Here is a 60,864-nt window from a genome sequence, read left to right as displayed (position 1 = left end):
ACACACACACACACACACACACACAAACACATCTCTTGATTTAGTTATGTAACACAGAGGAAAACAGTTTATTATGGGAAAAAAATATACCTTTGAGAGCCAAGGTCCTTGAAGGTTTTGCGAAATCAATCCTGTCTCCTTGTTTGTGCACACACAAACACTGAGCAACCCAGTCTTTATGATAAAAATATATTCCTGTTGTGTGTAAGTGGAGAAACAAACAGCTGGCTGCGTTTTCACCAACACACTTAGCTCTTTATGATGCACCTTTGTGAAAGTCCCCAAAGAAAATCATCCATCTGTTTCAGTTTATCTGCACAACATAATAAGGAGTTCAGTAAGGGTCATGATGTCTTTTTTTTTTTTCTTTTCTTGTGTTGTTATTGCCCTCCACGGAGTGATAAGGACAGGGATTTTTAATTTGGGGGATAAAATGTACTTTTTGTTCTCTTTTCCACTGTATCTTTTACTGGGCCTAAATGAAATCCAGGCATTCTTGATTACATATCTGAGGGAATTCATGCCATTGGTATTGCATAAGTGCTCATTCCTGTAAGGCTATGTGTATATTAGACAAAGACTTATGGGGTTACACTGAGCACCTCCTGCAGACAACTTTCCAGTAATTGCTACTGGAGTGTCTGTGTCTCTCTCATGAGGGGAAAAACTCACGAGCCGCTCTAAGTGAGAACGTGATAAAGGCAAGGCAGGCACACGCATACCCAACTTGCCTCAGCTTGTTTGCCCGAGAAGAACAACAAGATGTCAGTTTTGTGTGCAGCACCCCCCACACGCACACACACTCAGTGTCAAAGAGCACAGTCTGCATAGTGAGTGGTGCATGGTAAAAGGACTAAACGTACCAGATGTACAATGGGGTGTGTGGCGCTCTCCGTTGAGACAGTGATGGTTGGAGAGTTTGGTGTGTGTAGCTGCCTTTGTTCTCCGGCTTCAAAAGAAAGACTTTACTGCATTCAGGGATGGTTTCCAAATCTTGAGTGCCCTATTTGCAAGCACTTGAAAGAGTTGTAAAACATGTGACTGGTCTGCACAAAAAACACTAGGTGCACCTACTGGGTTTCCATTCAGAAATCCAAACCACAATGGTGTGCAGTCGCACTAAATTTATAAAAGCAACATGTCAAAAATGGGAAATATTCCGGATGTTCTCATTACTCTGTTAAAATCTCCAACTTCACAGGCCATTTTGTCTTGAAAGTGTTAAAATATTGTTTTTCTTCAAACAAATGAGCAAATCTAAACTGTCTTGATGTCTTACTCTGCCTTCTTGCGACATGTTTATGCTTGTTCCCAGATAAAACGGTCGAAACAAGTGAAACTGCACTGGAAACAAGTGGGAGTATTTTAGCCCACTGGCAAGAAAAACAGCATTTAAGATGGAATATGAGACTAAATGAGGAAAACTTTTTTGCAGTGTAAACTGTCTATATGGGTTGTTGTTTGCTTGTTACCATCAGCTGGGGTGTACTACCTATTTAGTTTAAAGTAAGTTTTAAATAAAGTTTAAACAAAGGTCTAAACTGAAATGCAAGTTCATTTTTACTCCCTGTTTTGTCCTATTTTTAAGAAATTGCATTATCCAGTGGTGTAGCCCTTCATTTTATTACCTTATCTTCCAAAACCCTTTAATCAGTGCTTCCACTGACAGTTCACAGTCATCTGAGAATAGTAACATCAACCTGTGGTTACCATTTTGGTATGTGTGTGTACAGGCGTATTGACCTGTGTCCAGCAGCCCCCCCTCTCTGTGCACAGTGTGTAGCTTGTGCTAAAAATAAAGCTGGGATCAGGCTCAGCAGGGGGGACAGACCCCTTTCCTTTCATCTATTTTGGTGAGACAGCAATGTATATTTTTACTTCTGGTAAAGGCATGGCGAGGTTCTTCCTTTAGACCAACAATCAATAGATACTAAGAATAAATAAATAGATTTCACATGGCGTCAACACAGTACATTGCCACTGTGGTTTGAGTTTGTTTGAATTTGTAACTGCATAGAAAGTTATGTCTTGGATGAAATAATCATATTGTTTTATATCTTATTTTTAACTGCTTTTGGAAATTATTAGTATTTTTTGTAAAACTGTTCACTTGAAGTAGCCAAGAGGATATACTGCATTAAAAAAAAAAAAAAAAATCTTGAAGAGAAAGTTTTATATGTAGTGGTTATTAGTCATCAACAACTTCTTGTCTGTGGTAACAATCAAGTCTACTACAGCTGTAAACCACACCAAATTCTCTCTCTCTCTCTCTCTCTCTCTCTCTCTCTCTCTCTCTCTCTCTCTCTCTCTCTCTCTCTCTCTCTCTCTCTCTCTCTCTCCCTCTCTCTCTCCCTGTGCAGTGGTGTGTTGGCAGGTTCGAGAGGAGCAAGAGCATGCTGCCATGTGTCACATGCTCAGGCCCTGCGGCCCTCAAGCACATCGGCACCTGTTTATGGCCCTGGGGACACGACCGGCCAAGACAGCTGGTTTGTTTTGGAGAAGTGTGGGGCGAGACAGGGCGGATATGGGGGTGCAGATTGGGGGATGGGATTACAGATGGGCTGCAGTAGACTGGGAGAAGGGTGTGGGGTGGGGTGGCTGGGCGCAGTGGAGGGGGAATTATATAGAGGGGGTCTCTGTGAGAAGAATTACCGAGCACAAAAGGCGTGTCAGCACCACTGAATGGGCAATGACCACGTACAATCCGATGGATGATAATGACATTGTGTTGGACCTGACCTCAGGGGACTTGGTCCAGCGTTTGTTTGTCTGTCTGTCTGTGTGTGTGTGTGTGTGTGTGTGTGTGGGTGGGTGGATGTGTGCATGTGTGTACGGGATGATGATGTCAGCTGGCGTCCCAGTGGAAAACGAGGGGTCAAAAAGAATAGAAACTGCAGTGTGTCTCTGCAAGGGTGTGATAAGGTAAGAGCACATATGTTCCCAGCATAATGGGGAAATTAAGACGAGGCTTGATAACATATTACACATTAAATGTAGCATCTTTATAAAACATAACATTTTCTCTATATTGAATAGCTGTATTTTAAAGGTTGTCAGGTCTTTTCACTATTATAATAGAGAAGCATTTTTTCCATCCTATCTTCAAGTCACAGACTCTGAGGCAAGGATAGCGTTCAATAGTCTGTCTTGGCAGCAGGTCCAGTATTCACAATAAAGCTTGATATTCTTATAAACCCAAGCTCAATACTTGTCAAACCCTGTTGTGAATGTGTATGTGTCTGCCTGTGTCTGTGTGTGTGTGCGTGCATTCATGTGTGCGTTTATGACCTTACCTGCAAGACACAAGTGGGTGTTATCTCAGGCATTTTTATGAGTGAATGGAGCTCGGAGCAGACTGTTGAGAAGTGTATAAAAGTGTTTTCACGGATATCCTTGCCAATAGCATGACATGGTGTTTTTTTCCCTGAAAAAGCCATCAATCGCTCAACAGCTCTTGACAGCTCCTCCAGTGATTGTGAGAGCACATGTTGTACTGGAGGCTCAACCTCATATCCCCCTCCACACACACACACACGCACACACACATACACACACACTCCTCCTCCTTTATGTAATCAGCCCCTCCTTATTTGCCACAATACTCTTTAGATGACACACACTCTCTTTCTTTCCCTCTTGCTCTCTTTACATTTAATTTTTTCTGCATCTGTACCCCTTTTTCTTTCTCTTCCTCTGCTTCTCTTCCTTTCTCTTCCTCTTCTTCAAATACCGTTTCTCAAAAAACTTCACCTCTCTTTATATGTTTGTTTACCCTTCTCACAGTCTTTTTCACCATGCATTAAAAAAAAAAATCTGTAGATGTAGTGAATGATGTGTAACTAGTGATCACACAGATAATCCACTGGAGAAAAGGAAGTAATTTTTGTTTTGTAAATCCTTGGTGACAAATCTCCAGAAACCTTGGCTGTTGCACAATTCACTGTGCTATGAATAACAGGAAGAGACATTATTTTTGTTTTGCCTGTAATTGCCTGTCAGTCATCAAAATCCTCTGTGGCAGCTTGCATGAATGCAACATAGACACATGAAAGGAGGTATTGCAATAACATAATAACATAGGTATTCACGATGCTTTGGATTATAGGTCTTTGGAGGGTAGTCTGCGTGCAGTTTGTATAAACCCACTCTTACCATGATGGATTGAGAAAAAAAAAGTGGATTGTAGAAACTATACAGTGGCAAAGCTCCTTGAAAGCAAAGTAATGATTTTTATTCAAACTATATACTGTTATGTACCACACAAACACTGAAAACCTACAGGAACTCAAGGCTGTAATTTTACTGTATATTCTCTCAGTTTCTCCGCCTGTTTGGAAGCTTGCTGTTTCTCCGTTTTTTAGTGGAAAAAATTTAAGACGTGTTTATTAAATGGAAACCACAGTTTGCTCAGGTGTCAGCCAAGTTTTAGGAAATGTCAAAATGGCTAATTTCGAATGAGTGTTAAATTTTAATAACGCAAAAATGGGCTAGAAGACTCGGATCAGTGATCCTCGGGCTGGTGCGCCAACCCTGAGAGGAATTTGGGTCACAGCAAATATCCTGTAGTAACAAACCACCTGACACAGCAAAGTCATGTGTGTGTTGCTCATGAGGACTGTGTGACTCTGCTGATGCGACTGCTCCGCTGCTCGGGAGCGAATATAAACACTTGAGTCACAGTACAGGTAGGTGTACTCCCTTCCCGTGTACAGTCATGCACTCTGTGACGTGATGCTTGTACAAATCTGACAAAACATATCTACACTCGAGCCTTGAGTCACGTTAAACGGCTGTAATTAGTTACTGGTATTACACGGCAGTCAGACCTTACTTTTGAGTCATGAGCTACCATAAATGGCTCTTGGTCAATCCCTGTGAGAGCAAATTTCCTGTTGTTAGCATGCCAGTATAATCTCATTGATAGCAGGCAGGATATTGAGATGATGTCATTGTGTTTGAAATGGCGTTTGTGGGGGGTACTGGAAACCTCCTTGCCTGAGTCACAGATGAGTTTGTCATTTGGAATAATATGACAACGTATGCAGTATTAAAAGGCTTTCAGAGTTTAAAGAAGTTAACATAAACTAACCTCAGTGGGCAAGAAAGGAGCAAATGAGGCCTTCTAGATGCAAGAGAGAGAAAGATTTAATGAGGCATCGCATGTACATGTGCGACAAGACGGTGTATCATAAAATATGCATCTTGAAATACTACACACGGCACACAGCAAATGTGACATGTGTTAGCCATGAAGGTCATCCACATTATAATAAACTGGGGCGGGATGCTGGTGTACTGTATGTCTGTCTTCTGAACCCTAATGTAAAGTACAAATTAGTGTACGTAATTTACATGTAACTGAAGCTTTTCTCGTGCCTGCACATGTTTTCATCATTGAACAACAGTTAAGGTTTAGGTTTAACATTTTAGTTTCTCTCCCCATAATATTGAAAAATCATAGAATAATATCTATTCATAATATCTGAATTTTTTTTCCTGAGTCACTTGTGCAGCAGCCCCATTCCCTGAATGAATTTCTGCAAATCATCAGTTCCTTTCACTTAGTGGCCATGATTTTTCTTTTTTCTCAAAGTAAGCTTGCCATTTAAGCGTCACCAACACTTGAACATGTGTCACTGAAACAGAGCAAAGCAAGCCAAGTCTTGTTTTACAAGACTACGGCACCATCAAGGCTAAACACGGCTGTGCCATTGTGATGCTGTTTTGTAAACCTCAAACTGCCAAATAATGATTTAACTTTAGCTTTAATGTTGTTTCCACCACATTGTTTGGCTTTACAGTGGCACGCACACATAAAATGCCAGAATAATTAACTTTTAAAGCTGTGCTGTGCTCATTAAATAATTGTTTCAACATTTCATTTGCATTATTAATTACCCTGTTATCATCTAACAAGTCAGTTTCTGCAACAAATTATTATTCTCAAAAATTGTAACTACAATATTACACATCATTTGAATGAATGGGATTTATTTGTTTGTTTGCTTACTTATTAATGTATTTACTTACTTGTGAATGTATCCATTCATTTACTCCTTATAACCTTTATTTATCTAGGGATAAATCACCATCATCCTGCTTCACAGTGATATTGTCTCACACCACACACACACACACACACACACACACACACACACACACACACACAAGCACAGCTGGGATCCGCCCAGTTTCCTACTTAAATGCTAAGAATAAAAAATAAATCATGCATAGGAACACACATCAGCATGCAGCTATATTCTCTCTTTTCTTTCCCAGATTGAAAGGATGAAGGGATCCTGCAACCCTCCAGTCTTAAACACACTTCTCTAATCTTTTGGCTGCCTTTGCCCCTCACTTTAAGATGTTTCAGTAAACACACATCTGTCTCTCCCAGATGAGTGCCTAGCGTCACACGTTGTGCAGACTGTGTCCTGATAGTCCTTGAAGTTGCATAATTTTGAAAGTTATTTTGGAAAACAGTTGTGTAGCACCTCCCAGTGGTATAAATGCTTTACTACAGTTACCAAATGTTTAAACTTACCAAATGTTCTAGCGTCAGTGTACCACCAGAGAACAGTGTAAGTTCACAGTGTCTGAGGGGGCAAACCTATTACTAAAATTATCACATCACCTGCTGAATAATCAGATTTTCTTTTCTTTTCTGTTTCTTTAGTTGATGAGCCACCATGACAAGGTGTGACTATTATTGATTACATGCCAAGTAAAAAACAAATTATTTCCATTAGAAAGTCAATGTCCAGAATCATACAACTATGCAGGATTTCTATGACACTGTCCACAGACTATCATACTTTGCAGAACACTAAAGCTGATTACATCAAGCAAAAGTCCCATTTGAACCATAATTGCACATTATATCCAGGATTCTAGTCCTCCATTTGCATTTATATGATAATAAAACCCCTCAATCTCAGATAACATATGCATAGAGGATCTAGCATTTGGTCACAGACCATTGCTTTTCTCTGTGGCTGCTATAATTTCTCATTCTCCTAAGCCCTATTCACACACACCCCTCCACAATATGCAAAATAATGTCCCTGGGCTACTATTGTGTTGCTGCACTTGAACAATATGAGTGAGAGGAGCACTAATATTGCTCGTGTTGTTATCAAATTCCATGAGCCCTTAAAGATGGTTGCAACTGATCATATTGTGGAGGGCATAAACAAAAAGATATATGCGATTTGCCTAATGTTGTTTGGAAATGAGAACTCTGTATTGTTAGAGACATGGAAATGAGATTGGTGCAACTCATTTCAAACTGTTCCAGCTTTTCTCTATTTTGCAAAGACATTGGTCATTTTCACACAGAGAAAAATAGCATGATTGCATTTTCACAAAAAAAAAAAGAAAAAAAAAACTTGGGGGGAAAGAGTGAGACCCGTATCTAGTTTCATTACTACCTGGTAAAAAAAAAAAAAAAACAGTATGAAAGCATCTCTTCATTATAAAAAATAGAGTTAAATCATGTTTAGAATGTTCCGTACTAACTACAAATATATAATCTGATATATCTGAACTGAAATAACAATATAATAAAAGTCTCATCTTCGTTAAATACACAGTGTGGGCTGTTTTGCTCTCAGACGCCTCAACCAGGCTCGATGATAGCAGTGATTTCTTCCATCCAAGGTCCATCTGCTTTGAATAGGCTTCATCACAGGGCAGGCGGAATGTAAACAAACACATTCAACGTCTCTAAACATGCCATGCTAATGTTTGCAAGCGGTGTGTGTGTGTGTGTGTGTGTGTGTGTGTGTGTGTGTGTGTGTGTGTGTGTGTGTGTGTGTGTGTATGTGTGTGTGCATGTGCTGGGGTTGGGTGGGGGGTGCAAAAGTAGAAAATCTTCCCCTGAGGCTCTTCTGTTTGGCTAAGCAACAATGTCTCATTTATCAGCATCTTGCTACCTCAGGCCAATGTTAATGTGCATGTGTGTGTATGTGTGTTTGTGTGTGTATGTGTGTGTGTGTGCACTCTTCATGCTCCCAGGCGACCACGAATGATCAGATGATCTCAGTGGGGGGCGTTGGATCGGAGACGGTCATGAACCTCCAGTGAAACCTGATACTCTGCAGATTAGATGGAGCTGTCACTCACACTCTGGTCTATCTGGCAAGCCATGCTTACTGGAGATGAACCTATTACATGACTCAGTTTACCAGCTATGCCAGCAGTCATGCACCATTACATTCATACTTTCCCCAAGAGGTTGCACACATACAAACTCGCATGCTAAATACTGGAACAAACACAAGCTAACCTGTGCATATAAATGCTTATTAACAATTTGCACGTGGCATGTGCATGCAGGCCCACGAGATGCCAGTACGTTTTACAAGCAAGTGTGCATACGCACATAAACGGGCATGCTCATTATTAGATTTTTATATTAAGGGACATCGAACTGAAGAATCTATACTGCTAGAGGACAGAAAGGACAAGACAATGAGATGTTATTTCATTTGGTAATGTTATTTCTTTTTCAGCGTACTCGACTTGGATTTCTCATTACATGTCTTGCTGCCTTTCTATCAGAAGATGGCAGCAAAAATCCATTAAAGTGACACTAAAATAAAGATAACTGGTCACCGCAAAAGAAAACCAGCAGGTGAAGATAATAGTTTGAGCTTAAAATGATTTAAGTTGTCACATCATGTATTTACATTCCTCATGATTTTGGATATATGACTGCAAATGCTGCTGTAAATTTCTTCATCTCTTAAGGTGTGTGTGATTGTATTTGTGTATTTGTGTGTGTGTGTGTGTGTGTGTGTGTGTGTGTGTGTGTGTACGCACTCCTCTTCAGACACTCACAATCTCTGTTCTAGTTCATCCCAAAGGTGTTGGATGGGGCTGTGTTGGCTCACTCAACAAAGACTTTATGGAGCTTGTCTTGTGCACTGGGGCACAGTCATGCTGGAACAGAAAAGGGTCTTCCCCAAACTGTTCCCACAAAGTTGGAAGCAGAGAATTGTTCAAAATGTCTTGGTGAGCTGAAGCATCAAGATTTCCCCTCACTGGCCCATAGCGTTATCCCTCCTCCACCAAACTTTACAGTCGGCACAATGCAGTCAGACAGGGAACGGTCTCCTGGCATTCACCAAACCCAGACTCGTCCAGCAGATCGCCAGATAGAGAAGCGTGATTGGTTGCTCCACAGAACATGTTTCTACAGCTCCAGAGTCCAGTGGCGGCGTGCTTTACACCGCTCCATCAGACACTTGGCATTGTGCTCGGTGATGTAAGGCTTGCATGCAACTGCTCAGCCATGGAAACCCATGCCATGAAGCTCCCGGCATTCAGTTTTTGTACTGATATTAATGCCAGAGGAGGTTTGGAGCTCTGCAGGTATTGAGTCAGCAGAGCGTTAGTGACTTTTACACACTTTGCGCACTATGTTTGCAGACTGCATGGCTTGGTGCTTGATATTATAAACCTGAGGCCATGGGACTGAATGAAACACCTGAATTTAATGATTAAGAGGTGTGTCCCAATATAGTGTATCTGTAGCCTGCAGCTAGAACAAAATACACCTCACAGTGCAACACACACCCATATCAGTGCAAGAGATGCCCACCTCACTGAGGTTAAGGTAAGGGCAAATGATGGGAGTGGGGGTGTCTTGTACTAGCACTGCAGGCTGCAGCTGGACCCTTCTCTGTCTATCTGTCTGTCTGTCTGCTTGTCTTCCTGTGTGTCTCCGTGTCTGTCATTGTGCCTGTCTGTCTGTGGAGCCAGCGGCAGTGCCTCAGAGCTTCTGAGAACTGCAGGGAGGGGCAGGAGACAGACAAAGTGGAATGGATAAAATCTTATCTGTGTCGCTCTGACTCTGTCTCTGTCATTTCCCATGACCATCAGGCTTATTGTTTTGTTTGCATTTAAAAACTTAGTATCTCTGAGACTTAGTGAGTTTTGAAAGCATGACGTTCAAAGCTAACCAAATCTTTGCTCACACTGACAAATAAATGTATGAAACACACTGAACAATGAGTGAGTGAACAATGTAATGAGTCTTTCTGAGGTTTTCCCGCTGTCAAATGTCATTTTAGAATCACAGACATATTGCAGTTAACTCAAAAATTAACAAAAGACATACATACAAAAATGTACATATACACAGAAATATACATGCTATTGTAATTTGAATCTAGGTTATCTTGGACATGGTTTCAATATGGTTCATTAATCAATAGGGATAAAAAATTTAGATTTTATTTTAACTGTACTGTTCCCAATCCCAGACTAGTTTAAGCAGCAGCATAGAAATCGGGTTATTTTCACATAACCTACATCAGATTCACAGTATTTACCATGGACATAAAGATTTAGATCATCCTAAAAAGGTGAGTAACCAAAGTTAAGTTGAATTTGCACTCCAGTTCATCTCTGACTCAGACAGACCTAGGTGCGGTGAGACTGGAAATTGATTTGCCGCTGAATGAAGTCTGGCCATTGTACTCCTGCCCAGTAAGACCACACTTTTCACTATTTTTTAAAAAATATCCTGGGATCAGTTCATCATAATATTATAAATGGCATACCAATTGAAAGAACAGAGTCTCACGCATGCATTTTGTATTCATTACATTTTTATATCATATCTCAGAGCAGAGTGATGGGCAGTTGAATAGTGAGTGTGCACTTATGAAACGTTGCCCCATCAATAGCTAACTTGCCACACTGCAAACAAATATAAACACAGCCGATTCATTGTTAAGCTTGATTTTTTTTTTTTTTTTTACTTCAAAATATAATGCATCTTTATAAAAAAAAAAAATAGATTGATTGATTGATTGTTAAACTTGGTTATTGGCTGGGTTAGCTACTGCAAACTGTTTTCTCACCTCAGCTGAACTAAAACAGATGTCAGCTGGTTTCACACAATCCGGCTCAAGCTGCAGCTCCAAGGCCAGGCTAAACATCTGCAGTGGAGTTGTATCGCCAACCACGGTAGCTGGGACGGCTGCCTGACTTTACACTTCACCTGTGATGAACTTCTCACAGTATCGAGTCAGTGTACGATAGTTAGTGTTATAATCCTTCTTTGCCTTTCTTTGCCAGCTTCACCTGCCTCGCTGCCCTTAACATCATATCAGGTGGTGCGCTGCCTTATTCTAGTTTTCTTTTGTAATTCCTAACCATGTCTTCTCCCTTCGTTCATTCTTGCCTTCCTTTCTCTCTTCCTTCTTTCTATTTAAAACATATTCTTACAATTATTATGTTAAATAACAATACACAACATTTAGTCCAAATCAGCATTCCATCTTGTGAGACATTGCTTAATTTAACACTAACACAGTGACTTACAAGCAGATTCAATGTGTCTTTGTATACTAAGGCAAAAACCTAGTCTCTCCTCAACTGAGTACAAAAATATAATTGGCTGTGAAAAAGCGTAAGTTTGGGCTCACATGAGCTCACAGTGTGAGGCTGATTAATTAACGTAAGTTCAGGAACAGGACCATGCCTCCAGCACACCTCTAATCACCTGTCAAGCCTACTTATACCTGCTCAACCCTGCCGGCACTATTTGTCTCAGATTTCTCAACCCACCTTCAACCTTCATCCATTCACGTCCCTACCTCTGCTCATCCCTACTTACACCCCTTCACCCTCATCTCCCTCCTCCCCTCATCCCGGCTAATTGTCTGATTGATCCCTCTCCTATGTTTCATTGTAGGTACTGTCTGGGGGGCCTGTGATCAGCTCAGGATGAAACCCCCACACTCCTTCTGCACGATGTCGTCCCAGACCAGCCTAACCAATGACATCCTCACCTCAACATCTATTAACACCACACTCTTTATTAACCATCCTGTTACCTTTGGGATCAGTTTGACCCCGATCAATGTTTAATAAAAGAAAAAAAAAAAAATCTGTCTCTAAATACATAACACTGTTAACAGTAACACTGTTACAGAAAATATAACAAGAAACATAAAGCACCTGGCACATAAATTTGGGTAAGCATTTTTACTATAATCAGTTTCTGGAGGTTTAAATTACTCGGGTTAAACTGACCCCAACTGATAAAAAAAAAAAAAAGTCAGTCAATTTGAAGGCAACATGAGGGTTAAACCTGTAAATGATTCATTGTTGTGGTGTGGTCCTTGCTGGTGAAACTGGTATTCAGCTTTTAAGTAGCGCCCCCTGGAGTTGGAAATATGAGCAGTGTGACAACTTACCTCGCTCTCCCCACAAAGGAAAAGGTGGAAAAAAGAGGTTGTGCCTATAAAGGGGGATGAAACCTTCAACTTATTATTTTCTGTTATGAATCAGTGTGCAGGGCAACTTTATAATAAAACAAATCCATCTGTATTGTTGTGACAGTACATCACATAATGTAGTTTTCATATATTTTCTGTGCAAATCTTGGCTTTTTGATGCCAACTAGTGGTGGAGAATATTCTTGAAATGATGAGATGTTGGTGGATATTCCATTTTCATCCATCAGTACATTACCACCCCAAAGACCAAAGGGCAGAGGCTTACTTTAACTTTAAGTAAAAGACCAAACTGTAACCCTAACCCTCTGTAAAATCTTAATTCCGTTGTAGTCATTATATAAGTAGCATAGTTTGCTCTCAGTGACAGTGAGTTATTTATTTATCCATTATTATCCTCATCACCTCTCTATTTGTCATTCATTTTTTAGGAGGTCTTCATTGAGTATCACTCCTATATTATGTATTATGTACGTGTTATAACACGCCTGCACCAATACACTCTTTATAGAGCACTGTATGACAATGTTTATAATGTTTCTGTTCTCAGAGTTTCATATTAATTTAGCCTCTTAATTGGTTTGCCTTTATTTGTACTACATGCATGTCATGTGCCAGACATATCACATGAAAACAAAACTTTTTTCCATCATTCCTGTATTAATGCTGTCACATGGATACACAGATATGATTTGTACATCAAAATTTACTCTGTGCTTGTTACCACTGATACTGGATCACTGTTACAATCTATGTGACTGAGCATGTGATGCAAAATGTGCAAAACATGCTTTGACTGTCATTTTGCTGTATGCTCACTAAGTGTGACTAAGCAAAATTCTTCAGTAAAGCTTGGACATGACAAGACTTTGGCAAAGCCAAGAAAAATTCCTATGAAATATTCGCAAAAAAATTCCCTGGATTCTTTCAGCAGTGTGTCAACACTATCTTCTGTGTGGCGAGACTATGTTAATCTTACAATGTACACGTAAAAAGATAACGAGCCTATATAATCTGTCATACCTGGAGTGTTTCATTGGCTGGTTTCCTTCTCTGGGGCTTTGCCAACAATAACACAATATCACACCAAACTGTGGCCAACTCTGCTTTTCTCCAAGAACCGTGGTGTAGTTTAGAAAAGAAAATCTCCATCTCAACATTTTTTTTGGTCTCATATTCAGTTTTAAAATCTTGTTTTTCTTAAAAGTGAATAAGACAAATCAGACCACCAAGTATCAAGAAAAAGACAGTTCTGAAACTTGTTGATTGGTGGAGATTTGTGCATTTTGTGTGGGTATTAGGGATGTAAAACTGAACTGTGAGGAAAGAGCTGTTCAATACACAATACAGCCTACAAAGTGCAGCATCTCCACTGCATGGGAGCCATCTAACCACACTCTTAGCTGATGTATTAACGAATATACTGAAATATTTTTATGTTTGTTTTAAATAGTCTGCCTTTGAAAGAATATTTGTCGATTTCATGTTGTTATCTCAAATCACCGAATGAAAAGTTATTTTTGCAAAGACAAAATACAGAGAACACTGGAGATGTTAGTGGTTTTTTTGTTGCTTATATACAAAACGAAGCAAACCAGAATCGAAATCAGGACCCAAAAACCACATTAGGTGGATACTTACCCCTAGTAGGTATCTGTATTTTAACTTTGATGACTCTCTACTATCCAATCCTCTAAATGGTTTTGGAAATACTAAGTATAAACCATACAAAGTACAGAAGATCAAACCACAAAAAAGAGAAGATGACTCAGGCCTGAATGCAAAGCCACAAGTTTAGGTAGCATGTATTACCGTGGCAAAAGCCAAGTACAGCACTGGAGGGCATGTGTTGACAACTATTGCAGCAATCTTATTGAAGAACATCCAAAGTAGTGGTAACGTTACCTTTAGGTGTCAGGGGAGACGTTGCAACGCAAGCACCATGACAGGCCAACAGTGCTTTCTCACCTCCGCCTCTGTGTGACTGACAGCCTCATACAAAAGCTGAGAGAATCCCCATTAATCCACTTCAACAGTGGAGACCCGAACACAAGAACGGGCACTTTGTCCGCTGCTTCACTGTCTGCATCTCCTGTTCTATACAACACCTAAACTCTCCTTTTGAAAGACTATCCTGTTACTCCTGCAGGAAAACAAGGCAGGTTTATCTTTTCTAGCCACTGTGATGAGCCAAAATTAAGTTCTTCAATTTCAAACCTGTCGCCTTCACAGCAGCGACCCACAAAACGTAGCTTTTGTGCGATGGAGACAAGACCTCTCAATTCCACCCTTTTATTTCTGTTTTTAACACCTTGCTTGAGACAAAGGCTAAGAGATGAAAAATAGCTGTATATTTTTGACTGGTTCAAAAGGAGGTCGGACAATGGGGCTTTGTGGGTCCAGCTAGCCGCCACTGATAAATAAAACGCTTTGATATGAGGGAAAATGTCTGTGAGAGAAAAAAAAAAAAAAAAGATGAAAGAGTCATGTTTAAAGTCAAATTGAGTTTTGGGCCCTCTGATGTACTTTACACTTGCCTTTTCTGCACAGGATTTTGTCTTAGAAAAAAAATATTTATACGACAGATAGATGCTCTGTGTACCGCTTTGCCTCTCTAAAGGGTATACAAGACCTTGAATTATTACAATTACATACAAAGATGAAAGGCTTCTAGGATTATTCTTCTTTACTTGCCAAAACTCTATTCAGTAATTGTTAATGTGATGAAAATGTACACCAGAGGGAAGCGATTTTACAAGTCGTCTACAGTTCAGAGATCAAATTGCGCTCAATTTAAACGAAATGAATTGAATTCAGTATGCAGGTCTGTACAGGAAATGTAATTTGCAGGTAGAATTAACAGTAAAAATATAAAATGAGAGCAACAAAAACACATTAGGCTTAATAAAACATTTGACAGACATCACTTGACAAGACCAGGGACAACTCAATATAAAGGAAAAAAAGAACATATATAACTAAAAGGTCTATTATCAGTGCAAAAACGAGCAAAGTAATTATGGTATACACAGACTCGGGCTGCATAATTTCATGTGCAAATTAAGCAATCTGATGCAGACGCAGCGCCCGAAGGCATGGGCTCAAACTGCCTTTTAAAAGACAAGGACAGGCAACAATGGCACCATTTTTGCACCAGTAACTCCACATTTACAAAAGCACAAGAAACCAAATCAGGCTACAGCACACAACGTTAACACAGATTCAATAAAAACTCTAACAAAACAAAGTCAAAATGTCGCTATAAATGTTAGCAGAGGTCATTCTCCATGAGAAAAAAAAAACACTGCTGCTCTTGCCTTCAAACTGTATCTGGATTTAGCTTAAAGTAATGTTTGCTATATGTATATATGTAATGGTTCCCAGATATTTAAAGTCACCCACCCACTCAGTTTCCTTGCTGTTTAATGCAGTGGGCTCGGGGACAGGTTGTAACCCTCTGAAATGCATTCCCATGTCTGTCATTTTGAGAACAGGAGCAGGAGATTACAGGATGTCACAAAACAATCAGCATATGGCCAGGTCCATGTCCATTCTCCTGCAAGAAGCCAAAAATGAACGAATCCACTGAAAACTGGATAAAATGTCTTTTCATGTTTGCTCCTAAGTGTCTAAAAAACCCAGAGGTGTGGGGAAGCGAGATGCAGCAGCAGTGCAGACAGACAAACCTTGACATGTGAGAGGAGTTGCTCTGCAGGCAGGTGGGGCCGGGCAGTGTTAAAGGCTGAGGGAAAATTCACAAAGCCTTACTTGGGTCTCGTTTCCCCTGAGGCGTTCATTACACAGATTAGGTCATTTAAACAATACAATTTTCAACACCATACCATATCCTATATTCAAACTATAATTGATATAATGCCAACTTGATTTAGGATGTTTCTCCCAGTGTTTCCTGTCTGGAATTGTTCTTTCTGGCATCGGGGTATTCTGAGGCTGAAGTAATTTTCCATAAAAATGAAGTAAAAGACACAGCGCTCCTGGGTCTGGGCTCTTTGAGTAACAAATGTCCTGTAAACCAAATACTATCTCAGGAATGTTGTCTTTCTTAGTTGTGGTCTTCCAACAGCTCTCATGATGATGACAAAATAAACAAAAACTACCTGATGGAGGAGTTTTACTTTTGCAGACATATCTCCGAGGTAGAAATAATGTCGTTGGTTGAAGTAAACGTCAAAGGGCGGAGCCAAATAACCTTTTTTTTTTTTTTTTTTGGTGTTTTGGTGGTGTTGCATTCATCTTGATCAGCAAGACTGCTTGCCTGTTAAACTCACAAGGTCATAAATGACATGGTAATGAATAACTAAACACAGTCACTCTCATTCATATTTTGACTGTAGTTCACCTTTTGTCATACCATTTTGCCAGTTACCGAACTTGCACCAAAAAAAACAAACAAAACAAAAAAAAAAAAAACAGATTATTTTGTCTTTGCCTTTTCCTCCCAGTTTTTCTGGGAGTTTAGACAATGGCAACCCTGCAAAAAAGCAGTGTCACCACTTGTAACGTTGTCAAGTTCATCTGGTTTTAGCTGGAGGCTCATTCTTTACATTGATTCCTGTCCATGTTAACTGCTGTACACACAATTCCTAACACCAGGAGCTCTGACAGGCCAACTCAGCACTAACCCGACTGCCAGAATGCAGGATAGTGCCTCTGGGCTTTAATGAAACATATTGGCGTTGTCTTTTTTTTCTCTTCAGCTCATTATGTTCACCTCTTTCCATTGTTTCACCTCTGTTTATCATGTCAGCGAATTTAATGGTTATTATTTGTCTTACTGGCTCCAGTACAGTTCAAAGGAAATTCTATCAGCAGGTTTCAGTCTGTGTGCATGTTGGTTTGCCATCACTGAAAAAGTTTACACAAGAGCCAGTTTGCATGAGCGAGGCGTGCATTGTCTGGGTGGAAATGGCAGGTCTGTCCTCAAATAAAACAAACACATATCCACTGCATCTGAGATGGCTTGAATGGGCAGCAAGGGGAAAATGGAGTCTTTTCCATCTGAGGCAAGAGAATCGAGAGAGAGAGAGAGAGAGAGGGCGGAGACAAGTCTCTCTCCCAGCGAGGGGAAACTTGAGCAGGCTCGGTACCGCGCTGGAATCTACCGCACTGGCATCTGCCAGAGCCAAAACCTCATTCTGGAAGTTTGGAAAGCAGAGTGGAGTGACAGCATTTCCTGCATCCATTTAGGGCCCCACAATATGGAAAACATTTAGGACTGTTAGAGAAGAAAAGTCAGTCATACATTTGCTGTGTGTGTGTGTGTGTGTGTGTGTGTGTGTGTGTGTGTGTGTGTGTGTGAGAGAGAGAGACAGAGAGTGTTTTTTGTTTTTTTTGTTTTTCTGGTGGCATCTTGGGTAAAATCAAGTTTTGTAAAGGAAACCTTTTATCTGTGAACAATAACAAATTGAAAACAGAAGGTCAGTTGGGCTGATGTTTGAATGTGTGGTATTGGGGCAGAATTGTTCTTTGTTATGTATTTTGTAAAATGTACTGCATTAGAATTTCTTTGAAAGTAGTCAAACATCCTCTCCTGTCGCTGGAAATTTGCTGCAGCTCTTGTCTGGGTGCTGCGGCTCTGACCCGTGCACTTTTTTACCGTTGGTTGTTTGTATTTACAGATCCAGGAATCTAAGCAGCTTATTCTATTGTCACACTGTTCTCATTGTAAAGTGCCGTGGACAAAACTGTCTGCTAAACGCCATAACCTGTAAAAAGCTAGAAAAGCTGTTTTACATCAATGGGAAACATAGATGTTTTGTGCAATTTCACGCATACCCAGTATCATAATGAGTTAACATGGCTTGATGTTTGACCATTGCAGTGCATTTTTGCAGCGTACAACATATTGATCAGACTGCATCCATTACTAAAAGATGTAAAGGAGAACAAAAATGACAGCTCTATCCTTACCCTGCCCGAGCAAAGCTGACATGGATTAGATAAAAGCCTCCACTTCCTCTCTTTCATTCACTTTCATTCTTTTTCAATTACATGTAAAAGAACATGTAAGGCATGAGACAACCCATTCAATAATTATGAACACTGAACACTCTCCAGATACTTGAAACCATTGGATTTATATGGTACAGTGCTTATTTTATCATTATAAATCATGAGAATACCATGATTAAGATGTGCAGTTCCCATCATAGTAATTTCCAATCCATTTTCTATGGACTTGTATGTGTATTATCACAGTTTGGGGTCAGACAAACACTTTTTCCCCTAGGTGTGACAGTAATGAATGTTTATCTATACTCAGGTCCCGACCTGGTACAGGGGTAACATATTTGAAATGTGATATGCAGCAGTATTTCCCTTTGAGGCAAGAATACCGCTTAGTTTAAAGATGCTATGTCAGGTATGTATTCATTAAGATATCACTATGATCTGTGGTGATGACACACATTTAAAACAAACAAAAAAAAAAATCTGCTTTTATTTCCATTATTTTTGGTCCAACGTCAGCAGCTGTAGGAGCGACTGCCCTCCAGCAGAAAGCTAATTTAAGCATCGAAATCAGCAGGGACGTGAAATAATTAGATAGGTTGATTTAAAGCAGCATGTGCAAGAGATTTAAAGTTTAGCGGTGGACACTCTGACAGATGACAACTCATTCTCCTGTGAACATTTCTAGAAATGTACAATTGCTTAGGCCATAAAAAAAAAAAAAAAAAAAAAAAAAATGCCTCCAGAAATTCTGCTTGTCATCTTCCAAGTTTGTGTGTGTGTGTGACAAGGTCAAAACTATTTTCAGGAAACCATCAGGTAAACTGAAAAAAAAAAAAAAAAGCAGGAGCTCCTAGGGTGATCTAAGGGGTTAAAAGGGAGTCGAAGAGTCTCTTGGCTGCTATTCAAGAGGCGAGCAGCTCCAGGCAGTACTGGTCGCGGCTCACAGCAGCTGAAAGAGAAGGCTGTCTCCAGCGCCTCCCCCCCTCCTGCGTCTCTGTCTCCATATAATTACACTATGGCTGACAGACATGGTGCTTAAAGTAACAAAACAAAGATGGACTGGAAAATAAACAGTGCCACAGTCATTCACTGAAAAGGCGAGGCAGAGATGTGTACATTGCTGAGTTTTATACTAATAGTTTGTGTTCAGTGGAGACGGCGAGTAGTTTATAGTGAAAGCAAAGCAATGCCCTTGGAAACCTTAAAGGTGACAGCCAGTCATCCTTTTTTTTTTTTTTTTTTTTTTCCTTCATTTCCACACACTAGTAAGGTGACAGGAACCTCACCCTGAATGGTCTGTTTTCTCAAAATGGTTTGCAAGTGACATAATTCAAATTACATTTCTGGTGAGTTTGGTCAGTAATTAGTTTCCAGTGATTCCATCTTTTAGATTTGAGGAGTAAAACTTAAAAAAAGGGTGTGTGTGTGTGTGTATGTTGAGTGTGTGGGTGTGAATGAATGGGGATGTAAAGCTAGAGAGAGAAACAAGGACACACACTCCACAGTCCTGTGTACTCTGTATCACTGAAAACTAAGAAGGAATAGCAAAAATAACGTTTCTGTCACTGAAGGCCCACCCTTGTATGATTATGTTTTTCCTTTTAGATAAAAATGTATTTAATTTGTTATGACTGTATATTGCACATCAAAGTGCAACTATAATTGGTCAATATTTCAGAATATCAGCGTGAAATTGTTAAAATCGGTTGTTGTTCTTTTGAAACACAGACAGGAAACAAAGACTTCTTCTTTGTAATTACATTTCCATCCATTGTAAACCAGGTTCAGAAATTCCTAGTAGCTATTACAACAAATCAGCTTCAAGTGGGCTTGTTTTAGCTCATTATTTCGCCGCATGACTCACTGACAAAATTGCATGGTGAAGTTTCCTATCCATTATCATCACCAGGTTCTAGATATCATTCCTGCGCCAAATGCAGCGTTTTCATTTTAAAGTGTCTCGGTCATACTTCAGTAACAGGAAGTCCTTTGTTTCAATGTGAAGTACATAAATAATCTAGATTGACACAAAGTCATTGTCTAAACCAGCAGTCGCCAAGTCTTTTTACCTTCACAGATTGAGCGAATCCACCAAAACTAGAATTGCTGTATGAAGATGAACAAGGAGTAAGGCGGCCCTGTGTAGCTTGGGGCAGGGGGCAAAAGTTTCTTTGGCTGACACACACTGGGTATTAAGTCAATCACACACTCACCCCTTCAATCCCATATTTGTAACAGCATACTGTCCACACCGCAGGGAAAATCCCCTAAAGGTTTGGCAGGGATTCAGTGAAAATCTCAATTTGGTGTGTAAATGGGTCACACAATTGTTTTAGCGATATTTCATGGGTAAGTGACTGAAAACAGTAACCTGGATGGCTTAGCCTCGACTCTGCCGGCACCGACTGCTGGCCTCAGATTGAAAACACTTTTTTACGACTTTGACTGGAATAGAAAGTGATTGTAGTGATTTGTAAATCAATTGTGTTTTTGGTGTCTCATAATCCCATCGGGGATGGGTCGCAAGACAAGACAAAAATAAATAAATTCATCCATTCATTCATTCATACAAACATTTTCTCTGTATGCGTAGTCTTTAGCCTTAGTCCTTAACCAACAGACCTCAGGGCCTCACGTAAATTTGTAGTTCTTCAAAAAACTGGGAGAAAACAGTTTATTGTCTGTCTTAGACTTGGTGAGAGAGACTGCAGGCTTTTATTTCTAGTCAAGATGATGTTCATAAACACTGATCTGGATTTAGTCTCTGTCTGCGACTACAGACAGAGCTCCGGTGCAGAGACATGCCCGAGCTGTCTGTGGTTTCACACAAGAGGATCGATAACACGGCAGCCTATTGATCCACAGGCACTCAGAGCGGCAAAGTGACAAAATATTGTCAAGGCGCTGGTGGAGCGATGAAAGATGAAGTGTGTGGATTTTGAGGTTACCGTGTATTTCTCTTGTGATCGCTTGTCTGGCGTCAGGTTTCTTTATGTCCTGTTAACTGAGCAAAGGCACTCCTGGATAATGGCACAAAATTACACACGGCAAAAATCTCCACCTTAACAAGTCATTTAGTCAGTCAGTCATTTTTTTTTTTTTTTTTTTTTTTGTTACTACTTTTAAGAAAACAAATTTTTAATACCAGCAAGTCTGCAAGTGACATGAGACAATGCCACTTGTTTCGAATGCAGTTTCACTTGTTTTACAAGAATTTTTCTAGGCGCAAGTGCAAATTTGTTGAAACACGGCAGAATAAGGCAGATCAGCACAAAAGAATCAAGATCATCTGTCTTTTTTGTTCTTTTTTGCACCAAATGATCTGAACAGGTTTTGCCCAATGAGCATTGTCACCGCAATTTTCTAATGAACACTGTAATTTTGTTTCCCATTCAGATTTCTGTCTGATGGAATTTGAAATTTCACTACAAACTCAGTCAGCACAGCAAATCACCGGACTGATGAGCTGGACTTAAGCTCCCAGTCATCTTGTTTGTTGTAAAAAGAGGAAACGGCCTCCAGTAATTAAACATTCATGATGTATTCATTAACGTAATTATACCATCATAATCCGGACAGGGATAATTATATGGTGAAGGGGTGGAGCCGGAGAGGCACAGCAGAATTAGCCCGGTACGTTTTCAGTTCACCGTGAGGTCAGCACACCGCAGCCCTGAAGACAAGGGCCAAGGCCCTCCTCCAGGACTGGCTGGGATTTGTTTCATCGTCTCCATGACTCTTTGTATCCTGACAAAGGAAAACAATTAGACAGGAGACTGGGCAGGGGTGTTTTCAGATGAGAAAACCAAAAAAAGAGATGGAAGAGAAACATGGAAGGTTTTGGTCTTCTCCCGCCAACAGCGACACCCCCCCTCCCTCTCTTTCTCTTTTCTCCTTTGAATCCTTCCATTGTATCCTAACCACAAATCCCACACTTGGCCTGGAAAAGCAGAGCAAAGACTTGACTGAAATATACATTGGAATTTTTGGGGGCTGTATGGGAATGCCCAGGGCTTGTATAAACGGTTTTGTACAGTATGTGTTGTTATATACAAACAAAGGGTTTAACCCCAAAATATCCTGCTTGCACAGATCCTTTCCTGATGGGATTTTCTCTAATGCTGTTAGGAAAATACTTTCAAGACTCTTTATGTTAAAATGGCACTCATCCTGTGATTAAACTTGACTTTGTGTTGATTTGTGCGCACAAGACATCTATTTTAAGTTAAGGCTGCAAGCAGTACTTTGCAGAGGTTTTTGTATGCTATAGGGCGATATGATACTGCATCATTTTCTTCACAACTACTGTGACTTTGTAATCAGCTGCTCTTTACTTTTCAAGCTAAAGTTAATTACAGGTTTCGGCAAGCAGCCCGCAGGGTTTCAGGGTCAAAACAAAAATGCCTGACGATCTAGTGCTAAGTGCTGTGCTGAATTTCTGCACAGAGAAAAGTTAACAGCCATAGATCTTAAACTGCCTACTTGCTTTTTCGTCAAGCTGCTGTTTCTCTTTGCCTTTTACCCAAATATGAGTTTCCATAAATAATTGTGTTGCTGAAAGGCTTAAACAGGATGCCATTATGCTATAAACACAGAACTGGAGTGGGCTAAGGCCTGAGTACCCCACTGTGGTTTGTTGTGTAATCTCTCAGATATGCGCTTTATTTTCTTACCACTGCCAATACAACGGCTTTCAGTGTTTTCCATTGCTGTTGATCCCATTTAACATATTTGCAAGGGATAACTGGATTACGATCTCCACCGTTTGAACACATAATCAAAACGAAGAAGTGGACTTTGTAGTCTGTATGTACACAGAGGCATAAATTTCCTTTAATGAAACCAATGAAAACTAATGAGAATGTAGTTTCCATCACTTAAGTTTGCAAGACATCTATCAGCATGTTTGAATCATGTCATTTAGCAAGATGTGCATGGAAATATGATAAATAAGTGAAAAGCTACAATTGCACACAAGACCTTATGGCTGTTATGGTGGGTATTAAGCACTGATGCCATTCAAGCATTTTTTTTATGCACTAAAATAACATTAGCAGTAAGTAATGGAGACTAAGCCTCTCCATCACATCCACTTCACTCAGTGCTTAGCTTAATTTTACTCTAAATTGTTTACAGAGCTGAACTTCAGAGCAGCCAGTGGCGTGTAAAGGACACATTGGACTTATCCTTCAAATGTTTGAAAAGAGCATCCACACTGTAAACAAAAGAATATGTCTGTCTGCTCTGGGAGAAAACAGCCAAAGTGTTTGTCTTGTTAAAAGGTTATTGAGGATGACATTAATGAATGCTAACTGAATTTGTCACATAGTAAAAAGATGCCAACTGGTGACTCTGGGATTCACCAGTGTGTGAAAATCAGGTTAAAATGAAGTATTGGTACCTGAAATTTCCCCCATGACTGATATCCAGTAACAAAAGTCAGGAAAAACTGTCTTTATATGCTTCTATTTTGGCACACAGAGAATTGTCTAAATTATTTTGTTCACCGAATGAATGATCCAAGCCAATGCTGATTAATGAAAGCAAAGGATCTGATCAGCAACGTTAAAGTTTTGTACCTGTTATCAGTTTCAGCATCCTTACTGCAACTGCACATCACCGACAAAGGAAACCACCAACTCAATGATCTCTCTCAGGTAAACTACTCCAGAACATAAGACCACCACAAGCATATTCATATAATACAAATATTTTATTGTCAATGTGTGTATGGCATACTTTTTGAGGGAATCGCTAAGTCATGAGAACATAAACCTGCTTTGTCTTACTTTTGCATACTTGCAAAAAAAAATGACACTGAGAAACTCTGAAATGCATATATAGAATCAAAAGTGCATATTCCTGTTCCTTTATTTCGTCCATATACACATTACACTATACATAAATAATTGCATTGTAAAAATGACTCAAGTATTTACATGTATAATATATTTTATATAATATATAAAGTTTTATATTAAATCTAGGTAGATTACAATTAGGATACTTGGTTAAGAAACCTCATGTGAATCTGTATGTGTGCGTGTGTCGTGTTTGTGTATTTGTGTATGATTGTCAGAGTCTGGGTATTAGCTTGTTTGCATGTTTGTATGAGTTTGCATGTTTGTGTGTATGTGTGTGTGTGTGTGTGTGTGTGTGTGTGTGCTATCTGTGGTTGTTGAGCAGCACCTCCAGCCAGCAGGGACAGGAGGTGATGAACTGTCTGGAGTAGCAGGGGCCCCAGCCCTTAGCAAAACTGATACGGACGCTGTGCGGGTCCCAGGGCCCTTCCTGGCACTCGGGTTTCACACCACGCTCCACTATCCAGCTGGAGCGCTCATAGTCAAACACTTTGAGGGAGTAGCCCGGCATCACCCTCTTTACGCTCAGCCCTCTGGTGCTGGGTAAGTCCAGAGTGGGTGAATGCACAAACACCGGGTGCTGGCTGCGATTGTACACCCAGACCCCGTCCGGCTCGCGGCTCAGCACGATGCCGTAGCCGATTTTGCTGCGTATCTGTTGCACGCAGCTTCCGCCGCTTCCTCCGCTACGGCTGCTGCTGCTGCTGTGGAGTGCCTGGATGCTGTGGTTACCCGCGTCGTCATGGCGACTGTGGTAGGCGTTGGCGTGGAGCTGGCCCAGGCAAAGGCCTGTGCCCTGAGGTAGGTCGTAGAAGATGCTGAGTGAGGGCTCGTGGGCCGGGTAGAGGCGACCCACACGTGTCCGCTGCTCCCAGTAGGCGACGCTGCACCAGTGGGAGCGATGTCCGCCGGAGGTCGAGGAGCCGAGGGAGGTACCAGTGTCTGAGGGAGGCAGAGAGAGAGGGAAGACAGGCGAGAGGGTTAATGGCTGTGTTGGAAAGTGTGATACAGGTTTTATTGTGCCATTAATTCCCCTGGGAGGTGGCTGAAATATACTGAGGGGGGTAAGGATACAAAACCTCTCCATCTTTGTCTCATATTGAGTGTTAAAACGTTATTTCCTTCACAAAAAAAGAAATGAAGAAATCTGCCAGTGAGATGAGATAAGATCCACTTGAGATCCCACTTGTTTCCAGTGCTATTCAACTCGTTTCCAGAATTTTCCATTTATGTCCATTATTTTCTTGGAGCTAGTGGTCTGAAAAAAAAATCCCAAGTTACATTGCATTGGAAACAAGTGGTATTATCTCATCCCGCTGGCAGATCGTATCACTTGTTTGAAGAAAAACATGATTTTACAACTGTATTTTAGACTAAATGACTTGTTGACGGAGATTTTTTTTGCAGTGAGGCTGTGTCAGTCTCTACTGTTTACACACTGAGAGAGAACACACACTTTCCTCAAAACAATGGAACACTTTGGCTCACTTTGGCAGCAGGCTAGAGCTTTTATATTGTCATTTTCCACAGCAAAAACAGATTTCACTTTTCCCATTGCTTAAAACAACTAACTTTGATGCAACTGCAAGGTATGTCCCAAACGATTTCTGAAACTGTCAGCACTGAACATCCACTGCCATCTCGACTTGCCATATAGTCGAGCCTCTTTGGACTTTTGGGGGCTTGGGTGGGTTGTCACCCTTCTCCCTCATCTTTCCATAACCCTGATGAAGAGGAGCTACCGGGCTGAGAGAGCGATGGAGACACAGAGTGAGAGAGAGAGAGGGAGAGAGGTGATGTTGGGGTGGGTGCTTGCCAAGTATTCAGCTCTCTGTCAACCTAGCGCAAGCCCGTGAACCCCTGACCCCCCAGCCCTCATGCTATCAGCTCGCATTAACTCCCACACAGAGTGATGCCATTATTTTGCTCCAGAGACTCTATTGACACAGAGGATTTAAAGACCCATGTGCCTGTGGCCCCATTCCTTTCATATTCCAGCTAGCACCCCCTCTTCATCCACCAGGGGCCAGAGTGGTTGCCCTTTTCCCATTAACAAGCTGCTTTTGGGTGAAACTGGGCTACAGATTAGGATAGGTGTGTTAGCACAGTGGCCATTCCACTTTAGGCGGGATAACCGGGTGGAGAAGATGCACTGGAGACCTGTGTGTGAGTGTATGTGCAAATACAAGCAGACACACTGGATGATGAGATAGGGCCTCACACACACACACACACAAATTGGGCCTGCTGATCCAAACAGTATGCCTATGACACATAGACACACACACACACATGTGCATGCACACAGACACACATACGCACACAAAATTGCGCTTCTCATCTGAGGCCCACGTGTGTCATTAGTGAATTCCAGGCTGGCAACTCCTGCGGTCTGGAGTTTTTACAGCTCTCCAATAAGAGAGAGCAGGCTGCTCAGCTAGCAGGATCTCTCTCTCTCTTCCTATCTCTCTCTCTCTCTCTCTCTCTCTCACTCACACACACATATACACCCAAACTCAAACACGCACATACACACACTTTTACAAGCCATGCTCTTCCCTGTAATAAGGCAACACAAACATGTCTAGGGAAACACAAGAAGACTTTATATGAGCTCTCGATCACATTACAGTAATTCCCAAAGTAGACATAAGCCAAACTAGGACTTTTTTCTGCTCTTTAATACACGGTACACTGTAATTTTTTTTTCTGTCATATATCATAAGACATAATGTATAGACTGCAGCATAAAACCCTGGCCTTTGCATGTCTCATTTATTCATAGCACGTTTATATCATATGACTGCAGAGTAATCACACATCTATAAAGGCCTTTTCTTGAGAGACTGATGCCAGAAAATGAAATATGTCCAAAGGCTTAAAAATCAGCAACTACGAGTAACAACTAAGTTTCATGTGAAGTAGCAGCCGAACACGATTTCCGGTATTAAAGACTGGGTGATGTTGTGTAACGCAGGCCGTGGTAAATCAAAGTTTCTGACAGTTTTTGATAGCTCTCGCTGTACAACATGTCATGTGTCATGTTTCTGGCACAGTGCTAGCGGTGTCATCATGCTCAGCCTGGCCGTCGTCCAGCTAAAGGTATAATGAGCTCGTGTGAGAACGAGGGAGGGGAAGGGAGGGGTTGAGGAAGGAGGGGGTGGACAACAAACTCCTTCAATGGAATTCATAAAGAGAGGTTCAAACTAGAGGTTATCAGTGTGTTTGTGTTTGACTGGAGGAAGTTAAAAAAAAAAAAAAAGTGTATGTGCGTGTTTGTGCATGCCTCCATGCATACATGGAGGCATGTGTGCCTGTGTGTGTGTGTGTGTGTGTGTGCCTGTGTGTGTATGTGTGTGAGTGTGTGTGTGAGGGCTGGCAGCAATTACAGAGTTCTGCAACCATTTAAGCCAACCACCATTTAACAGCTCTGTTTATCAATTAGATAAGTAGCTTTTGTTATTTCATTTCAAAATCACCGTATCTTAGTGCCAATCTCATCGAAAAGCCGAATGCACCTTGGCATTTTTCCCCCCATCCAAACCCCAAAGGATTATGGGAACACTGTCCTTTGGGGTTGGATGTGTTGGAAAATAATAGAATGGGCTTTTTCCTGTCAAAAGAACAAAAACAAAAAACAAAACAAAACAAACAAAAAAACATGCTGTGTTAAAAAAGGTTGAAGTAATGATGCTTGGACTGAAATGACCCTGGCGACACAAAACACATGAAGAAAGTAAGGGCTGGTTTTCTTTTTGGACCGTTGCATGGCAAAGAAAAATGAAGTGGTAATCCAAGTTCAGGGGTCAGACAGGCAGTTTCCTGCTGGCTTCCCACAGGCTGCTGAACCTGGGCTTCAAACCACCAAAACGCCCCAGTGGCACTCATCTTTTCTCTGCCCTCTTACTCCTTCCTTTTCCTCCTCCCTCTCACACAACTGAATACATGACAAACTCCCCTGCTTTTCACCTCACTCCGTCCAGTCACAGGAGCAAAGAGTCCTGCCAACACCAACCTGCATGGAGGGGAAGAAAGTTGGGAAAAGAGGGGAAGTTGGGGAGTAAAAAAAAAAAAAGAAGAAGAAAGAGAGACGTGAGCAAAGGAGGGAGAGGAAAAATGAGAGGGAGAGAGCGAGGCTGCCAAGCATAACCAGCATCCATGGAAAAAACAGAGCGAGGGACAGAGAGAAAGAGACTGAGAGAGGGAGAGAGAAAGAGGGGGAGGCAGGGAGACCCTTGTCTTTCATCCAGTGCCAAGGATTAGATTCCCCTCCAGTTATTAGACTCTTCCACTGTGCTGAAAGAAGTGGGTGGGTTGTAGGAAGGGGGGTTCGAGGGGACCGAGGGACGAGAAGGGAGGATAAAATTCAGCTACTGACCATCCTGGTCCCCTCTCTGTGATGCTTAGTTTGCTTTGTTGTGAGTTAACTTCCTAAACACCAACCCCCCCACCCGACTCAAAAATAAAAAATAAGAGAAGAAAAGAAACACAGACACACACACACACACATACAGATACACCCCTCCTTGGATGCAAATGGTAGGTTCTGTGTTGTTTGAGACAACTATCATTACAGGGCAACTTCAATCCAGCAAGCCACATTTAAGCTGGCGTCTCAACTATCTCTGCCATCAGAGGGCTGTGTTATCGCCAGACATGGACTTTACGGTAGAATACAACAGGGCCCTCTCTCACAAACACACACACACACACACACACACGTTCCTAAACACATACTCATGCACACAGACACACGCACACACACACCCTCTCTCTCCCTCTCTCTCCCCCCATTGTACAGCGGATCTTGTGATGTACTGCAGCGAGCAACTAGAAGAATGCACTCAGCAGAATGCAGATCTCCGCCAGGAGTATCTCCCCTTCTCAGACACCCATTTTTCACCTGCCCAGAGGAGAGAAAATATGAAGGTACTGCCTGCGTATCTCCCCTTCTCCAGAGCTGAAAAACCAACTGAGGCGTTAGGCGTCAATTGTGGTATTGCACAGTTTTTTCAAAGGTTTTGAATCACTGCAACCGCGAGAGGTCCTTGATCATACAGTCATAACTGTGCACAAAAAATATTAGGCTGATAGGCACAGATGCAAACATGGACAGATACACATGAGCAAACACACCATCCCCTCCAGGCTGCCACCTGGGGACCTAATAATGTTATTCTCTCAGTTTTTCTCTTTAAAAAGACAAAGAAACAAGTCACTACGGAAAAATCAATTTTTGACAAGTCGTACAAATAGGCTCGTGGACCTTGAACTTGGGTGTGATAAAACGACAGGAAAGTTACTGCATGTCCCTGTCAGTAAAATTCCTGGGGAGGAGTGCTTGGAGGCAGTTTAGCACTGTCTCCTCCAAGAGGAAGAGAGAAAGTTACCGGTTTCCTGCGTTTCTGCTGCTACTTCAAAGTGTGCGAGGGGTCAGACAACACGAGCGAGAGGGTCTCAGCTTCTGCATGCATCAATTCATCATGAGGAATTTACTGCCCCTCTGCAAATATATGGCCATTTTTACCTATCAAGATACCATGTTCATATTTGGTTTATGATATACTAAATACACAATGCCTGAGTAACCATGGCACATTTGGTGCCATTTGGCTAATAGGTGTTGCTGTTGCAGTATCATATGTTTAAATATTAATAATTTATCAATGATGTACGAGAAGATGCCCTCATACTCCAAAAAACATGGCTGCTATCAGCCAATCAGCTTTCAGCAGCACTTCGACATTCATTTTTGCCTAAACTTTGCTCTCTAGTTACTTTAACACCATAGCAATTGCCCTTCAGCACTCAAGTAACAATCCATTGCTGTTCTTTGTCTTGCACTCCTCCGATTCACATTATTATTCAGCATTATTCATCAACGTGCTTGGACCCTGTTGTCACTGCTTGAGGCTATATTGCACTTTGATTTTGAATGAGTAAGCAAAAGTGCAAACTTAAAAATATAAACTTTTCAGGAACAAAGAAACACTGGCTTGGTTTTTAGAGAGACCACCATGCATTTTTGAGTTTATCCAATGGGGTTTTGAAAAAAGTTTCATAAACCCGAGCACAGTAGAATTTTTCAACCCACAGGGAGCCATGTAATCCTTCAATTGGAGTTAAAACATGAAAATTGCCAAAACTGGAGTTAAAAGGTTTGCACATGATGGCAGCAATATGAGAGTGATGAAAAGATAACAGCAGAAAATAGCTGCACCTGGGAACTCAATTCAACATGAATCTCTGATTTTGTTGTTTGCTTTTCATTCACTTCCAGTGTTTGACAACTTGATGTGCTCTTGGAAGATGTGCATTCATAGACAACTAGGCTGCCTCTTGAAATAAAGTAAAAGTTCCTAATTTATCAGTTTGTTGTGTAGCTGTTAAGCTGTCTTATTGGTTGACCTCACACACATTAAAAAAATTACCAATGAGGAAATCTTTGTCTCAATTTCCACACACACAGGATTTAATTAAACCCTAGCTAGTAGCCTTGCTCCAAACAATATTTTTACCATAGTGTCTGAGTATAACACTGGTCAATTTTTTTTTTTCAGAATTTACATTGCCACAGGTTCATAAATGCATCTGAAGTAAGATTTTTAGACTGCCTTTATGAAAACTTGTCAAACAGCGAAAGCAAATGGAGTGTGAAAAACCCACCCAGGTGATCAGTGTTGAAAACGGCTCCCCGGGGCAGCACTTGTTCATGGTTCACTGTTCATGGTATTCATATGGAGGTAAATGTGCTCAACAGTGTACAAGTACTGACAAAGTGAAATATCACTATGACTATCGCTCAGCCTCCTCCTGATTTGCAAAGCAGTCACAAATCAGCGATAAAACTTTTACATCTTCTGAATTTACCCAATGCTCTTATCCAAAGTGACTTCCAGTGAATGAGCAGGTGCGGGTTCAGTGTGTGACTCAAGCACACGTCACCCAGTACACATGACAGTGGTGAAGGCACCTTTTACATTGCACAACATGTGTAGCCACCCAGTTTGATGTCTTGAATTAGGTGGCAAACTAGAACTTTGACATTTCTAATACAAATGTCATGCTACAGAGTTGTATTTGTATGTAAATCCAAGTACCAAAGATGCCACTATTATGCATGTGGCAATGTGGAAAAATAGCACTCCATATCAAAAATAAACAATGAGCCACAGACAAAACAAATGAAATACTGGCTCACTCCATGCACTGCAGGGCTTGCACAAGTCAGGTGCCCAGGGGATCACCACCTTCCCCTTCATATATAATTGCTACCTACCTAAGCAGCCCTGCATTCACAATGGACAGCTTGAACTTGCAAGTCCAATGTGCTTTAGGCTCATGGGTCATGGACCTACTTGATTTCGATGTGCAGACAGACAGAAAGCTCTGAATATAAATGAATCATGTAGGATGCTGAATTTTAAACCAACTCGCATGTAGTTGGAAGAACATTTGGAAACTGTACATTTCATTTCTAAGCAACATTTACAAAATATCTGCTTACTGTATTTGTTGTCTGGCTTAGCTTACTTATCATTACAGGTGAGTTCTATTCATACAAACTGAGTGACGAGGGTTGTTAACACTATTAAAGAAACAGGTGCACTTTCTCCACTGAGGATTGGATTTTTATCGCTAGTCATTAAAAGCTTTGTGTCAGTGCATGTAAGATAGAAGAGCTGTGTGTGTGTGTGTGCGTATGTTTACGTGTTCATGTTTCTATACTTTCTTAACTTTCTCTTCAAAATAAGGTAATACGTATCTTTGTGTCAGCGTGGTGCATACTGAGCAGTTGACCTCCAGAATGGTGAATAGGATGTTTTATATTAAAATCAGATATATCATATCTTATCTGTCTGTAGCTCTGTGTGTATTAGGCCTCAATCCCCCTGCTTGCCTGAACCTGGCTTTGCAGTGAAAAACCAGTTTGCTGTATTAAGCCTTTGTGGTGGTCTTGGCCAGCAGTGAGCTGACTTGTGGCTACCAAGTGCTGGGAAGTCACGGCAGCAGCAACAACAATGGTGGAAAGCTGCAAGAAACAAAAGAACGGCGAAACTAAATGTTCGTCAGACGAGACCGCAGACAAAACAGGGCTCAGCGTCAGCACTGGTTGTGGCTGAGTTCACCATCTGCTTCGTAAGTCGTCACGGTGGCTTTATGAATGTCATTTACCTCAAGGTAGACAACTTGACAAGACGAGTGGCAAGCGTTGGGGGGGTGGGGAGTATTTGACCAAGGGAGCCAAAGGGAGCCAAAGGGAGCATGTTGCTGCCTCAATGCAAAATGTTGCATGTTGTATCTTGAACACAGTTAGCATATAGTTTTTCGCAAATGCCTCACAGAAAGCAGATTTAAATCTAAAAAGGGAGAGGCAAACAAAAAGAAAAACTTTGTTGGGGCAGACAGAGAGAGAGAGAGAAAAGCGGAGCTACTTGACAAGCCTCCCCTCCCAACGCATTCCTGGACAGGCCCTCTTCCTCGACACTTCCTCCCGCAACTAGCCAGTCAGCCAGAGGGGTCAAGTTGACAAGTATCTCATTGAGCCTCACGTGGTCCTATTTGGCCCTGGAAAAGTCCGTCAACCCGCTTCACAAGACAACCACAGACGTTTATTGGTAAGAGAAGGAACTATGTGGTTAATACTTAACCTTAATTTGAATGAATTATCGGCACATGTTATGGTAAAGCTGGTAAAATAATGACTGTGTATAGCGTATGCCTGTGCATTCCACAGTTAAGCTTCTGGTGCAGAGCTGCAACGCTGTGGAGGGGCCAAGGATGCAGAGTCACCACATAAAACACGTGTGGTGAGGAGGTAACTCAAGGAATGTGAGACCTGCACCACAATAAACAGCATTTTCCTCTGGGAAATGTTCTGTTACCAGATATACCTTGGGAAATATGTACAATAACGATGATATGTACAGATTAACCGCAATATGTAAACATTTATACTTTCCCACATTTTCCATAACATCTAGAAGACAAAAGTATTGTTATTTTTAAGTAAATATCTTTAAGCACTGCTAAAAACATCAAATTCCCTTTGAACGTTTCTTTTAAGTGTAATGGGATCGTCATTGTTTTGTTCATGTGGCATTTAAATGGTACTTTAGCCCGAGAGTGGTCCAAGAACCACATGACACTGGGATTCATGGTTTGGCTCTCTGGGGTACACCACAAGAATTTTAACCCCTGCTAATACTAATAAAATAGGTGTTAGAGGAGCCGATTTTCATCATTTAAATGAACTTCAGGCAACTTCAGTAAAAACGTCATTTCAAATTAAATGAAGATTATTTTGCCAAATTGTGAATCATAACAGCACCGACTGTATGACAAAACTTTAGTGTTAGTCAAGGCTAAAATTTACTGATGTTTGTTTGGCTGTTAGCAATTTCATTTCTTAGGCTATACTTTCAAGTTAAAGTAGCATCTGTTTATAACCTGAAACATACAAAGAATAAAGGAACAGAGGACAGGCTTCACTATGAAAGTGCACCATCTTTCACCTCCACCCAACATCTTCACATGTTGATTGAGTGGTCTACTCTCTTGTAAGAGAAGTGAATTAGGCAGCAAATCATCTGTGGTTATAAATTAATCTTGATCAGTGGTCACTAAAAGCCTGTATGGCACTAAGCCGAAGAGAGGACAGCTGTGTGTGTGTGCATGTTCATGCATTTCATGCATGCATGTGTCAGTATTTTCTTGGCTTTTGCTCAAAGTGAGGCAATCTTGCATGTGCGTCAGTGTGCTGCATGCTGAGCAGTCTATTTACATTAAAACAGGAGAGGAATAGCAATATATATGCATGCAAACATATACATACAAACACTCCAACAACACAACACAACACAGGGAGCGACAGGACTCCTGAAAACAAGGCAAATGGTGCTTCCCTCAAATAAACTTTAGTCTTAACTAAGCACTGCATTCAAAGTGCACGGCACATGTGACAATTTCCTACAGTTCACAGAGTCAGAGCCTGTCGACATCTGCAAAGAATCTTTAGGTTCAGCAGCATGGCAGGATTCCATTAAAAGCCAAATTGCGAGTTGGCAAAAACTCTGAGGGAACAACGGAAAGCCACAGCCAGTCCTGTAATTTAAACCTTATTTTAAATTGTGATGGCCTGACAACATGGACTGAAAGAGGCAGCGACGGAGAGGGAGGAAGACATGGAGAAGAACAACGAGAGGGAACGACTGAGAACAACAAACAGCAAAAGAGAAGTGGGGAATTCACACAGACCGAAAGATGCGTGGGCTGAAATAAGAGCGGAAAAAAGACAAAGAAAAAGTGGGAACAAGAATAATAAAGAAGTTACTGTGATACGGCACATCAAAAGAAGATCTCCATCCCATGCTTAGCTGATAGGTAACACTTCCTAAATCCATGGGCAAGGCGGGATCATAGCCCACCAGTACAGTTTCACTTACAACAAGGTTTTGAGGTGACGAGGCACCGCTGGCACGAGTAAAAATAATTCAAGAGAGAGAGACTAGAAATACGAGGTTGCGGGACAACAGGATGATTTAAAAGACACAAACCCAGAAATCAAGATGCCAGAGATTGGTGAACAGAAACTAAATAACAGCCCAGCTCAAGCAGGACAACAGTGAACCAGTGCCTCTTCCTTGTTTGTCTCCTCCAGTATATCAATGGCACCAAACTGACTCAGTTCAGAATGACTGGATAAATTTAAACCTATCATTTCCTCAAACTGTGCTATCAAATAGCAGAGCACGCAAGGAACACCTTATTTACTTATGACCTTACTTCTAGTCAGGCTTTTAGCTAAGCCAGAACACAATGCAGGTAGTTATCTGCTTAGCCTCAGAGGGTATAAAGCCCGGTGTTTTCTGTATTGTGGAAAAAAAAAAACGAGAGATTGACAGTTTTTGTGGGTTCGGAAATGGAAAATTGACATAATTCTGGAAAAAAAAGAGTAGTAATTTGTAGCGATTTGTCCGATAAAAGAATGAACCAAAACTAGAATGCGTGAAATGTTTTAGCCAGGTTGAATCTGAGCTGAACCACATCCAGACGCTCTAAATACTTAATGCATGTTTGTAAATCATTTGCCTGCCTCGCTCATTTACTGTCATTTGATTTGGTTCTAATGAGGTTATCAGAAATGCAGGGTGGTTTTACGCGTTTTGGTTGCCTGGCAGGCAGGCCACGTTATAGTTCACTGTAAAGTTCAGGGGAAAAAAGCAGTCCGACCAACACAATATCACTATTAATATCCCAAAGCATCTGTGATTCCTTGATTATATAAAGAGAAACATGCTGTATGTCTCATCACCAAACTGATAAATGAACCTGAACCAGTCTTCCTCCTCTCCCTTATTCACAAAATCTGAATGCAAACAAGTTCCTCGTGTCTTTCACCTTCACTTTTATTTCAATTCTTTTCCTAATAATTTAAACAATTATTCTTGGGTTATAGAAACTTTTGCCAGGAGCTTGTGCCTTTGCACTCCTTTTTGTTGGCTGCTTGTAATTTTTGTGATTAAAGAATTTAAACCTAATCCCTTGTCGCACTGATTGTGAACATTTTGGCACTGACCCCTATATGTAAAAAATAAATAAATAAATACATAAACATGAATTATCATACATGGGATACATCCAGTCGCGTGGTTACAAGCTTTCCTCTGTGTCAAATTGCACCAATTTTAACAGCTCTCATCCAGCAAAACCAAAAACCAACTACATGTTGAAAAATAAAATAAAAAAAAAATTAAAAAAACGGACTTCAGAAAAAAAATGCAAATGGATTTCAAAGGGCTCCGAGTAAGCCGTGCTATGTGTCCTCGGCTGCGTGCCCTGCTTGTAGTGAAAAAGAACCGTGATGGAAAATATTTGAGGAAATGGCAAATGCTTAATGGGCCAGCACTTGATGTTGAATTCCATAGTGTAATGTGTCTCAGTCAGGCATAAGAGCAAGTGTTGTACGCGTGCCAGCGAACAGGCTGGAGGTTCAGGTCACTGAGAGGACCCATCCAGGCTGAGACAAATTCACGCTGTACAGAGCAGAATGAGGGTGTTTACATTTGTCTCTGTGCTATTTTTACACCGCACACTTTGATGAACCGTGATATCTACAAAATGACATGACCTCTGCCTGGATGGTGCATTGATTTCCTGTCAGGTATTCACGCTTGACAAACTAGCAGCCAAATCCTAACTAGTGCTGTGAGAGGGGTAGAGCCTCCGTAGATCATTTACAAAAACCTTGTCCAACTGTGTCAGCCTGTAAGAGGGACCAGGCTGCGGCGGTTCACCCTTTGTGAACCAAAACTACCTCACAGACTCGCCGTAAAGTGAAAACGGCACCGCGCGGTCACTCTGTTAAAGCTATCTTTACATCCTCCAAACTTCCAAGAATGTCAGCGCAGCTCGGAGTTTCTCAAGTATTAGCAGTGATATGTTCAAACATGTATCAGATGTCTCTCTCCGGAGCCAACCCTCCCCTACCCCTTTCACTGGGAGACCCCACTCCCCCTCACCTTTCCAATTTCCCAACATTCCTGGGCTGTGCCCCATCAGTCAAAGGGCCAATTCATGGGGTTAATGCTGCAGCGAGTGCAGACAGGGCTCTGAGACAGGATGTTTGGCTGATACCTCGCTCTGCTTAAACAAACAAGCCACCAAAATATGATTACTGAGGGCAAAGAGGGAGCGGTCTTCTTGTTTTACTTGAGTACATCTAGGAAATACTGATGTCCACTCCGAAAAGAGTACAGGCGGACTGGATGTCGAGCATATATCACTGCTTTACTTGCATCCGCATGTTCAAAAGCCATGACCTGACGTCACAAGGTAAACAGGTTTTGGTTAATGACAAGGATGACATGAGGCAAATGTTGACACATAGATTAAACTAAAAACAGTGCTTACTTTGTGAACATAAAGCCTTCATCGGGATCTTTACAGATTCGCAAACAAGTAACAATGCAAAACATGATTCATGTATTTGATTCTCGTACACACTGCAACAAGTTGTGATTGATCACATACAGAAAAGTTGTGTGAAATCTGTAAATGATATTATCATAGAATAGTAATTTAAGCATCAATAGCAGCAGGAAAGGTCATAATAAAATGCAGAGAGCAAAGAAAACATAGTGCATAGGGCTATAATGATTTCATCTAGAAATGTGTATTTAGGGAAAATACTACACAGGCTATGTTAAACACAATGCACAGCAGACATTCACTTCCCTTTTATCATATATATGAATTTAGATGGTAAAAGGGTAGACCTATGCTTTCACCTCAGCAAATTCAACAAATCCTACACACACACACACACACACACACACACAAACTGCTCCTGGGGAGCGTGACAATAAGCAGCTGAATGTCACGTTTTGTTGGAGGCACCAAGGGACAATCAAAGTAGATGTAAGCCTACCAAACTTCCAGTAGACATTTCAAAGGAGGGCTGTTTGCTGTGGTTTAAGGGGAATGCTAACTGATCGAATGATAAAAGAGGCCAGGGCAAAGGTATGTATGGACCACACCCTGCTGCAGCATTTTCAAAGCCAGGGCACACAATTGGTTCAAAATGGAAAAAAAAAATAATAATAATGATGGCAAACATGCAAGATTACATGTTCAATGCTTCTATTTATCTGACAGAAAGCATCACCGGGTTTTAGATAATATGCCAGACGATCTCTCACATCAAAAAAGATTCATTTCAATTCTTGAAAGATCTAAGCAGGACTAAGGCAGCATCAAGAGTGGGCTTGAATTTTGTTTTTCTCTCTGTGGCAGCTCTGGTCAGTTCTTTGATACATGTTAGACTATGTTATATTTTCAGTTTCCTGTTGTTCTGCTAGCTGTAGCTGGAAAAGGGGGAGTCTCGGCCTGTCAAAGCTTACAAAGAAAAGTACATCCAGGGAAAACGCCATGCAAATTTTCTTGCTACTTCTTGTTTAGCCAACCTTCATTCCCACTTGTGCGCTTGGCCAGAGCTCCAGTTCTCAGCTCTGGTGCTCTGGTGTGGGGGCAGGGGAGGAAGAGACCACACACACACACACACACACACACACAAACACACACACCCCATCTCACACGAAAACTGATCTCTCTATTTCAACTCATTTCACCTGGCTGTGGCAGACAACAGGGTGTATCCTCCCTCGCAAACCCTACCTTGACATTTGACTGAGTTGCAGGCTTGACTGAACCGACTTCAGATAAACTTCAAGCTTGACAGCATCCAAGTGTCTTATTTTTCTAAATCAACTTTTTTTTAAAAAACAGCTGGCTTTGTTTAAAACACATCATACAGGATGGCAACTTACGGCGAAATGAGTGAATTAGCAAAATATGATAAATATTGACTTCAACACCAACACTCAACTCTACATTACAAGCTGAGCACAACAAGACCGACCCAGAAACAGCGTGGTGGGAGTGTTTCTGTCTCTCCAGACTAAACAGAAGGCAGGTCCATGATGCCCTGACTATATTATGCCGACTTCATAGGTGCTCATTCACCTTTCAACACCCTCCGTGAGCGAGTCCAGAGAAGCTTGATCGAGTGGGTTTGCGGCTTCTCTCAACACTACAAGGACCCCTCCACCCGACCCCGGCACGTAAACAAATAAAGCTCCAGTTTCATCAACTAGAGGGGGCTGTTTCCTGTCCGGCTACACCCCTCACCCCTTCCACATCTACACACACACATACATACACACGCACAAAACTCTACACCTCTGCCTCATCAGAGCCGCTCGACTCCCCCGCCCCCAAAATGCCAGCCTCTTTCCACTGCTCAATTGCCGAGAGGAATGGAGGGATTTGAGGGAAGAAAGAGGGAAAGAGGGGGATGGGTGACTCCAGAGGCAAAGGGGATTGGGAGTATGCATGGGGATCTTATTGCAGCTTCATCCCAGTGAAATATTTTGCTGTGGAGAAAAGAGGAGGGAGGGAGAGAGAGAGAGAGAGAGAGAGAGAGAGACAGGGAAAGAGAGACAGAAAGGCTACACTGCTGTGGCATCTAGATAGTGAGAGCCCCCACAGCCCCCCCCACCTCCTCCTCCCTCTCTTTCCAGCTCTCCATGCTTCTCTGACAATAGGAGCTTTATGCGGTAGATTTTTTTGGTTATCTTAATGGCCTTTCAAAATAGGAAGGAAAACACAACGTAATAACCTCAGTAAATGCAATTTGCCCTTTTATATAAACATTCAGACAGGATGCAAGTTTGTGTGTCTGTGCGTGTATGTGTGTATGTGTGTGTGTGTGTGTGTGTGTGTGTGTGTGTGTGTACATGGACACACAATTTAAATAAAAAACATTTTCCTCTTGTGCTTAAGAACTTATTTGTGAAAAGTGTTCCATCTTCAAACAGACAAACTCATCTCCGTCATCAAGCCCAGATAAAACAAGAACATAGGAGGCCTCTGGTTCGCCACATTATCCACTATTAAGTTAGTATATGTTCCCATACAATAATAATAGTGCAACAGCAACTCACCTGTGTAGTCTCTTGGCGTAATGTGAGGCGGGCTGGGGTAGTGGGGGGGCGCGGTTTCAGTGTAAGACAGAGTTGAGTCTGGCAAATTTGGAAAAGGCACACAACATAGATGAGTGAGATTTGGCGCCTCAAACCATGGACAAGTCTGCCTGTGGGCATGTACAGGTGTATGACTGTATTATTCACCACAAATGTCGTGTACTTTCTCATCACAGGTAGAGCCCGACAGACTCTGTGACACTTCCAGTACAAGCAGCTCTTACAGATCGTCTGCGTTACAAATCTGAAACATGTAAGTCCAGACAGCCTTGATGGCATTTACTGGTTTTGCTACCTGGTATCAATCTACTGCCTGACACTTACCCAGTGGCTTGTGTTCATCTGAACGGGACAGAGAATACGGGGGAGGAGGTGATTCTGGAAATACAATGGAAAAAATGATAGAGTTAAAGGTCTATAATCAAACAAAGGGAACACAGAGAGTTTAACCCTAAACCTCTGACTGACAAATAATAGAGTGTGTACACATCATATTAATACTGTTAAGGTACATGAAACGATTAAAACAAAAACACAGCTGAAATATGGACACATACAGTCACATGTCACTGCCATTTGAGCAACAATACATACTTGCACACCTGAACAAATTTTTGTAGGCAATAAGTATTTTCCCATCTCTAGTATTCATAATTACAGATGTACATCCACTCTGAAGATTGGAAATGTGTCAGCCAAGACTTTGTACCTGTAGGCTACTCATTTCAATACATTTGTTTTATTATCAATGTTTTGGGTTGTAGCTGTGTTATCTTCAACACTTCCTATTTGGCTTATTCTCATCATCTAGAATAAGCCAAGGGATCATTGAAGCTTCAACTAATGTGATTTAATTCATGCACACAGAGTGGTGGGGTAACTTATGTTGCGGAAAAGACACTAAATAAGCTGAGCCATGGCAGTGTTGTTGAAATAGTGAAGAGCTCCAGAGGGGAAGTGGACGAGTGGCTGCGGCCCCTTTAAGAGCAGAGCCAGTAATTGCCGGAGTCCTCAGTCAGTCAGATACCCAGCGAGTCAGTCTGGCGCCAGCCCTATGCAAACTGTATATTATCGGCACTCCTTCACCTAAATAACAAGAGGAGGACCTCCTTGTCAGAGAAAAAGGAGCCTAAGTGCAACTTGAGAGCGATCTTCAAATGGATGATGTGGGAAGCAAGTTTTGCGCAAATTTAAATATGGGTATAATGTGTTAGGAATGCCAGGATCAAAATAATGGTTTACCAAACTACTGCTGAGTTATGAAAAGATTATAAAACTGTAGGCTATGCTATGAAACACACTCGTTGTGTGAGCACGTTCGTGTTGGTGGTACTGGGATGAGTGTGTGTGTGTGTGTGTGTGTGTGTGTGTGTGTGTGTGTGTGTGTGTGTGTGTGTGTGTGTGTGCGTGTGTGACGAGATTGCAGTGTTGCTTAAAGTCGCCATACAGCCTCCATATTATCAACATCACTAACAGGCGTGCAAAATAAATGTTTGCGCTTTAACCACCGAAAAATATGCCTATATATTTTAAGATGAATAATGTCCAGTGGGGCAGAGCTGACAGGGGGACTTCATCTGCCTCTGGGCCCTGAACTCGGAATAACAGAAACAACTAAACGGATCTTTTACCCCCTATGGTTGAGCTTAATGTTTGACTCCAGTTGCTTGTTATTTAAATCAACCTGAGTTACGGGCTTGTTTAAGTTCTACTTCCAGCTGCAGGCCTGATGAAGACTAAATCTCACCTTGAAGGCACACAGCCGCCCTGCTTCTGAGTTAAACACTCAACTATCACACCGACTCTTTATCTGTATGAATCGGCAGCTGCCTTTGCCAAAATGCGGCAAATCTCATCCAACTCGATGACGCATACCACTTTTATGTGATAAAGTAGGCCCATGCCCTGTGGCTGGCTTTGGTAAACTACCGTGTCCAAAGTGAGGCCCGGGGAACCCCCAAGGACCCATGACTGGTGGCTAGAGGCCCACAGCAAAATGTGGACTGGTTGAAAATGTCGTGTTGCTTCACTTGGTAGAGGTTTCCAGGACACACACACACACACACACACACACACACACACACACACACACACACACCTCGAGGCGTTTCTGCTCTGGATAATGTTAAAGGGAAAAAAAACATTCCAGAGGGGGATCCTCCACCTGTATCTGGATGGGGCCCCTATGAAAATCAAAAACTTTGGGGGTGGCCTCCCCCTCCTCCTCCGCTCCCCCCTCATGCTGATGTCCTTACCTGGCCCACATAAGCGGCTGTAGTGATAGGGGTTGCAGCACACCTTTGCGCTGTCCACTGCGCCGAAACTTTGACAGTGGCACAGCGCTTTGAGCCGGGCTGAGAGCTGCAGGTCGCTCCAGCGGAAGAGCTTACAAAGGAGATACTGTGGAGAAACGTGATGACCACCCAGCCGCAGATCAGCCCGTGGCACCATGACACATTCACTGGGTATCCCGCCTTTGGTCTCTACAGCCTTCAGCAAGGCATCCAGAGGTTTCTCCTTTAGTCTTTTCAAAAGAGCGTAAGCAAGGCTCTTGAGTTCCTCCTCAAGCCCCGAATGCCTCGGAGCGCACTGATAAGGGCCCCCTCCGTCCTTCCCCAGGGCCCAATAGGGGCTCCGAGGTCTCATATCCCATTCCCCAAACAAACAACACGTCACCGTCCTGCTGTCATCCTCTCGGCCCCGCCGTGAGCCTCGATGCTCCGGGACGCACATGGCACCCCGGTCATCATCTGGATGCTCCTCTTCCTCCTTCTCGGCGCTCTCGGTCAGGTCTCCAGCCTCCCCCAGAGGTCCCAGTGCCGGGTCAGCCCGGGTCACCGACCGCTGCTCCGTTCTGAGAAGCTTTCCTGTGTTTCTGCCACACTGACCATCCCGACCCCCCTCACCTCGTCTGCTTCCATCTCGCCCGTCGCTCTCGGTGACCAGACGGCTTCTCCACAGTCGCCGTACAAGACCTGAGCGTTTCGACCTGAACATACGACAACCTAGACAGTTTTGGATGTGTCGTATCGGTCCAGTCCTGGTCTGGGGAGATGCCACATCGATTTAGACTCGCCGCACAAGATCAAGGATTTTTGTGCGGTGCGCACAACATGCGCAGCCGGAGGACACAGATTTATCGCTATCCCGCAGCATTAGAAAATAATATTCTCTCATATGTTGCATTAAACTGCGGCAAAACGTCTGCACAAGGTGAAGGCTCCACACAGTCACTGCTTAGTGACCTGCTGTCGCCAACTCAATTAAGACACAACTTTTGCCAGCTCTCAAAAAGCCTGCCGCCCCCCAAGCTGTGGAGATCCCGCACACAGCCCCAACACCACAGCTAGACCCAGCGATGTGCAATACAAGTCCACATGAACTAAGCAACAAAATGGGCAGCAGAAATCATCCATCCAAAAGTTTGCCAGTTTTTTTTTTTTTTTTTTTTTCTTGGGCTTTGGGAACCCTAGATCCTTAAAATCCGGTGCCGACACATCGGTGAAGTTCCGTCACCCCCGAAATAATCCCCTCTACATTCAAATCCCAATGTTTTCTTTCATTGCGTGGAAGCAATAATCCCTCTGCAGTCCACAGATAAAAGCACAGATAGACGCGCTGGGGCTGAGGACGCCAGTGCCAAACTCCAGGACGTATTCCGTGCTGAGAAGTTGTTTTAAAGAGAGCTGGAATTACTCCACTCTCCACTCCCCTGCCAGTCCTGTTCAGATGCACACACGCGCGCACACACAAACTCACGCACGCACAGTCCAGCTCACACACCAGCGTCAAGCGGGCAGGACTAAAAACAATACTTCCGGTAAAAAAGAAAAAAAGGGGGAAAAAAATCAAAAGGAAACTTATTGGCGCACCTCTCCCTACAAGTATCAGAGTGGATTATGATTTAGCGGGTAGAAGGCTCACAACTCAGCAGGACTATACAACATCAAAAACATCATATTTAGGCGATCAATTATAGTGTTACTGGACAGCAAAAACACGCAACTTGGAAAGCCGTTTATTTCTGTTATTTCTTACAAAAGTTCAGATCCAGAGCAGCGGCAAAACTGTCCGCAAAGGCAGTCAGGAGAGTCGACGCGACGATTCTGTACACCAGGATATTGTTTTTTTCCCAGAGATATATTTAATGCTTTTATTTTGAAGGCAAGAAAGGTCGATTGTCCATCTTATTCTAACTGGCTTGACGCATCTCTCTCTCTCTCTCTCTCTCTCTCTCTCTCTCTCTCTCTCTCTCTCTCTCTCTCTCTCTCTCTCTCTCTCTCTCTCTCTCACGGGGCCCCAGAGGAAAGCTCTGGAGCCATTGGTTGATTCCCGCCATCATGTGCCAGTCTAGACACTTTGGCGGCTGGGAGCCGCACTGATTGTTGCGCAAACATGGTTTCAAGTTTCTTAACTCTTAAAGACGCAACATCCTCCTTCCCTCTCCTGAAAAGCTCCACAGCGTGTCGCTCCGTTTATCGCCAGCACAGAGGTAAACGGTAGATACTTTATGTGCATGACTTACCGGGCATGCGGTGAGAAGGTAAACTGTGTTAAAACATAAATACATTACTTTGAATGGTAAGAGCACATTCAATTTCTGTCTAAACCTATTACTATTAAAAAGAGAGGGAGAGATGATAATATGTGAATTTCTCCAAAGATATCAGTGAGAATTTAGCTGGTGTGTTGATAGATGAAATTATGTGTCATCATGGTTCTTATGATGATCATTATGATAATGTCATAATAATAGTACAATTAAAGGGTTAATACCTTTTGAAGTGGAGTTCAGAAGGTAAAGAGACCTCCCCATTTTTTAATAGCTCAGAGTAGCCAATGTTGAGGAACTGAGCATCTCCTCTGCTCCAGGTTTTACCTTCAGACTGGATGAGGGGTGTGCTGTGAAAATACAAACACTTGTGTATCCTCCAGTGGTGTGGTGTATTAGTGCCTGTGTCAGCTGGATCTCTCTTGTTTGTGAACTGAATTGAGGCATCAAAGTCCAGCTCAAACAGGAGTGAGATTTTTTTTATTTTCACCTTTACTGTGACTGAGGAAAAAAACTCTTGTTTTTCCTGAATGTCAGCTGCACAATGTGTGGCATTCAAATTATTTCACCTGTGTATATTCTGCAGATGCTGGCTGTGAGTGAGTCAACTGGAAAACTGTTCCTTCAAATCTGCCCTGCACATTCATGACCCCTAGAGGAAGAAGGCTACTGTTTTTTTTACAGCCACATGACCTTTCCTCTAGTGCCCCCATCAGGCCAAACATTCAGTTTGTGAAAGCAATAATGGTAGAACTGATGTTAGCAAACAGTAAAATAGGATGTGTTATACGCTGTGCACTGTGGAGAATATTAGGAGAACTGAATATTTTCATTATAGGGAGCAGTCCTACTTCAGTCATGTCCACATTATGTGAGGTAAATTTGAAAATTCATCTTTTTTGTCCATTTTGGCCCACTATGGTTTCCATCTGCGAAAACATTGCTTTTCAAAAATGCTCTCCAAACTGTGTGAATTTAAAAATACCAGCCTATCATGATAATGTGGAGAGGGCATGTGCAGCCTTTCAAAAACACTAGCACAGGATTGTCATGTTATCTAGTTCGTGGTTTAAGCATGGACAGGCCATGTGTGTAGGCCTGTGCATGCTCAATAGGGGCATTTAAAGCTACATTAAATCATACTACATGCAGTTTGTTTACAGTACACTTCAGCTTCCTTCATGGCGTTTCTGAAACCATACGTTCTGTGCCTCTGTCACAATAAAGACAGAAAAAGTTTATTAGAAGCAGCTTACCTTGTAACTGAAAGTCTGTAGCTTCACCACATTTTCAGCTTTCAGGTAAGAGACAAAACAATCCTAGCAATCCAACAGCAGCCTAGTGAAAATGTGTTTGTTGTTTTTTTTTTTTTTTTCACCTTAAGCTTTAGGCATTTTAGGATGTTTCAGTGTCAACAGTGGGCTTCCGGAAAATGGTCTGAAAACACTATAGTGTGCTGTGGTGTCGGGTGGATGCAACACAAAAACATCATGGATATGGCCTTAGTACCGTCTCCAGTTAGTTCACCAAACTGTTGAACCAAATCAGCGGCAGAGTCGGAGGTGTCACTGGAGATTCAAATAATTTCAGGGATATACCCTGCTGTTTGATGGTGGCAGGCTTAATGTCTGCTTTAATTTTGAGTATAAATTGTAAATTGTTTTTTGCCCCCTTAAGGACCAAATATGAACCCTAAATATGAACAAATATTTCATCACATTTTCTCATTGAATTAAAAACTCTTATCACTCACTTTTTTCCTGGAGATTTCACAAAACCATAAGTCAGCCTCAGGGGTTTACCTCCTCTAGGACCTTGCAGCTTTTAAGCAGTGTTCTGCTTTAAGGCGCGATCTTTGACATGCTGCAGGTACAGCAGTGCCACTCACTGATGGATGCTCATGATTTCTCACAAAGGGATACTGGTAGACGTTGAGTCATAAATCTCATCCTCTGATGCCAAAATAACAAGTGTACACATGGCAGAGTAGCCTGGAACATATGAAATAAATAGCGAGAGGCATGACGGGTAGAGAGACTGGTTAGGGTATCCCCATTGGCACCGTGCCCATCATACCATCGCCCGTCACTGTGCCTGTGCATGTGAGTGGTATTTTAACAGCTCTTCAATTTGCTTCAAGTGGACATTGTGGCCGTGGGATTAGTGCAGTGTTAGTGGCGGATAGCCGTTTGCACCTCATATCAGAATAGTTAACTTGCGTGTCGGTAGCATGTCCAGCTATGTGCTGTGTACCAGTCTTTGCGTGCCCGAACTCCACTGGAGTATGTAAGGGACTACAGGGCTGGCTGAAGACTCTGTTGTGTGTGGGAGTCATGTTACAATGACAGGATCAGTGAGTCAAAGAAGAAGGGGGAAAGGAGAGGGGTAGTGTGTGTGTGAGTGTGTGTGTGTGTGTGGCTGGGGAGGGGTTCACTGGGCACCTGTTCAAAATGTGTTCCCCCATGTAACTCAATCAGACGCAGGGATGCAGACAGGGAAAAGGGAACTGTTTTGGAAGAGCCTCCCCACAGTTGAGTGTTTCAGTGGCTCTACAAACACCACTGGGACTTTCAGCCATGGGAAATGCCAATTGTTGTACTAAAGCAATATATCATTTCAGCAAAAATGTATTTCTTTGTAGCACACACACACCCCTGAGAAGTTCAGGAGCATTTATTGTTCAACATCAGCCGCCCTTATTCACCAGAAACCATCGATATTCGTGTTTTTGTGTCTCTATATTCTTCCAGCTCTCAATATTGGTATCAAATGCCACATGAGGCTAATTGCAAGGGTACTTATTGCTGTGCATATTGCCTCCTAAAAAACAAATAAGTGTATGGGTGAAAGAAAGTACTGAACTAGGGTTGAGAACAATTTCACTTAAATTTGATAATATTTTTGTTTCTAATTGCTTTAATTTGCTTTTAATATTTTTGCTGATAATATTTTGCTGAATGAATGCCCAAAACTCTTCTCACAGAACTAGCCGACTGATCTTTTTTTATCTTAACAAAATTAAAATTACACTGTAAAACCCAGAAGGGGATCCTCAGCCACTTTTTTTCCTGTGCAGTTTCACTTGTTTCAGGAATTATAAAGTGTAGCATAAGTTGTAGTACAAATATATAAGTACAAATAACAAGTATATACATGTTGAAACAAGGCAGAATAAGGCAGCCAACTAGTATCAACAAAATGAAAAATGATTCTGGGAAATGCTGGGAACAAATTGATTAGCAATGGAAACAAGTGGGATCATCTCCTCCAAATAGCAGATTATTTCACTTGCTTGAGGCAAAACACGGTTTTAAAACCGAGGACGAGACTCAATGACTTGCTAAGACAGAGATTGTAGCAGTGATGTTCTCTCTTTGTTCTGCCATGCACTCACCAAACAGATCAACTGACCCTGAGTCATTTCATCAGTGTGTAAACTTCGCCGCGTTGGTGCCAGTCAAGCGATTGCTACAGTTCCTGTGTAAAAATGTGCTTCTGTCTGAGGGGCTGCCTGCTAACGGTGTATATAGGGAGATAAGTTGGGGCTATGTGTGCATGTGTGTGTGTGTTGGGGAGGGGTTGGGGGTGATGGTTGGTAGGAGAGTAGACAGGGTGTCCGGCACCAGACCACCTCCTAAAATAAACCCCGTCCATCAGTCTCTGTGTCTGTCCACTTGTAGACCTGCGGGCTCCCACAGTTGCAGTAGCAGTGCAGAGAGTGTGGGGCCAGGCGGCCTGTCACAGGAACAACATGTCATCAGCTTCATTGCTCCCCTAATGGCTCTCCTCTAGACCAGAGACCTGGCAGACAGCATGTTGCCCCACCAAGGCGGCAGCATACTCAACACACACACACACACACACACACATGCACACCACATACATAAACATTCATGCACACGCACACACACAAACACTCCCGTCTGAGTCCTACTATCCACTCCCAGCCACTTACAGCCCAGGCCTGGAAAGACTAGGAGGCCCCCTTATGAAAACATGCAGGGGTGCTGGAGATAATGTCTGCCCAGACCTCTGGACCCACGCCAGCCTGCCCTCTTAATCTCAAGTCCATAGGAATCTCTCTGCAGAGAAAGGCTGCCAGGGGTTAGTAACATTAGCCAGCTAAAATATTTATCTGTTTGGAGCTTCTCCTCACTTAGTTTAAGATGTGAACAACATTCAGAACCCTTAAAGGGGTGTGCAAGATTGCATAAGACATGCACTGTCCAAAAAAGGATGCTCGTTTTTGCATGTGAAAGATTTACTTCATAGGAAAGATTTTTTTTGTTTTTGGACCAGCCAAAGGATGGTCCAGAATTTCATTTATTTTCTGTTTATTCCACAATATCTATGTCTGTCTGCACCTCGGCGTAAATCTTACTACACCATAAACTTGTAAATAGGCTGAAATGTGACACCTCATCCCAAAGTACCCTCAGCAGAGTGAACCTTGCACCTCAAGATAGTGAAATAAGTCGAGAAGCCGCCTAAACTGCTTTCCTTGTTAACGGTTCTCCGCTGAGCACACGCCCATCCTCGTCTGCTGGTCGTCTGGCACCAGGCAGGGCGTAATCAAGACACACTCTGCCCTCTCGCTCACAGTTCAGCACTAATGCTCCACCATCCCTTTGAAACTGCACTCAGCTACCCTTTCAATGAATTTCCATGCACTTTTTCTAGAGCCGCATATTTATTTTTCTTCCTCTCTCTTTGCGGGTCTGACTCTCACGCTCACCAGCGGGGCTCGACAAACTGGCTGCACTAGTTAGCTCATTAATCACTGTTCCCTCTCTTGCTCCATTCTGAGAAACACAGCCACTAATTAATGGAAAGCTCTTTATGACAGTACTCAGGGGTTTCCTGGAAATTAACCATTAATCTGGACTTCCATTATATGTCTAATAGCATGAAGAGGAGGTTGGGGTGGGAGGGTTTACAGTGATGGAGAAGGGTGATGCGAGTAACACAACTCCAGAAACGCGAGCTGTGTAAATAGTGTGTAAACCCTCATTAATGTTAATGCCAGCATTAGTGAGGTCAGCCTTTGCACGAGTTGATGGATGATGTCCTATATGTCACACCAAATGTGTTTGTTGGAATCAGCGTTACAGATAGAAGACATTTATATGATTTAACGATTATGTGCTAGTTGTATTTCACAATAATGTAACCCTATGCCCATTCATGCTCCACCCCACTTCATTAGATTGTTATTATTATTATTATTATTATTATTATTATTGGCTGCTACCACCATCAAATTATCCCAATGCCCAATGCAGATCTCTGTGATTACAAGGCTTAAATCTTTATAATTATGTTATCCTAATGACACACAGGGGCTGTTTGATGCTTGATGACATCCTTCATTATCAATATTCTGGACCAGCTCTACTTTCAGGATTTGACATTTCAGTGAAGTTCAAATAAATATTTTAACATCAGTTTGACAAATGGCTTTCTTTGACTGATTTTGGGCCAGAATGCAGTGGGCTTATAACAAATGAGGCTTGAGGATCTGAGATTTGGAAAACTGATGTGCTCAGATCAAAGAAAACACAGTATGGCCAGTTAGCATCACGCTGGGTCCTAGTTTTGCTGACACGTAATGTTTTCATGCAAATTTTTCCTCCACTCGGTGTTTCCAAGGTGAGGAACCCAACCTCCAGAAGATATACCATCTGAATTCAAGTCCACAAATTGAACCTGTCAGCCACCAAGCCCCTGTCACAAATGGCCACCACTGACACAGTGGATCTGCACTTGAATTTAAGATGCAAGCTTTACTCTTATCTTTCTCTTTGCCTTGGCTTCTGCTGCAGCCCTGCCGACCCCAGGAAGAATTAAGAGGAGGAGAAAATGCACGAATGAATAAAAGAATAAAATTTAATTTTTATTTCATTATCTGATTCATGAGTAGCTGAAAAATGCTTAACCGTTTTGAAAATGACACCATGTCACACAATGTTGCAACAAGCTCCCATGATACCACATTGCTACATAATGAACAAGTTGCAATTTACACAATTTTGAAAATGACCCTTAAAGTGGGACACACCAAAATCTTGTTTAGGATTCCCAGAAATCGAAGGCAATACTCCAGGACAGGATACTCAAGTGTCCTGGCCAGGGACCAGTTTTGGAAAATAAAAGGGGGGCAGGGGCCTCTGGGTAAAACAAGGCATTATTGACTTTCCTTTCAAAATGTATATATCCCAATACAGGAATAAGGTGTGCATGTAAACGTGCTCTATCATTTGTCCTGCTGTAACAAACGTGCTAAAGACACAATGACTTAAGGCACTGGCCACAGTAACTTCTTCTCTATTAAACCCTCTGAAACCATTACATGTTTAAAATTAATTTACAAAAAAAGATCAGGAAACTGTCTGATAGATAGTAAACAATTTGAAAAAAAAAAAAAAGAAAGATCAGAAACAGAGTAAAAGGTTAAGGCTGAATCCTGACTGCAGCGTCCCGGGTTTGAATCCGAGCCCAGACCCTTTGCTGCATGTCATCCCCTCTCTCCCTCTGCCTTTCCTGTCTCAAATAAAGCAGAAATGGAAAAAAAAAATCTTAAAACTACTAGTAAAGACCAGAAAAAAATAAAATTACAGGACAATGAACATAAAATGAGAAAAAATGAAAAGAAAAACATGACCAGAAAATCATATTTGCAATGATTATGACTTTATGTTTAAAATTAAATTACAAGAAATTGCCATCAAATTAAGACAATTAGAAAATACCCCTGGTCTTTGACTTTCATTTATTTATTCATTTTTTTCAAGACAGCAGAAATGAACTGAAGGCTAGTCCCAAAAAACAAACGGAGGACTATTCAAGTGGCCTGTTTCAGGGATTTTCCCAATCTCAGATCAGTCACTGACAGGGATATTAAGGGGTCACACCGGTCTCTTATTGTGACATCTTGTCGACAGTTGGGTGTGTCCATCACAAATCCCTGGTTGCATGTAGAGAATAAGCTTTGGCTGCTTGGACGTCAGGTCCCCCTCACTGGCACCACTTTACAGTAACACAACCCTCATGAAGGGTTTATGAATGGTTTATAATTGGGTTATCAATTAGGTTCATAAATCATTGATAACAGTTTTCACACGTCGTTGCAGGCTCACTTTAAGGGTAGTCTTATTGTAAAGTGGTACCAGTAAGCTAAGCAACCAGCAAGACCTGAGATTCAACAGAGCAGATGCAGTGCAGTGGGGACTTGGGCCTGCCAAATAGTGAGCCTGCATTGATGCATGACGACTGTTAAAACTTGTTTATAATTGTTTATTCATGATTTATGAAGTGTTTAAAACCTAATTAATAGGCTAAATTATAAACCACTTATAAACCTTGAAGGCCTGAGCCTTGGTAGATGCTTACATGCAGTTTGAATAAAGTAAGTACGCAGCTGATTGAGGTGCTGCTTCAGACTGAGATAGGAGGTACAGAAAAATGCAGATACAAGGTGGAAGTACTGAAGTAAGCAGGAATGGAAAAGCAAGATTGAAGTTATATCGCATTGCAAGTACATGTAGGCATGGTTCATTCAAGATCCTGGCTTGAACATTGATTTCTAAATATCTAGTATAACAAGACTGAAGTTCAAGCAAATTCCATGTGTGTATATGTGTGTGTGTGTGTGTGTGTGTGTGTGTGTGTGTGTGTGTGTAATTATCCAGTACTATAAAAATGCAAATGCATGTGTATGTGAAGCATTGTAAACGATTCCTGCATTCATTACAGAGTGAATTATTTATAATCGATTTTGCCCCAGAGCAGAACATTTATTATGAGCACAATCTCTACTGCCTGCCAGCGGATTAACCAGTTTGTCCTAGAATGACCTCAAGTAGATGTCTTCAAAAATTAAGCACTTGAAGTAAATGAAATACTTCCAAATCAAGAAAAATGTGAAGCTAATTTTCATAGGCTCCAAAAACTATGTGGCTCATCATGAGACTGCAGCATGTGGTCGCTGTGGCCAGCCAAGTTAAATATGCAAAACAGGACATTTTTCCTTCAAGGTTGTAACTCTGTCAGCGAGGATTTGCTCGAAAAATACAAGAAATTTATTGTATACCAATGAAGATTGATGACTAAAACAAACCTTGACATTCTTAGGGTTTTTTGATGTTGCAGACGTGTTTTGCTGAAATTCAGATAGTCCAGAGGTGCAAACAGTTCTGTTCAAGGACTTGCTGTGTCACAAACTACATGTCAGCATGACCAGAGGCCCCCCTGTGTACGTAGATGTTATTCCCAAAATCTCAGGCACAACAACAAAATAATTTCCGCATGATACCGCACTTAAAACTGTCAGTCTTCAGAAACCAGATATTAAATTACAAAGGCGAGCCATGGCGTTCTCCTAACAGTTAAAACTTCTCCCATCAAGATAATTGCACCATTACATTTACATTAGTCACACAGACACACACTATCCTCCAGAGAGCCTTGCAAATGATGTCACAGTATAATAAGCTTAAAATGTTTAATTTGCATCACACAATCAACCAGTAATAAGAACTGCAAGCCCAAACAAGAGATAGTTCAGCTATTGGTGTGTCCTTCGAGCATTCACGTGTGATAAAGAAAGGTTATGTAACAAGAAATGATGCAAATAAAAGCCAGACAGACTTAAAGAAAATTTAAAAAGTAGAAGAAGAAATTGGAGTCCTGAAACTCCATGTCCTTTTGGATCCAGATTTTATTGGCTGGTTTCACATGGTTCCCCATATTTTAACAAAACAAACAATACTTTATCCAAGGGGTGAAATGGGGTATAATTTCATTTGGATTTAAAAAAAAAAAAAAAAAAAAAAAAAAAAAAAGAGGCACTTGATGAAGTCTTTCTATTTTTTTCTCCTTTTTTTCACTTGGCCTGATGTGAATTTGTGCTCTCTGACTCTTCAATGCTACAAATTAATGGTCACTTAGTGAGGAACCATGTAAACCATGAAACTTCTGTTGAAGGACAGATTCTTAATAAGCACGATTTTTGACATGGATTCCAGCTTCATCAGTGAAAACTGTCCTCAGCTTTTATGCCTGTATTAAACCCAGCCATGCTTCATTTTGAGAGGTTTTTTTTTTTTTTTTTGCTGGTATTCAACTTCATATCAAGTGACTAAAACATGTCAGTGAGAAATTAATCTCAGATATTGTGAAAAGCAGTCTAGATCAGTGGCTCTCCATCTTTTTGGCTTGTGACCCCTTAAAATAAACCAGTGGCTAATGGTGTAAGAGTAAGCAAGAGTAATACTGAAAAAAAAATCATGATAATTTTGCATATTAAAAATGTTTTTTTCATTCCTTTGTGTCTTAATCATCCTGCGACTGCCAAAAAGTATCTCACAACCCCCTGTTGGGTCCTGACCCGCAGATTGAGAACCACTGGTCGAAATGTTCAGTGTCTGGGTCAGGATTATTGTTAGGGTTTGTTTTATGTTAGAAATGGACAAGTACATCTACTTTTGTCACCTCATGGTTTATAATCATGACTGAACCATCCAAATAAATGTTACTTCTTGTGAGCAATTATTTTTATTGGTATTTAAACATGCTTATATAGGAGTGGTGTTACAGAGTGAGAGATCGCATTTAAAGAAGATGAATAAAGTTGCCAATGTCCATGCATTAATTGGCACAAAAACTGACACACAACCAAAAACTAAACAAAATAGAGGAAATTAGAGCATGTGTTCTCTTCCAGAGGTCTGCAACCCTTGGGCACTCTGGCACCGTGGGAAAAAATGGGCATTTGAGTGCAAAGCGTGTGGTTTGTTTATGGCAAAGATTGCATTTTATGCTGCGTTAATTTGACTCCTAATCTGTATGGCCACATGCCACCAGTGATAGCAAAACTTTGGTTAGTCGTGTCAGGAAAGGACCAAGCGTATTGTGAAAATGCTGTAAGTTGCCAACAGGGTAGCTCATTTTCAGGGCGGCATTTATGTGCGAACACTTTCAAACATTATTATTCATTATTAGTCACTCTTTATTCAGTCCAGCATATTCTAAGTAAATCAGATGCTCTAGCCCTCCTATTATGTTTGGGGTCAATTTGACCCCAGCCAATGTTTAACGTCTCTAAATAAATGATTAACATCATTTTTTTTGCTTCATATTTAATGAGTGTTCCTAATGTAATGGGTTCTACCGGGTAAAGATGAAATTGACATGATGATATGTTTTCAATGTCCTGTACACACTTTGTAACGCATCGGTTATAAATAACAAAAATCTGTACTTAGAAATAATATAAAGCCATTAAAACACCAAAAATTAATGTTTCTTTCCAATTTTAGGTCAATCAGTGAGATTTTATGGTGATTTGAATATTTTTCCATTGTCGCGTAATAGGAATACTGGATGTATAAGTGGGGTGGTGGGGAGTTATGTTTTATTTAAAGGGCTATTTAGGTAATCAACAAAAAAACATCAAGTACTTAACACATAAACTTTGGTAACAATTTTAGTTACAATAATTTTGTGAAAGTTTAAACTGCAGGGGTCAAATTGACTCCAAACATAAAAGATGTTCAAAAATGTGAACATAACAGGAGGGCTAGATAAACACAGGAAGGTGGTACAAGTCACCGACCACTGCACAATAAAATTGCTCATAAAATTGCTTTGTTAAAGGCTGTGGCACATTGACACACACAAAACATTTCTGCCTTTATTGATTTCTGGAAACTGTCCTCCATTTCCAGGCGGTGACAGACAGGAGCAGATGCAGGGAGCGAGCTCGCTAACCGCTTTGTGGTTGCAGGCGCTGCCGAGGCGCAAAGCACGGAGATGTAAAATGGAGGTGACAATCTCTGAGGACGGTGGGGCATTTGCCACCAAGTCTGACGCTCAGGATGCTGTCACAGCACACACACACACACACACACACAAAGTGGAGTACAGCAGGAATTTTTGACAGCTCCTTATGAGACTGAACGCTGCCAGATGAGATGACAGATGAGGCTGAAAATACTGATATTTATTTGTTATTATCAAGAGAAAGCATGGGAATCAGGGAGAGAATGAAACACTTTGTTGTAGGTGCATTTTAAATGCCTACAACAAAGCTCGACGTGCTTTCTTTCTTGCAGTTGTAACACGTGGATCCACCTCCTGTTCCCAAGGTCCTGTGGTTCATTAGTGTATTTTTCTCAAACTAAGAACCGCTCCATCTACACTCTGTCCAATTTTGTCCAAATGTAAACAGAAGAATAGTTTCAACGCCTCTATTATATGTATAATCTGTTAGTATATGTTCACTAAATATCTCAGACAGTGTTTATGGTCAAGCTGCTTCGAAAGATAATATCTTACTCAAATACACTTTTTTATTAACATTACACAACATTAACACATTTGATATGAGTGCTGGTCTCAACAAATGTGGCCACACACATAACATTAAACATTAGACATACACAATCCAATGCTGTTTCAAGATAAAAAGAAAATAATCTCCATGTCCTCTGGTATGCTTACAAAAAAAAGCTTAATCTGATAGTTCATGTTCAGTCGATAATATCTGAAATGGTGTTTGAAAATGGTGTATGAAAAATAAAACATTACATTGAGGGAACATCGAGCCCCGGGAGCACCGACACACTCCCATAACACGGGCTACACCAGACGTTCAAATCAAATCTTTGTTGTCTAAACAAGAAAGAAGATACGTATAGCTTTACTCATACTGACCACTCCTTCACCAAATTATGAACAGAGTTGGAGTCACTTTGGTCCAGAGAAGAAATCAAAATCAAAACTAAGAAGCGGAGATGATGAACTCGGAGAAGACGACACCCACCTCGCTCCCTGACCCACTTACAGCTCTTCTTCTGTTTGAAGCGGGGGCCTGGATATTCAAGGGAGCATGCTTTGTGTTGCATGTAATTACTTGTGATTCTCTCTGTTAACTTCAAAGACAGGGAGCGGTATAGTTCAGGGGTCAAAGGCTAGACTTTTGCCCAAATGCCCCCCAATTTCCTGTTTTGTCTGGCGCTTGGAGTCAAAAAGTGATCTGAGATGAAGGCCATGTGCTCTTGGAGCCAACAGGACAAAAGCCCCGTTTCTCTGTCTGCTTATCACTCTGTCTGTCCCACTGCCCGATTCCTTCCTCATTTCTTATCTCAGTATGTACATATAATCTACTGGCTCTCAGCTATCTTGACTTATGTTTTCTTTGCAGTAAGCAACAATACTTTAGGTATAGTGTGGTTCAAATACACACATATTTAGCATTCAAAGCTAAATATATGGAAATTTAAAAAAATGGGAAAAAAAAAAAATTAAATCAGGTTTCTCGAGATTTTTTTTTTTTTTTTTTTTTTTTTTTTTTTTTTTATTGCATTGGGAAACAAATACTTCACTTTATCTTACACCAGCGGCCGAGACAGGGAGGGCCTTTTTTTGCTTCCTCTATTGTTTTAAGATTTTTTCTGTTTTCCTGACTATATGTGCAGCAGACATGGAGCAGAGAGGATTTTTGGCAGACAGTTTCTTTTACCTACAGAAAAGTTCAATGAAATACCGATGAAGACTTCACACTTTCACCAACAGTTCTGCACATAATATCCTATAGAGGATATAATGTAGTCACAAAGCACAGAGAGAGAAGTGTGTGTGTGTGTGTGTGTGTGTGTGTGTGTGTGAGGGTGCGTTTTCGGGGGGTGGGGTAACGTGCAAGTGAGTGGCCCCAGTGCTAAATTACACTGCAACATGGTCCCTCTCAAAGCCCACATCTGGGATTGGCCCTGACAACTGGATGCCGTGCCGCTCTAATTCTGGTAACTTTGTTTATAACCCTATAATAGAGACAGTATAGGACCACAGGGCTGGAATGGGGGAGGGCAGGACACAACCAGCGACTCAAAGTAAAAGCAGTCATTTTCAGAAACCTTGTGCGGTTATTGACGCTTACAGGAAACATGTGCTGTTTGTTAAAAGAACAGATAAAATGTGAAATTTTGAACCAGGGTCCTGTCGAGCTGTTGTGTATTTGGGGGGGTTTGCTTCTTTTTAATGGGGTTCAAACAGTCACAATTTTTTCCTTAAACTTGAATATTGTAGGTTGCTGTTTATTGAGCTGGATAAACATGGATGTAACAATATGGGAAATCTGTAATTATACTGGGAGCAGATTTAGGCTTTGCCAGGCCACTTTGGAGCATTTACATAGTCACTGTATATGTCGAATTGACTCTATGTCTGTACAAAGTATTTTGTGTGCAAAATATTTTCACCTCAGTTATTTACAGCTGGGTTTTTCTTGCCCACCGTGAGAATTAAGTCAGGGGGCGTCGTTCTGCTTGTTGTAAACGTGTGGGCATATAAACTCCTTTCAGACTGTAAAGTGTGATATTAGGCTTCAAATAAACTTGAACTTATTAGACTTGATAATGAACATTTTACTTACTTACTTTACGGTGACACAAACCTCATGTCCCCTATTAAAATAAGCTGAAATCCAACTTTTTGTCCTCACACGTTGCTGGTACAGCGGTGAGCATAGCCGCCACTCTGTGACAGGCTTAGTCAGTGCCTGTTTTGCAAGAATTTCAAATCCAAAGTGTGTGAAGAGTCCTTTGAAAATGAGAAACATTTTCTCCAGTGCTGTCGCCCTGAGGCCAGAAACGCATGGGACAAATAAACAATTTTTTGTTGTTTGTGCCCTCATCCAATTTGCATGTTAAGTCTCATATTTATAATGATGACTAAGCAATAAAAAAGGAGGTGTGTTCTGTCAGATTGTATTGCTGTTATGATGAATAAGCCACCTGAAGCGATCAAGCCATCTGAGAGCTGAATGGTTGATGCTCACGCCTTTAAGATACCTAGGAAATTGCCTCGGGTGAGACCTGCATGCCAACCAAAACAATATATTTTTGATATTGTTTGTGCAAACTATAAACTCACAGTTTATGTTCAGGTTTTTGCAACTGAATTCCTTTGCAACACCAGAAGGAAATATGATGGCTTTTCCTAGATTCATGGACCCATGAGGCTGTTTCTCGTCTCCAGTGGTACTTTGCAGTGAACAGGAAACTCTCTCTCATTCCTGAACAGCTACTGTTGCAGTGCCCTTGAGCAAGGCACTTAACCTCCAAGTGCTCCAGTACAACTGATAAATATCTAAATGATGAAACAGCATTTTGGCACCAATTCATTGGTAAGGGAAACTGGAACAAATCAGTGCCTCTAAATGTATAATTAATTCACCAACAAGCACAAGTGAATGGTTAACAAAATAAACTAGAAAAGCAGCATTTCCTGGAGAAAATGTGTGTGACTGCTGCCAGCCGATAGGCCGATTAGTTTTGCATTTATTTGTGTATCATTATGACAGTGTGTGTATTTGATCAGCATGTCATACTGAGCATATAAAAAGTTGAATGGAGCTCCTACTGTATACAGTCATTGTATTACACAATGGGAGTGGATGGGGCTTCATTGACTTCCATGTATTTCATAACTCATGAACTATACATGTCATCATTATGAGAGTGTGCATGTTTGATAAGAATGTCATATTAAACATTTTGAAATTTGAATGGAGTTTCTACTGTACACAGTGTCTGACTTACAAACACAATGGGAGTGGATGAGTCTTCATTGACTTCCATGTATTTCATAACTCATAAACCAAATGTCATGAATATGAGAGTGTGGACAATTAATCAGCATGTCATACTGAGCGTTTAGAAATTAGAATGGGATTTCTACTGTGCACAGTGGTTGACTTATAAATATAATAGTATTCTATGTAATTGTATTCAAATATATACGTATATATGTAATTAAATGTTAATTATTCAAAAGGTATTAAGAGTATCAATAACAAAAGTAAAAGCATACATCCTCCAAAAATTCCTCATGGTTTAACATATGGAACATCTTCGTAGCATAAAAACTGTGCCCAGAGATAAGTGACATAATAAAATATAATAATGATAATACCTCTCGGAATATGCAAATGTATGCAAATGCACAAAATGCTACTTAAATCCCCAAACAAAATGGCATAGCACTGCAGGTTTTACATGCTGTACTTATGGAGACATAATCAGGGAAAAGCTTCAACTGTATATCAAAGGTGAATGAGATGACTTAGAGCAGATATAAAAGAAATTGTAAATATAGGTGAAAGTGATACGTCAGTGTACTTTTCATGTCCCAGGTGGCTGGAAAAGAGCGGGCATGCCCTTCAAACCTGTGCAGTGTAACTAAAACCAAAGCTGAGGACTTTAACAAGCCAGAAAAGCGCAGAACAAGATCTTCAGAAAGCTCTGTGGCTCTCTCCTCAGGACTTTCCTTTATTTTGTCGACTCTGTAATAAGCATTACATATAAAAATCCAGCTGTTTGTATATTCCACTGGAAATTTAATTATATGTACATCAAAGACTTTGAAAGTATCCAGGCATTGTGAATGTATGAGCTGGGAGACAGACATGACATAAAGGCTGGGAAAACATCCACCGGCAAAGATCCTGCCTCTGTCCGCTGCAGATTGCATCTCTTTGTTTGTATGAGGACCAGACGTGACTAAAGTTAACCTTACGTAAACCCAAACTCAGAGTTTAATATTGCTCTGTTAACCCGTTTAATCAATGCACATAAAGTCAGTATTGCGATATTGTGCACACCAGTTTCTCACACAAACACAGCCGTCTCTGAGCGCTTCATTAGATGGAAATGAATGGAGGACGCTACACTGAATCAGGGACGATGAAAAGTGAAGATAAACGCGAGTTAAAATGCAGCCTGATGCTTTTTTAAGTATCTTATGTCCCGACAGAAGCAGCTCATCATAAAACCCCCCGAGGGCTCAACACATGGCACACACAGCACTTCTAAATGAAGCGCTGTTTGATTCGGTTTTTCAGCAGACATTTGGAGCAGTTTAAAATATCCAATAATGAATTCTGTCCACTTTTCATAAATTTGGAACAAGTAAGCAAAACAAAAAAAAAACAAAAAAAGAAAAGGGAGAAGGGAGAAGACAAGTCGCCAGTGAGAGCAAAAACTAATTTGATTTTCTCTTGGAATTTAACAAGCTATTTATTTTTATTCATTTGAGGGGGCTGGTACAACACTGCCAATCCACAACAATAGCTCCCAGAGGGAATGAGGGTTCTGTGTGATGTGCTACACTGGAATACAGGCATAAACAAAACAGCAACAGAAAACAATGGTAAAACCAAACTTTTGCCGAAGTTGAAGGAAACTTACAGGAACAGAAACACACTCTGTGCCTCTCGGAGGGGAAATCAGAGTGTAAGTCAATCTGAGTCGCTCTTAGGGAGAAGGAGTTTGGAAATTTTAAAGGTGACAATCATGGCCTTTATGATCAGCTCATAACTTTTGGCCAAATATTCCTACTTTTAATCCAGACGAGAACTACACTGTCATGTTAAAAATGTGCATCTGACCAGTGTGTGTGGCAAGTGTTTGTTGACGCTGAAATGAATGGCACCAAGGCACTGAACAAGAATTTTGGTTGAGGAAAAAGCGAGAATATCTGCGTGATATTTAAAGATGCGGGTGAAACATGCAGCCATTACAGATCACCGTCACACCTCAAAGATTTTCTGATGCACACCAGCACAAACTACTGTGGTGTTATGTGCGATACAGTGTGTGACGCTGTGCAGATAACGGGAAATGATTTTC

At 41.4% G+C, this 60,864-nt stretch overlaps 1 protein-coding gene across 1 annotated transcript; it reads right to left on the bottom strand.

Annotated features, from left to right (window-relative positions):
* Positions 1–23,935: 23,935 nt before the first annotated feature.
* LOC115357306 (mothers against decapentaplegic homolog 6-like) lies at positions 23,936–43,333 on the bottom strand. The gene is made up of 4 exons (XM_030048732.1): positions 41,883–43,333; positions 39,952–40,005; positions 39,589–39,666; positions 23,936–25,027 (listed from the first exon to the last, which is right to left on the bottom strand). Exons 1-4 carry the CDS (start codon positions 42,622–42,624, stop codon positions 24,390–24,392), a joined length of 1,512 nt encoding a protein of 503 aa, XP_029904592.1. The 5' UTR covers positions 42,625–43,333; the 3' UTR covers positions 23,936–24,389.
* Positions 43,334–60,864: the final 17,531 nt, after the last annotated feature.

This window comes from Myripristis murdjan, chromosome 3 (genome assembly GCF_902150065.1).
Source record: "Myripristis murdjan chromosome 3, fMyrMur1.1, whole genome shotgun sequence".
NCBI lineage: Eukaryota > Metazoa > Chordata > Actinopteri > Holocentriformes > Holocentridae > Myripristis > Myripristis murdjan.
This window is presented reverse-complemented; position numbering and strand designations above follow the sequence as displayed.

Excerpts from the sequence above, each read along its gene's own strand:
- LOC115357306 (XM_030048732.1), bottom strand. The coding sequence starts at position 42,624 with ATGTTCAGGTCGAAACGCTCAGGTCTTGTACGGCGACTGTGGAGAAGC. Across the intron at positions 39,667-39,951 it reads AGATGAACACAAGCCACTGG|ACTCAACTCTGTCTTACACT; the intron begins GTAAGTGTCAGG and ends CAAATTTGCCAG. Across the intron at positions 25,028-39,588 it reads TACGCCAAGAGACTACACAG|ACACTGGTACCTCCCTCGGC; the intron begins GTGAGTTGCTGT and ends TGCCTCCCTCAG.